The sequence below is a fragment of the Pseudophryne corroboree genome, chromosome 2, assembly GCF_028390025.1.
Source record: "Pseudophryne corroboree isolate aPseCor3 chromosome 2, aPseCor3.hap2, whole genome shotgun sequence".
NCBI classification, from domain to species: Eukaryota; Metazoa; Chordata; class Amphibia; order Anura; family Myobatrachidae; genus Pseudophryne; species Pseudophryne corroboree.
The window spans coordinates 1,005,184,038-1,005,256,126 of record NC_086445.1 but is presented as its reverse complement, the minus strand read 5'-3'; positions in this window follow the sequence as shown (position 1 = coordinate 1,005,256,126).

Genomic DNA, 72,089 nt, shown 5'->3' with positions numbered 1-72,089 from the left:
GATTTGGGTGGGTTATATTGTTTCTGTGCAGGGTAAATACTGGCTGCTTTATTTTTACACTGCAATTTAGATTTCAGTTTGAACACACCCCACCCAAATATCTCTGCACATGTTATATCTGCTCCCCACTGTGCACATGGTTTTGCCCATTTGCTAACAAATTTTCTGCTACGATCATGTCTGAATTAGGTCCTAGGCCCTTAGTCAATTATTCCAGGACAAAGCAGGCTTGTGGAAAGGTGGTAGAATCTAATTCCTATTGTGTAGTTGTAAAAAATATCCGTGTGAGAGGCCTTTGAAGTAGATTTCTTGTGGGGGTAGTGATAACATGTATCCTGGGGAATGGCTGGGGTTCTGTGATTTGAAATGAACAATGACCCTTCAGCAATTCAGAGCCTGAATATACTGTATATTATTTGATTAATACAAGAAGTCAAAGTTATTTGTTGCTCAGAGAACAGAGGTGAATGATGTCTAAGTGAGGGGCTGGATGGAGCCAAAGATAGGTTGTCCAATGCAGAGTACAGTAGATTCCAAACTGAAGGACTTCTCAGTGGAGAGGGATCTGGGACTCAAGGTCGACAGCAATTAGGTCGACACCACTTAGGTCGACACGGACAAAAAGTCGACATGGAAAAAGGTCAACATGAGGTTTTTTTATGTTTTTTGGGTGTCGTTTTCTTCGTAATGTGACCGCCAACCCCAATTAGTGCACTGTGTCCTCTCGCATGGCTCGCCATGCTTCGGGCAAGGTGCTTCACTCCGCTACCGTTGCACTCGGCACAGGTTACTATTCCCATTCGTAGTCCACGTGGATCGTAAAATATGAAAAAGTTTAAAAAAATTATGTGAAAAACTCATGTCGACCTTTTTCCATGTCGACCTTGTTAATGTCAACCTTTTCTCCATGTAGACCTATTTCAGGTGCCAACCTAAGGTGTGTCGACAAATTGGTGTCGACCTTATTGGTATCGTCCTTCTGTCCGGATACCGTGAAGAGATGCAGAGGTTTCAATCCAGTGTGTATCTCAGCGCAGGAATGCAATCCGTTGCTTTTGATGAGATGTCCGCGTAGCGTAGCGCAAGTTAAAGATAAGTCCTTGGATACTTATGATGATTCATAGGTCAGTTGTGGTGAATTTAAGCTGTTTTATGTAGATTATCAGCAGCATGCAGAAGGTGAGCCTTCCAGTCTCCACCTTAAAATTCCCAGGGATCATATCTCTTTGGGGTGGTATTCATGTGACCGCCGGTCAGCTGACCGACAGTCACATGACCTCCTCCACCAGCCCGACGGATCACTGTCCCGATGGTCGGCATGCCGACCAACAGGGACTATTTCCACTCGTGGGTGTCCACGACACCCATAGAGTGGGAATAGAACCCGTGGCGACCGCAGGTCGCCACCGAGCCCGCAGCGTGGCGAGCGCAGCGAGCCCGCAAGGGGCTTGCTGCACTCACCCCTCCCGCTGGGATCCCGGCGTCGATATGCTGCCGGGATCCCGGCGTCGGTAAGCTGACCGGCGGTCGGTCAGCCGTACTACACCCTCTCCTTGCACATGCAAAGTAGCAAAAACTCACCCAACTGTGGAACCCTGATGTTACACCCCATGGTTGGCGGGTACGTCTAAGTGGTTGAGAGAGGTACTGTATCACAGGTGTTGGCTATGTGACGGATCTTTCCCCTGAAATGTTTCTCCCCGTACCTTGTACTGAAGTACTGTGTTCAGGGAGGATGGATAGATTGATACAAAACAGGAGTGTTACAAACTCCTCTGGATTAAAGCAGGAAATACTCACAGAATTAGTAAGAAATACAAGATGGTATTTATTCAAAGTTATTGCAGATAACAGGAGAGTGAAAGTAATATGCAGACAAAGGCAGGAATTCAGGATATCCAATTAACTTGGTAATGCAGACCCAGGGTAATATGCAAACAGGCAGACAACAGCAGGGATTCAGGATATCCAGTTAGCTTGGTAATGCAGACACAGGGTAATGGTGGTCATTCCGAGTTTATCGCTAGCTGCATTTGTTTGCAGCGCAGCGATCAGGCTAAAAAACGGCAGTTCTGCACATGCGTATGTGGCGCGATGCGCAGGCGCGACGTACGGGCACAATGAACTATGCAGTTTTGCACAGGGTCTAGCGATGCATTTCAGTCGCACTGGTTGCCGCAGAGTGATTGACATGAAGTGGGCGTTTCTGGGTGGCAACTGACTGTTTTCAGGGAGTGTTCAGAAAAACGCAGGCTTGCCAGGGAAAATGCAGGCGAACACTGGGCGGGTGTGTGACGTCAAATCCAGAACTGAACAGTCTGAAGTGATCGCAAGCGCTGAGTAGGTTTTGAGCTACTCTGAAACTACACAAAAAATTTTTGCAGGCGCTCTGCGATAAAAATGTTCGCACTTCTGCTAAGCTAAAATACACTCCCAGTGGGCGGCGGCATAGCGTTTGCACGGCTGCTAAAAACTGCTAGCGAGCGATCAACTCGGAATGACCACCCATATGCAGACTGGTAGACATGAGTCTTGAAGTGAATAATAAGCAAATAAATATCCAGAAATAATAATAGAAGGAGAACCTGAACAGGTGCAGAAGTTCCTTAAGTGTTGCAGACTTGTAGCTGAAACTGGAGTCCAACATAGATAAAGAAATTCAGGACTTAAACTGGAGGTATGAGAATAACATACACAGGACCAGTGGCAGAACTACCACCAGCGCAAGCGGTGCCTTGCACTGGAGCCCGCCACTGTGAAGGGGCCCAAAGCAAGCGCGGCATGTTATGAGTCAAACTGACTCATTACATGCCGCCTGCCGCTGCGGGCCGCCGAGGAGTAGAGCACAGGAACACAGCCATGGGGAGAAGGAGGAAGAGGGAGGGGGACTGGAGCCGCAGCAGTGCAATGTGATTGGTGGAGGCGCTGCTGCAGCTGCCCCTCTCCTTCCATATAGGCTGTCCTCCGCCGCTGTGAATGCTGGGATGCGCTTCCCTCATCACAGCAGCGATGGCCAGCCTATGTGGAAGGAGAGAACAGCTGCAGCAGCGCCTCCACCAATTACACTGTGCTGCTGCGGCTACCGAGTCTCCCTCCCACCTCCTTCTTCCCTGCCTGCGCGGGATCATCATCTGCCTGACTGCCTGCACCGAGGAGCCAGTAAGTATAATTTATTCTTTCTTTCTGTCTGTCTATCTATCTATCTATCTATCTATCTATCATAATGTGTAAAAAGGGGGATGCTGTCTGCCGTAATATCTAAAAAGGGGACGCTGTCTGCCGTAATGTGTAAAAAGGGGGACGCTGTCTGCCGTAATGTGTAAAAAAGGGGGACTGTCTGCCGTAATGTGTAAAAAGGGACGCTGTCTGCCGTAATGTGTAAAAAAGGGGGACTGTCTGCCGTAATGTGTGAAAAGGGGACGCTGTCTGCTGTAATGTGTAAAAAGGGTACGCTGTCTGCCGTAATGTTTAAAAAAGGGGACGCTCTCTGCCGTAATGTGTAAAAAGGGGACGCTGTCTGCCGTAATGTGTAAAAAGGGGACTCTGTCTGCCGTAATGTGTAAAAAAGGGGGACTGTCTGCCGTAATGTGTAAAAAAGGGGGACTGTCTGCCGTATTGTGTTAAAAGGGGACGCTGTCTGCCGTAATGTGTAAAAAGGGAACGCTGTCTGCCGTAATGTGCAAAAAGAGGACACTGTCTGCCGTAATGTGTAAAAAGGGTAATCTGTCCGCCGTAATGTGTAAAAGGGGCTCTACATGGTGTAGTGGCGCTACTGTGCAGCGTAATTTGAATAATGGAGACTACTGTGCACCGTAATATGAATTGGTATTATTTTGTGGCCACACCCCATCCCCATGAAGCCACGCACCTATATAAAATGTTTGGGGTTCTTTGGCATTGTTTAGGCTTGTCATGTGTTAGCAGTTCAGTTATAAAAGCTAGATTTACTGAAAATGCTTCCTCCTGAAAATCAATGTTTTAAGGCTATTGTGTCCCATATGGAGGAGGCCATTATGGGTGAGACAAAACGACCAAAACATATTAATTCGCCTATAGTCACTGGAGTGAGCACCTGCCACTGAAGAACACACCCCTTAGTGGCAATAGATACGCCCACAGGTGGAGCTAGACACGCCCTTTGCAGGAGGTGGGGGAGGTGGCACGCTGCATTCTGCTTACAGATGCAATCTCCCTGAAACTAGTTTTCAAAAGTAGTGTGAGTGTGTGTCTACAGTATGTGTATGTGTATCTATGTGTATGTCAGAGGCGGAACTTCTGCCGGTGCACCCGCTGCATAGCACAGAGGCCCACAGCACTTAAGAGATCTGAAGCCGGCACCATTACAATGAGTCATCATTATATGCTGCCGTTGCCGCATCGTGCTTCCTGTCTGTCCCAGTCCTAGTATAGATTCAGCCTGCTGTTGTGGAAAGATGAGGTCCGCAGTCCGGCCAGAGGAGGAGGGGCGCCTATCCCCTCTCTTCCCCACTCCTCTCCTTTCCTCCCGTACAGTCCGGCTCTTCCTATCTGAGGCTTGCTGCCACAGGGGAGGAAGGAGCCCTAAGAGTGGTGCGGGCGCTGAGGTCTTTGGAGGTAAAGAGCATTAGACCTGGGAAGAGGCGGAGCAGCTACCTGCTGCAGAGACCCCAACGCCTGTCAGGCTTCTGGAGCAGCGGCTTCCCTGTGAGTAGAGGTAGCCGAAAGAGCATTTGAAGCTGCCTCCGCCGCCCCCCCTTACCCACCACCGAGAGCGTCCAGCCACATATAGAGCCAATACAGAGAACGAGGTCAGGCTGTGACAGTAACGTTTTCACTGTTCATCAATTACATCACCGGAGGGTGGAGCCATAGAGGACAACTGTCAGGAGCTGGCTGCTGAAGCTATCACAGGTGTGTAGTTTACCTGTCACCCTCTCCAACTACCATGTACTGTATCTGTCACCATCTCCCTGTCACCCATTGCCTATACCTGTCACCCTCTCCCTGTCTCCCACTGCCTATACCTGTCACCCTGTCCCTATCTCCCTTTGCCTATAACTGTCACCAACTACCATGTACTGTACCTGTCACCCTCTCCAACTACCATGTACTGTATCTGTCACCCTCTCCCTGTCACCCATTGCCTATACCTGTCACCCTCTCCCTGTCTCCCACTGCCTATACCTGTCACCCTCTCCCTGTCTCCCTTTGCCTATAACTGTCACCAACTACCATGTACTGTACCTGTCACCCTCTCCAACTACCATGTACTGTATCTGTCACCCTCTCCCTGTCACCCATTGCCTATACCTGTCACCCTCTCCCTGTCTCCCACTGCCTATACCTGTCACCCTCTCCCTGTCTCCCTTTGCCTATAACTGTCACCAACTACCATGTACTGTACCTGTCACCCTCTTCCTGAAAACCACTGCCTATACCTGTCACCCTCTCCCTGTCACCCTCTCCGTTTCCTACTGCCTTTGTCACTCTCTGCATCATCCATTGCCTCTCCCTGTCACCTTCTTTCTCGCACTGGATACGGCTGACCGACTGCTGGGATCCCAGCGGTCAGCATACCGATACCGGGATCCCGGCCACCTGAATTCCGGCATGGGGGCGAGCGCAACGAAGCCCCTTGCAGGCTCGGTGGATCGCTGCGCTTGCCACAGGTTCTATTCTCACTCTATGGGTGTCGTGGACACCCATGAGTAGGAATAGCCCTCGGCCCCCTGTCGGCATTCTGGTGGCTGGGATTCTGGCGTCGGTATGCTGACTGCCGGGATCCCGACCGCCACGATGGTAACTACATCCCTCTTCCTCTCACCCTCTACCTGTCACCCACTGCCTATACCTGTCACCCTCTCCCCATTATCCTCTGCATATGTCACTCTTTCCATCATCCACTGCCATTCCATGTCACCCCCTCCACATCATTTTCTGCCGGTCCCTGTGCCCATCACCTTATTCTCCTTTCCATCACCCACTGCCTCTCCTGTCACAGATTGCCATGTGGCATATTGGGAACTTGGGATAGGATGGAAGAGGGGGGTCCAAAGCAAATTTTTGCACCTGGGCCCACCATTCACAAGTTCCGCCACTAGTGTGTGTGTGTGTGTGTGTGTGTGTGCGTATGGGTGTGTATGTATGTATGTATGTGTGTGTGTGGGGGCATAATGTGTATAAGTGGCACTTCTGTGGACATTATATGTAACGAGCAATACTACTGGGGACATTATGTGTATAAGTGGCGCTAGTACAGGGGGTATTATGTGTATAAGTGGCACCACTAATAAACAGCACTACTATGCGCGGGGTGAAGTAAATAAGATTGTGCTACTGTGTGGCGTAATTTGAAATGGGTGTACTATGGTGTGGCCATGCCCCTTCCTTGTGAGACCACACCCCTTTCTTGACACGCACTGTCCCTTTGTAAAATATGGGAGGGTGCAAATTTATAGTTTGCAAGGGGGCGCCGAACACCCTAGCTCCGGCCTTGTGTGCATGGAAGCTAAATGTGGAACTCTCAGTCCTGGCACATTTGACAGAATTCTGCTGCGTGCACTCTGGGGCCCTCATTCCGAGCTGATCGCACGTAGCAACTTTTTGCTGCTCGTGCGATCAAGTTGACGCCGCCTATAGGGGAGTGTATTTTAGCATAGCAGGGCTGCGATCGCTTGTGCATCCCTGCTATGCTAAAAATGTTTCCTGTAAAACAAGACCAGGGTAAGACTTACTTGCCCTGTGCGACGGATCCAGCGACGAAGGTCCCCTGACTGACGTCAGACACCCGCCCTCCAAACGCCTGCGTTCACCTCACCACACCTGGAAAACGTTCAGTTGACGCCCTGGAACGCCTCCCGCCTGTCAGTCCTCTTGCGATCGCCGCTGCGATCACTTTTTCCGCTGGCGGCATCGCTGCCCAGGGACAGCTGTTGCCTTGCAACGATGCGCGTGCGCAATGCGTCCGCAGCGCATGCGCAGTTCCGACCTGTTCGCACTGCTGCGACAAACTGCAGCATGAGAATGGGTCGGAATGACCGCCATGGTGCGATCCAACCCGCATTGTCCCGATGGTCAGGAAACTGCACATGTGCAGCGCCCGTGCAGGAAGCTGGTTACATCAGCTTCCTGTGAGCACACAGGGCCTGTTTATTGCACTGGATTCTATAGATCGGTATTTTTATGACTGATTCTTGTGTGTGACCTTTGGCTTGCATAACCTTTCTGGCTGTACGGGTCTGTATGTATCCCTGGACTAGACCAGTACCTACTGATGAAACTTTATTCCTTGTAGACAGCATACCTCCCAACTTTCTTCCTAGGTATAGAGGGACACACGTGCAGCGAAAATGGGGCGTGGCCTATGAAAAGGGGGCGCGGCTTCGCGGGAGGAGCCATGCCCCTGTTTTCGTCACTGAGGGGGCATGTCCAGCGCTCTGTGAGCTGCTGGCATGTCCCCTCTCCACCTATCTGCACAGCGTCTATACACCGCTGCTCTGCTTAGCAGAGCAGAGAGTGCAGGACCCTCCCAACTGCCCCCCCCCACCGCGGGACACTGTGGCCCGCGGGTGGGACAGCGGGACTGTACCGCGAAAATCGGGACAGTTGGGAGGTATGAGACAGGCACTCTGAAGATGCAAGAAAACCCGCACCAGGATCCCGGAATGGGTAAAATGCTACTTACAGCTAGAAATGTGCATCATCCAGTTTAGGCCAAAAGGCTGCACCGAGCGAGCGAGCTGAGTAAGCTATGTGACAGGGAGGCCTTGTGGCAAAAAGACAATTAAAGAAGAATTTAAAAAAGATTGATTAACTGATTATGGTAGGCAACTGTATGGTTCATGTTATCCATATCTATGAACTCAACATACACAAGTTGTACAATTAAAAAAAGGAATTCTTTTTTACTTTTTTCGCAAATGACAACTCACAGCAACGAATCTCCCCACTTACCGTATATACTCGAATATAAGTCGACCCGAATATAGGGGGTCATTCCGAGTTGTTTGCTCGCAAGCGGATTTTAGCAGATTTGCTCATGCTAAGCCGCCGCCTACTGGGAGTGAATCTTAGCATCTTAAAATAGCGAACGATGTAATCGCAATATTGCGATTACACACCTCGTAGCAGTTTCTGAGTAGCTCCAGACTTACTCGGCATCTGCGATCAGTTCAGTGCTTGTCGTTCCTGGTTTGACGTCACAAACACACCCAGCATTCGCCCAGACACTCCCCCGTTTCTCCAGCCACTCCCGCGTTTTTTCCGGAAACGGTAGAGTTTTTTCCCACACGCCCATAAAACGGCCTGTTTCCGCCCAGTAACACCCATTTCCTGTCAATCACATTACGATCGCCAGAACGATGAAAAAGCCGTGAGTAAAATTCCTAACTGCATAGCAAATTTACTTGGCGCAGTCGCAGTGCGGACATTGCGCATGCGCATTAAGCGGAAAATCGCTGCGATGCGAAGATTTTTAACGAGCGAACAACTTGGAATGACCCCCATAAGCCGAGGCACCTAATTCTACCACAAAAACCTGGGAAAACTTATTGACTCGAGTATAAGCCTAGGGTGGGAAATGCAGCTCTAGCCGTACACAGCCCTCAGTGCCAGATATGCCCTCATACTGCCAGATATGCCCCCACAGTGCCAGATATGCCCTCATACTGCCAGATATGCCCCACAGTGCCTGATGTGCCAGATATGCCCTCATGCTGCCAAATATGCCCCACAGTGCCAGATATGCCCTCATGCTGCCAAATATGCCCCACAGTGCCAGATGTGCCAGATATGCCCTCATGCTGCCAGATATGCCCCTCATGCTTCCAGATATGCCCCACAGTGCCAGATATGCCCTCATGCTGCCACATATGCCCCTCATGCTGCCACATATGCCCCTCATGCTGCCAGATATGCCCCTCATGCTGCCACATATGCCCCTCATGCTGCCACATATGCCCCTCATGCTGCCACATATGCACCCTCCCCCAGTGCCTGTTACTTACCCCTCCGTCGATCCCGCGCTGTCTTCTGAAGGAGGGACACGGAGCGCACAGCGCGCGCCTCTCCTGTGTCCCTCCTGCATCTCCGGCGGCCGTGGCGGGTCTATTAAAGGAAGTGCCGGTTCGTGATCAGAGGTCACGAACGGGTACTTCCTTTAATAGACCCGCCACTGCCGCCGGAGATGCAGGAGGGACACAGGAGAGGCGCGCGCTGTGCGCTCCGTGTCCCTCCTTCACACTGCTCTGCCTGTCACACTGCACTGCCGAGGTGGCTTTTTCAGCACAAAAAAAAGTGCTGAAAAAGTCGGCTTATACTCGAGTACATACGGTATATTTATTATGTCAACAATAAAAGAAGAGACAAAAAAGATTGATTGATTGATTGATTGATTGATTGTGGGAGGCATTGGAAACTGTATGGTCTACTAGGGAAATCATTGATGTAAACAAACTTTTCTCAGTAAAGGCCAAGCAGCAAAAAGACAATAAAAGGAGATTAAAAAATGATTGGTTGGTTGGTTGATTGATTGTGGTAGGCAACTGTATGATCCATAGTCTCTGTGAGGTGAGGCCTAACAGCAAAAAGACAATAAAGTACAGTCACCAATGCCCCCAAAAATGCAGCCCATAATGAAAATAGAGCTATAGCCAATAAAAAATATCCATGCAAAACAGATCATCCCTAATGCCAGCCCATTTTGAAAAGAAAAGTGATGCAAGATGTGTCCTTGGGTTCTTCCACCCACTTTTATGTTTGCTATGGAAAAGGATATGCACAGTTTAACAAACCAAGCACTTCAGCAACAGGGACTGCACTTTTGTGGCTGAAGTACTTGGTTTGTTTGGGCCTCCACAAAAGAGTTTTGTGGAATAACTACCCCCGTTCACTAAAGATGACATTGATGATGAGGGTGTTAATTACATTATAATCTTTTAAAATACATTTCATGAAAAAACTCACTGCAAATGATGCAACATGGAGGAGGGGGCTAGATGGCTAATGTCCCCTTTCTACTAACTTTGGCCTCACAAATGCAGCAGATGCCTTCCCAAACGTTTTCAGGATTTTGGTAAAAAATAATTCCACACCCAAGAGGTGGTTTCTTTTGTCTATGCATCACAATGGCTTTTTTTATTATCATTATTATTATTATTATTATTATTATTATCATATCATCCTTTATTTATATGGCGCCACAAGGGATCCGCAGCGCCCATTACACAGTACATAATAAAATGAGCAAACAAGAAAACTGCACTTACAGTACATGACAAAATGGGCAAGAACTGCTGCCACTGGTGGCTGACTTACACAAACAGCACCATCCACATCTTCAGTGTCAGATAGTAGTAGTGTGCACATGTCCCCCTTATCCTGTTACATTTCCACACATGAATTTTTGGTTTCTATTATGCCTTCATCACCATCTTTACTTGTACTGCTCACCACATGTGCAGATGGTGCAGAAATGGTGGAAGGAGGTGAAAGAGGCTTCTCTATGAGGACAGTGTGAGAAATGTCAGACTCATACATAGCTAACAAGGACACCCATAAACATTCCTCAGCAATGCGTGACAGTTTTGAATGCACAGTTTGGTCTACTGATTTAGTAGTTTTAATTTTTTTACACATTTTCTAGACTCTGAGTGAAAAGGTCTTGCATCATCATGAGAGGCAGAAGAAGATGCCCCACTGACAGATTCAGAACCACCATTCAGCAGTGGTGGAACTAGCGAGCGGTGGGCCCAGGTGCAACAAAATGATTTGGGCCCCCCTCTCATCCCGTCCAAGTCCACCCCCTTCCACCAACTCCAAATTAGAGATTCTTTGCGTGCTCCCATATTTTATATATATACATATATATATATATATGGGTTCACTACGATATGCCGGCGGTCGGGCTCCCGGCGACCAGCATACCGGTGCTGGGAGCCCGACCGCCGGCTTACCGACAGTGTGGGGAGCGCAAATGAGCCCCTTGCGGGAGAATAAGTGTCGGTATGCCGGCTGTCGGGTTCCTGGCGCCGGTATGCTGGTCGCCGGGAGCCCGACCGCCGGCATACTGAAGACCACCCATATATATATATATATATATATATATATATATATGTATGCACACATATACACAGTGGTGCAAGTAGCAAAAAAATTGTTAGTTGTGCTGGGTGTGGCCACATGCCAGATGGGGTGTGGCTATTGAAAATCGGGGCGTAATACACATATGACCCAAATAGTGCAGTGCCAGATACACATATGCCCCCCACAGTGCCAGATATGCCCGCACAGTGCCAGATACACAAATGCCCCCACAGTGCAAGATACACATATGCCCCCACAGTGCCAGATATGCCCCAACTGTGCCAGATACACATCTGCCCCCACAGTGCCAGATATGCCCCCACATTGCCAAATACACATGCCCCCACTGTGCTAGATATGCCCCCACTGTGCTAGATAAGCCCCCACTGTGCCAGATACATATAATCCGCCACGTTGCCAGATATGCCCCCACATTGCCAAATACACAGGCCCCACAGTGCTAGAAATGCCCCCACTGTGTAAGATACACATATTCTGCCACGTTGCAGATATGCCCACATTGCCAAATACACATGCCCCCACAGTGCTAGATTTGCCCCCACAGTGCCAGATACACATATTCCCCCATGTTACCGGAAACACATGCCCCCACGGTGCCAGATATGCCCTCATAGTGCTAGATATGCCCTCACAGTGCCAGTTTAAATATTTTTACCTGCGTGTTGCCAGGGGTTTCATGCGCATTGCCAGGGGTCTCCAGCACGTTGCTATGGGTTTCATGCGCATTGCCTGGGGTTTCCTGCGCATTGCCAGGGGTCTCCAGCATGTTGCTATGGGTTTCCTGCGCGTTGCCAGGGGTTTCCTGTGCATTGCCAGGGGTCTCCTCTGTGTTGCCAGGGGTCTCCTCCGCATTGCCAGGGGTCTCCTCTGCATTGCCAGGGGTTTCCACCGCGTTGCCAGGGGTATCCTCTACATTGCCAGGGGTTTCCTCCGCATTGCCAGGTGGCTCCCCTGCAAGTTGCCAGGGGTCTCCTGGCTGCTGTTCCAGTATGAGAGGGTGTGTGTGAGCAGGCTGAATAAATTAGGCTCCACAGCCCCCGCAGTGGATTGAGACGCGCTGGGGCCTACGGCAGAGCTTCCGTACATTACAGTATGAAAAAAAAAACTTAAAATGCCCGCCGCCGGGGAGACAGGCGCTAGAGGTCAAATGGGACTTCTAGCACCTGTCTCCGCCTTGGCGGTGGCCATACTTGGTGGGGTTTATTAGACTGCAAAGTACGAAAGCGTTGCCACAGCCCCCAGCGCGTCTCAATTCACTCACTGCGGGGGCTGCGGCGGCTGGAATCAGCGGTGCCTATGCTTTGGGCCCCTTGACAGCGGTGGGCCCCAGTGCAAGGCACTACTTGCACTGGCGGTAGTTCCGCCACTGCCACTCAGCCTGTCCTTGCCACTGCGTGTGGTGAATGTCATGTTGCCAATTTAATGTTTTTTTTTTACTGCACTAAACTTTTTCTTTAATAGATATACAGGTTGAGTATCCCCTATCCAAAATTCAACATCCCACATTTTTCAGTCCCCTACTGAGATAATGACATATATATTATATATTATGTGTAAAACACTCACTTCTCCAGCGATGCAGAAAAAGTAGACAAGCCAGCACTCACGTGTAGATGAAAGAAAAGCAGGATTTATTCCTTAACCAAACGGCATGGTGAAGTACAGCAAATACAGCAAACACAGCCCGACAGCTGTTTCAACCGACGGGTCTTCCTATATTATGTGTATATATAGATAAATTATATAGATATATAATATAATATAATATAATATCTATAGATATGTGTATTATCTCAGTAGGGGCAAGTAAAGAAAATGGAAGATTCCCTTACACTGGGGCTATAATCAGCTGCCCTAGGTAATTTATCTCCCAAAGATGTCACCAAACACCTAGAGAATATACAACATACAATACAGTATTGTATCTCAGTAGGGGACCCAAAAATGTGGGATTTTAAATTTTGGATAAGGGATACTCAACCTGTATTTTAGTTTTCGTCTTTACCTCTGTAAATGATTGATTTTAGTATTTCAGGTGTCCTAAAACTCTCTACGCCCTTAAGCATCGGTTTTAGATGACGTTGAATGACTAGTTTCGTCAACTTGACTGGTTGTGGCTGCTGCAGCAATAGTATTTGAGTGCTGCTCCTGCTCTAAAAATTTAACTGCCTTTTATGCACACGCGCACTGGGGTAAAGAGCGTACTGGGGTGCAGCGTACTGGGGTACATGCATACTGGTGCAGTGCACTGAACAGTACAAATTATACAACAATAGATATTTTATTTATTTATTTTTACTGGCAGCTCGGCTCACACTGCATGGAGTCAGACCACTTTTACACATGTGCACTGGGGTACTACAGCGCACTGCAGTGCACAGCATAACAAAATACAACTATTTTCATTTAAACATTTTTTAACTTGTTTTAACTTTTTTTGCTGACAAATATGGAGTCACACTGTGAACGTAGTGAGAGGGGCCTGCGGAGTCAGCGCAGCGCCACTGTGATGGAATTAGACTAAGGGGACTGGACACAGCTTGTGGATGGAGAGCACAGCACAGTCACTTAGATGGACACAGTGACAGCACAGCCCCTTAGATGGACACAGTGACAGCACAGCCCCTTAGATGGCCACAGTGACAGCACAGCCCCTTAGATGGACACAGTGACAGCACAGCCCCTTAGATGGCCACAGTGGCAGCACAGCCCTTTAGATGGACACAGTGACAGCACAGCCCCTTAGATTGCGACAGTGACAGCAACACAGCCCCTTAGATGGCCACAGTGACAGCAGCACAGCCCCTTAGATGGCCACAGTGACAGCACAACCCCTTAGATGGACACAGCGACAGCAGCACAGCCCCTTAGATGGACACAGCGACAGCAGCACAGCCCCATACTGACAGCAGCTCAGCCCCTAAGATGGACACAGTGACAGCAGCACAGCCCCTTAGATGGACACAGTGACAGCAGCACAGCCCCTTAGATGGACACAGTGACAGCAGCACAGCCCCTTAGATGGACACAGTGACAGCAGCACAGCCCCTTAGATGGACACAGTGACAGCACTTGTATTCTGCTCAGCCCATTAGATGGACACAGTGATAGCAGCACAGCCCCTTAGATGGACATAGTGACAGCAGCACAGCCCCTTAGATGGACACAGTGACAGCAGCACAGCCCCTTAGATGGACACAGTGACAGCAGCACAGCCCCTAAGATCGACACAGTGACAGCACACAGCCCCTTAGATGGACACAGTTACAGCAGCTCAGCCCCATACTGACAGCAGCTCAGCCCCTAAGATGGACACAGTGATAGCAGCACAGCCCCTTAGATGGACACAGTGACAGCAGCACAGCCCCTTAGATTGACATAGTGACAGCAGCACAGCCCCTTAGATGGACACAGTGACAGCACTTGTATTCTGCACAGCCCCTTAGATGGACACAGTGATAGCAGCACAGCCCCTTAGATGGACACAGTGATAGCAGCACAGCCCCTTAGATGGACATAGTGACAGCAGCACAGCCTCTTAGATGGACATAGTAACAGCAGCAAAGCCCCTTAGATGGACACAGTTGCAGCACTTATATTCTGCACAGCCACTTGGATGGACACCGTAGAGCAGAGTGCAGCATAAAGCAGCGTGACTGGAATACAAAACCTGCGAGAATCCTCGCCGGGAGGATGACGTTAGCCTTCGATCTGAATTCCGAGCCTGGAGGGAGAATTTGAGCCAGGACTCGGATTTCACTCGGAACCGCAGCGGATTTCACTCTGAACCGCTCATCTCTACTTACAGCATTTTAATCATAAGTTTGTTCTAACATGAACATGATCCTATGTAAAGTAATAATGCCTGTGCACTTACAATGCTGTTAGCATTTTAACCATGTCAGGATAGCAGCGCCAGCATTCTCCTTTGTACAGAGTCATTGTTGACAAGGTGACTGTAGATATCCATACCTCTGGAGTGCAGCAGTTTAATAATACGGCCTTAAGATTTGTGCACTATCTGAGGCTGCCATATAATTTACTTACTAACAATGGGGGTCGTTCCGAGTTGATCGCTCGCTAGCTAGTTTTAGCAGCCGTGCAAACGCTATGCCGCTGCCCACTGGGGAGTGTATTGTAGCTTAGCAGAAGTGCGAACGCTTGTGCAGCCGAGCTCTGCAAAAAAGTTTGTGCAGTTTCAGAGTAGCTCTGAACCTACTCAGCACTTGTGATCACTTCAGCCTGTTCGTGTCCGGATTTGACGTCATACACCCGCCCAGCAAACGCCCAGCCACGCCTGCGTTTTTTCAGACACGCCTGCGTTTTTTCAGACACGCCTGCGTTTTTGCAAACACTCCCTGAAAACGGTCAGTTGACAGCCAGAAACGCCCCCTTCCTGTCAATCTTTTTGCGGCCGTCAGTGTGACTGAAAACTTTGCTACAACCTGTGCACAACCACAATGGGCTTTGTACCCGTACGACGCGCGCGCGCATTGCGGCCCATACGCATGCGCAGAAATGCCTATTTTTAGCCTGATCACTGCACTGCAAACAACGGCAGCTAGCGATCAACTCGGAATGACCCCCAATGATCCTAGAGGCCTCAAGTGCCACTAACAGAATTATCTGCACAACTTTAATATTCAGTAAACCTTACCAAAGTCTACCACTAGGTGTCCTCTCAGCACACTATATAGTAGTGCTATGATAATCTGAATAAAATGATATAACCTTGTATAACATTTCAAAGTAGTTGGGTTTTTTTTACATTTACTTTCTTTGAAACATGGTGGGTAAACTAAAATCACACAGCTTGGGGCTTGCTTATCAAGCTTTTCTGTATAATGTTGATATGACAGGTGAGTGGGCAGTAAATAGATAAGTCATTTACTGTAGATGGAAAGACAGCTACTGTAAGCTGCAAGAATATAAAAGTCAAACACATGGCAGAGTGCTTATAATAGCAGGGTATACTAATTACACACATGGATCATATAGGAAATTCCAGAATGCTCAGTTGCTGCATGGCCACAAACTTCACATTAACTCATACATACCTAAGGGCAAATGCAACAGATATGCACAGGGGGTAACTCCAGGTGCTCTTCCCCCCCCCCCCCCCCCCCCCTACCTTGCTGGGATTAATGACTTTTTTATTGACACTGAGTTTTGAAAGTTACAGGTTTCCGAAATAGTTATTTTCCTGCCACTCCTATGTCCTGACACAGCTCTGGTTTGTGTTATGCTAGATCCCTAGTGGACCAAGGACCTACAGCCACAATGGCTGTTACTAATTTTTATAACTTGTAGAACATACAGTATATGCAACAACTCAGTATGTGGTAGAACATACAGTATATGCAACAACTCAGTATGTGGTAGAACATAAAGTATATGCAACAACTCAGTATGTGGTAGAACATACAGTATATGCAACAACTCAGTATGTGGTAGAACATAAAGTATATGCAACAACTCAGTATGTGGTAGAACATACAGTATATGCAACAACTCAGTATGTGGACAACCAGAATGGGATGTGGTATGACTGTCAGCATTCAGAATGTGGACACCAGAATGTCATCATGTTCTTAATGTTGACATTGGGGTTAAGTTGACAATAAATATGTTGCCTCATACTTATGCCGACATGGCAAAAATATTTTTTTTTTCTTATTTTAACCTAACCCTAAATACTAACCCTGATGTTGACACTCCAAAGTGTCAGCATTTTATCCATGTTGACCTTAGTATATGTCGACATATTGTTGACATAATGTCCATGGCGACAGTTGGCTGTCGACATTCAGAACCTGTCGACATTTTGTTATCAACGTTGTGAGTGTCGACTGACTGGATACCACAACCCTTCTAAACTGCTCTCTAACATTTTCTAAGTATTTGAAACATCATTTAAGATCAGTTTATGACACAAAGTTACAGACCCTCCTACAGGACCCCTTCCGTCAGGTACACGATGCTCTTCTCCTGAACTTCTCTCTGAATTTACGATTGCCTTCACCTGTTTTGAAAGATCCATCTCACAAATCCACCAGTTGAACACAGGTGAGGTGACGGCATTCATAAACTGAAGTCCAGGAGCAGAACATCATTTTGGAGGGCCTGAAATTAAAACATCTCCCTCTACAAATAGTCATTTTTTACTTCACACTTTCTCCAGGGCCACCTGTGTAGAACATTTGCTTTCCTTTGTAATCAGTACCTCATATTTATCCCAGCGCTTACATTTCACAACACGTTTTCTCATGCATTCAATAATTAATTAAGTATTGTTTAAAACTTGAACAGAATCCTGGTTCCCATATGTTCTCTGTCATTTCTTCCTCTAACAATGGCTGGCTGCTCCGTCTTAACACACGCTCCCTGCCTTGTTGTCTGTTTTATAATAATAATAATAATAATAATAATAATAATAGTACACTTGTTGTTCTTTGCATCTGGTAATAATTAAATTGGCGTGTATTCTTCTGAAATTAGCATGCTGCATGTATACCACACATGGGTTATGCATCATCACCATCTAGGAATGAGTAAGCAGATTCTGAAACATTCCCAAGCCAGTGCAACTGGTAGTGCAAAAACTGTCTCAAATGTTAACACCGTTTACTGCGTGAGTGGGATGTGGCCCATGATAGAGACATGGCTACAGCCCACTCTGCATGCCCTGTGTGTTGATAGTGCACAGACTTCGTGTTGCTACTCCTACAAACAGGGCGGCAACAGAAATCTTAGGGCCCGGTACATTCATGTTTCTGGGCTCCCCATACATTACTGGTAGTTAAAGGCCAGGCGACCATTGCCTCATCCACCCTGTCCCTCTCCAGCCTCACTACTCACCTGTCTCTCCAGCACCATCCCTGTGTCTCTAGCTTAGGGTTACCACCTCATCCCTTTAATTCTGGACACATTAATTACACAGGTTCTGTGGCTGGCTGACTTCAAGACTCCTATTCACCTGATTTTAATCAGCCACAGAACCTGTGTAATTAATATGTGTCCAGAATTAAAGGGATGAGGTGGTAACCCTACTCTAGCTTCATCCCCCGTGTGTCTATTCATCTATAGCCATCCACTCATCTCAATTGTGTATCTCGCCCCCCTTTGTCTTTTAGCCTCACCCTGTATCTATCAGTCTCAGCCTCCCCCTGTCTCTCAGCCTCCCCACATCCCTGTGTATCTTAGCCTCTCCACGCCCCTTTGTCTATCAGCCTTCCCCTCCCCCTTTGTCTTTCAGCCCCATCATCCACTGTATCTAGCACACATCCCCCTATGCTTCCCCATCTCCCCATGTCACTTAATCTCAAAGCTCCCAGAACCCTACCTCTCCTGTTTCTTCCAAGCCCACACTTACCCAGGGCAATAACTAGGTGTGTGCCAGTGGTGCCTGGCACACAACACAGATGCACTGTGGGTGCAGGACCACCGGTAACACCCACTCGGCCGCGCCGTCACCGCCGCCGCACTGTGGGTTCCATCCGCCCGCCCACACGCCTCCCTGCTGACGTTGAACTAGGCTACATTGGCTTTTCTCTCGAGCTCCAGGTCTGCCCCCGCCTCCCTCTTCGCCCCCGCAACCAGCGTCTTCTGGGAGAGCAGCCCATCCACAGTGCTCTGCACTGCCGCAGGATTAGGAGGACAGAGACAGCCATCTGGAGGATGGAGCCAAACAGAGGGGGACTCTGCTGCTGTGATGTGTAAAAATGGAGAAACTGCCTGTCTAATGTGTAAAGAGGGGGACTCTACCTGCCGTAGGGTGTAAAAAGGGGGACTCTTCCTGCCTAATGTGTAAAAAGGGGGATTAAGGGGGACTCTGCTGTCGTAATGTGTGAAAAGGTGGACTCTTCCTGCCTAATGTGTAAAAAGGGGATCTGCCTGCCTACTGTGTGAAAGAGGACTCTGCCTGCCATAATGTGTGAAATGAGGCTCTGCCTGCCGTAATGTGTGAAAGGGGACTCTGCCTGCCATAATGTGTGAAAGGGGACTCTGCCTGCCGTAATGTGTGAAAGGGGACTCTGCCTGCTGTAATGTGTGAAAGGGGACTCTGCCTGCCGTAATGCGTGAAAGGGGACTCTGCCTGCCGTGATATGTGATATGGGCTCTACCTGGCGAAATGTGTGATAGGAACTCTACCTGGAGTAATGTGTAAAAAGGGCTCTAGAATGTGAAATCCAGGCGCAGCATTTAAATTAGAAATTAGAGAAAGAAAAAAAAAGAAAAAAGACAAAATATAGGGAAATACCAGACTGAATAATAATAGCGCATTTATTTACCACAAAAATTGAATTAAAATTCTTTATGAACACAATAAATCATATATGGAATCTATTTCCCATGTTAGTCCATCTGAGTATAAATAGATCCACACAGTCACAGCCTAATCGGCTTAAAATGTCCTGGGACCTGAATTCCTTGGCCACAAGGGCTTACAATATATAAAACAGTGTTCTTTATGGATAAAAAAGTGGTGTGCTTTAAAACGTCACACTAAGGTCCCATCATTTGTATCTATGGCAATAAAAATAGGACCATATACACCCGATATGTTGACAGAGTTATTCCGGATCGTAGTAGGTACTATTTAATTTCCTGTTAGCAAGACGTATTACAGGTGTACCTTCTATCGTTTACTCCGTCTGCCGACTCCCCGCCTCCGTCTCCGTTCAGACTCCCTCCTCGATCATCTGGCCAGCCGCCGCCTCCCAGAGCCTCAGTGCTCCTTCGTCCTGCACTGCCGGTGGGCTGTGGAACGCACCACTCTGGCTTCCGGTTTCGCGGTCCGTGGCTTCCGGGGGTGTGAGCGGGGTGTGAGCGATCAGCGTTCACTCGGGTGATTAACTCTGGATGCAGCTCCAACGCGTTTCCCCCCCTCAGGGGCTTCGTCAGGGATAGCTGCAATCCCAATCTATGTACTTTATATATGCTAATTCCAAGCCTTAATTGGACTTAGTCATTCTGTCCTTACTTGAGAAGGTCATGTTGGGAGACTGAATTTGTTTTAATTAATGGAACAACCATTTAATTGATTGAATGACTAAGTCCAATTAAGGCTTGGACTTAGCATATATAAAGTACATAGATTGGGATTGCAGCTATCCCTGACGAAGCCCCTGAGGGAGGGAAACGCGTTGGAGCTGCATCCAGAGTTAATCACCCGAGTGAACGCTGATCGCTCACACCCCGCTCACACCCCCGGAAGCCACGGACCGCGAAACCGGAAGCCAGAGTGGTGCGTTCCACAGCCCACCGGCAGTGCAGGACGAAGGAGCACTGAGGCTCTGGGAGGCGGCGGCTGGCCAGATGATCGAGGAGGGAGTCTGAACGGAGACGGAGGCGGGGAGTCGGCAGACGGAGTAAACGATAGAAGGTACACCTGTAATACGTCTTGCTAACAGGAAATTAAATAGTACCTACTACGATCCGGAATAACTCTGTCAACATATCGGGTGTATATGGTCCTATTTTTATTGCCATAGATACAAATGATGGGACCTTAGTGTGACGTTTTAAAGCACACCACTTTTTTATCCATAAAGAACACTGTTTTATATATTGTAAGCCCTTGTGGCCAAGGAATTCAGGTCCCAGGACATTTTAAGCCGATTAGGCTGTGACTGTGTGGATCTATTTATACTCAGATGGACTAACATGGGAAATAGATTCCATATATGATTTATTGTGTTCATAAAGAATTTTAATTCAATTTTTGTGGTAAATAAATGCGCTATTATTATTCAGTCTGGTATTTCCCTATATTTTGTCTTTTTTCTTTTTCTTTCTCTAATTTCTAATTTAAATGCTGCGCCTGGATTTCACATTCTAAAGCTACAACCATTAAGGGTAACGGTTTGTCCTACGGCTGCAAATTTAAAAATCTAAACCCTATTCCCGTAAGGAGTTTGCGCAGATAATATTTCCTTTATTTAAAAAGGGCTCTACCTGGAGTAATGTGTAAAATGGGTAGCTACTTGGCGTAATGTGTAAAAATAGGATTTCTCTTACGTCCTAGAGGATGCTGGGGTCCACATTAGTACCATGGGGCATAGACGGGTCCACCAGGAGCCATTGGCACTTTAAGAGTTTGAGAGTGTGGGCTCGCTCCTCCCTCTATGCCCCTCCCACCAGACTCAGTTTAGAAAATGTGCCCGGAGGAGCCGGTCACAGCTAGGGGAGCTCAACAGAGCTTTTCTGATTAAAGTTATTTTTAGAGTTTATATTTTTACCGGAGGCTGTTGGCAACAGCCTGCCTGCAACGAGGGACTAAGGGGGGAGCAGTGTCCGCCCTGAGGGGTCTGACCCACTGTCTCCGCTGACTGAACACTGAGCTCCAGAGGGGTCGGATCGTTCTCCGCCACAGGGGACCGCTCGCCCCAGCAGCATGCCGCCAACCCCTTACAGTGCTGAAGAATGGTGAGTGAGACACCAACCCCCCTAGCAAGTGGGGGGCCGGTGTGAAGATGACAGCAATGGGGAGGGAGAGCAGTATTAACTGCGCGTGTGAAGGTTCAGAGGCACATGGTGCGGCGCTGTGAGGGCGCCCTGAGCCAGTGCTTACCCCCTCACTGGTCCACAAGTCTGTCGGGGTCCGCGGATCTCAGCCAGCAAGTTTTACCTCAGGACAGTATAATCAATGAAGAGCGGGAAGACAGCACCATTAAAGGGGAGGAGCTTCTCCTCAGAGCGGACCCAGCAGCGTTCCAGCTCCATTTTCCTGCCTGCACAGCGCAGGCAGGCAAAACAGGTCCCTCCACAGCAGCTCCAACTGTCAGATCCAACTGTCAGTACGCGGTACCAGGGGGCTGTAGAAGGGGGAGGGGAGGCTGTAAACCGACTGTGTCTCCTATTAAGGGACAAAGTCGGTGCTGACAAGGGGTCTCCCTTTGCTGAAAGCGCTGTGTGTGTGTGGAGTGTTTGATGGTCTCCTTTAGCAATGTACAGGGACACTGTGTCATATGCTGCAGAGGATTTATCCTCCCAGGATAATCCCATTCCATGTAATCAGGATAGCACTGGTTTAGCACAGATACCAGCAAGGGAACCAGAGTGGTTTTCCTCTATCAAATCTTGGATTTCTCAGATTTCTGACAGGGTTGCAAGTAATGAATCTGCAACCCAGGTATTACAGAGCTCTATGGCAGTATGGCCTGGTTCTGGTACCTCAGGACGCCCCGTTATATACCCCCACAAACGTGCGCTTGTGCATGTCACACAAGACGACACGGATACCGATTCTGACACTACAGATGGTGATGGGGATGTGTTGTGGGGGTCCGCATCTCTTGCAAAGGGGGAGCAATTGTTGATAGAGGCTATCAGGGATGAGTTAAATGTTAATGATACCACACCTGAGCAGGTTAAGGAGGCTTTTTTCACTGAAAATAAAAAAGCCTCTCTAACCTGGGTGTGGTATTGAAAGTCGACAGTAACTAGGTCGACAATGTCTAGGTCGACCACTATTGGTCGACAGTAACTAGGTCAACAGGGTCTTTAGGTCGACATGTTCTAGGTCGACAGGTCAAAAGGTCGACATGAGTTTTTTATGTTTTTTTGGTGTCGTTTTCTTCGTAGAGTGACCGGGAACCCCAATTAGTGCACCGCGTCCCCTCGCATGGCTCGCTTCGGGCATGGTGCCTTCGCTCCGCTACCGCTTCGCTCGGCACAGATTACCGTTCCAATCGTAGTCCACGTGGATCGTTAAGTATGAAAAGGTTCAAAAAAAGAAAAAAATTGTGAAAAACTCATGTCGACCTTTTGACCTGTCGACCTAAAGACCCTGTCGACATAGACACCTTGTCGACCTAGTTACTATCGACCAATAGTGGTCGACCTAGACATTGTCGACCTAGTTACTGTCGACTTTCAGTCAGGATCCCCTCTAACCTTCCCTGCGTCAAAGGAATTGAATGCTATATTTGAAAAAGCATGGGTAAACCCTGAGAAAAAATTCCAGATCCCTAAAAGGGTCCAGGTGGCATTTCATTTCCCTGAGGAGGATAGGAAAAAATGGGAAAACCCGCCAATTGTTGACGCCTCTGTATCCAGACTCTCAAACATGGTGGTTTTACCTGTTCCAGGATCTACCGCCTTAAAGGAGCCGGCTGATAGAAAAATTGATAACACGCTTAAATCAATGTACACTGCTTCAGGGGCCATATTACGTCTGACTATTGCTACTGCATGGATTGCAAAGGCAATAGTAAAGTGGTCGGCTACCTTACTTGAGGATTTGGATATGATGGATAGGGATGACGTTGCACTGTATTTACGCAACATACATGATTCTGCAGGTTTTATGGTAGAATCCATGAAAGGCCTGGGTTCCATGGCTGCGGGAATATCTTCCATGTCTGTTTCAGCTCGTCGGGAACTGTGGCTGTGCCAGTGGTCAGCCGACGCGGAATCCAGAAGAAGTGTGGAGTCCCTACCCTATAAAGGTCAGGATCTCTTTGCGGAAGCTCTAGATGCGTGGCAGTCCTTTCGGCCTAACAAGCCTAGAAAGGCCAGAACTTCCAATACCTTCTTTAAGGGAGGTTGGGTTAAGTCCAAGAAACCTGCCGCTGCAGGCTCCCAGGAACAAAAGCCTGCTTCGGGTACGCCAAAGTCCTCCGCATGACTGTGGACTGCACGCCTCGGTGGTGGGGCCAATGGGAGCGAGACGCAGACACTGCAGTCATGTCTGGGTATCGTCCGGCCTGGATCCCTGGGTGGTAGAAGTTGTGTCTCAGGGATACAGGCTGGAATTTCAAAGTCTCCCTCATCACTTTTTCAAGTCAGGCTTGCCAACTCTGTTGGAGGATAGCACTGTACTACAAGACGCTGTCCAAAAGCTGGTAGAGGCACCGGTCATTGTGCCAGTACCACCTCACATGCTGAACAATGGTTACTATTCGAACCTTTTCGTGGTACCAAAACCGGATGGTTCGGTCAGGCCCATTCTGAACCTAAAATCATTGAACCCCTTTCAAAGGAGTTCAAGTTCAAGATGGAGTCTCTCAGGGTGGTGATATCAGGTCTGGAAGAGGGGGAATTCCTGGTATCCCTGGATATCAAGGATGCGTACCTCCACATTCCGAACTGGCTGCTGCATCAGGCTTATCTTCGCTTCGCATTGCTGGACTGTCATTTCCAGTTCAAGGCACTGCCATTCGGCCTCTCCACAGCACCGGGGGTGTTTACCAAGTTGATGGTGGAAATGATGATTCTCCTCTGCAAGCAGGGTGTGAACATCATTCCATATCTGGACGACCTGCTGATAAAGGCATCGTCCAAGGAGAGGCTGCCGGCAGTCCATTGTTCTCACAACGCGACTGCTCCAGAGTCACGGTTGGATTCTGAACGTTCCAAAGTCACATTTGGAACCAACGGAATTATGAAAATGAATATACGCCCTTTTCTGCGCAGTTCGGAATCTCCTTGCAGCCTTAATGTGTCTTGTAAACGAGCACAATGTTTCCTTGGAAATGGATACTAAACAGTGAAGAATAAACACACTAATGGCACTGAGAATAATTCTTGGATGTCTCACAGATTTTGATTAAAAAACAAATTTTTATTTTATGATAAAAATATCACCATATAAAATCCACAATAAAATATTCACACTGTGAAACAATAACAATGAATAATGTCCTGAAAAGACTATTCATAAAACTCCATGTACGTCTGATGGTTTAGACCTTGCTGGAACTGATCTTTAGAATGGGAATAACGCTGAGTCTCACCATGCCTTGTTGCTGCAGTGGGCTAGCTGTTTGTAACAGGTCTGGTCCCGGGCTGGAAGGCTCGGCACCACCGCAGAGGACTTTTCCAGGCTATCCAGGCAAACTCATTCCCCTTTGTTTCCAGCAGGTTGAAGCACAATGTCCAAGCAACGCGTTTCGGTGATTAACACCTTTTTATAGTTTGGAACCAACCCAGAAGTTGTCATTTCTGGGAATGATTCTGGATACGGAAGTACAGAGGGTGTTTCTTCCACAGGAAAAGGCATTGGTGATACAAGCCATGGTCCGGGATGTCCTGATGCCACCCCGGGTGTCGGTTCATCAATGCATCCGCCTATTGGGAAAGATGGTGGCCTCTTACGAGGCTCTCCAGTATGGGAGGTTCCACGCTCGGACCTTCCAACTGGATCTCCTGGACAAGTGGTCGGGATCTCACCTCCACATGCACCAGAGAATTTCGTCTGTCGCCAAAGGCCAGGATTTCACTCCTCTGGTGGCTCCAATTGCCTCACCTTCTGGAGGAACGCAGGTTCGAGATTCAGAGCTTTGTCCTTCTAACCACGGATGCGAGCCTTCGGGGCTGGGGAGCAGTCACTCAAGGAGTAACCTTCCAAGGACGGTGGTCAAGCCTGGAAGCCGGCCTGCCCATCAACATCCTGGAACTAAGCCGTCTACAATGGTCTTCTTCAGGCGGCCCCTCTTCTGAGAAATTGGGCCATTCAAGTGCAGTCGGACAATGTAACAACAGTGGCTTACATAAACCGACAAGGCGGAATGAAGAGCAGAGCAATGTCAGAGGTGACAAGAATACTCCTCTGGACAGAAAAGCACGCGTTAGCGCTGTCAGCCATCTTCATTCCGGGAGTAGACAACTGGGAAGCAGACTTCCTCAGCAGACACGACCTCCATCCAAGAGAGTGGGGACTCCACCCGGAGGTGTTCAAGGAAATAACAGATCTTTGGGGTTTACCCCAAATAGACATGATGGCCTCTCTTGTCAACAAGAAGCTTCGACGTTATTGTTCCAGGTCGAGGGACCCATAGGCAGTGGCAGTGGACGCCCTGGTGTCTCCGTGGGTGTTCCAGTTAGTGTACATGTTTCCACTACTCCCACTCATCCCAAGAATCATAATGCTTATAAGGAGAACAAGGGTTCAAACGATCCTCATTGCCCCAGACTGGCTATGAAGGGCTTGGTACGCGGACCTTCTGAATCTACTGCAAGAGCCGAGGCCTCTTCCTCTTCAGGAGGACCTGCTTCAGCAGCAAGACTTACCGCGGCTACGTTTGATGGCATGGAAGTTGAGCGCCTGATTCTTGCTCGGAAGGGCATTCCGAAGAAGGTCATTCCTACCCTCATACAGGCTAGGAAAGGGGTAACTTCTAAACATTACCATCATATTTGGAAGAAATATGTCTCTTGGTGTGAGTCCAAGAAGTTTCCTACGGTGGAGTTTCAACTGGGATGTTTCCTCCTCTTCCTGCAATCAGGAGTGGATATGGGCCTGAGTTTGGGTTCTGTGAAGGTCCCGATTTCAGCCCTATTAATTTTCTTTCAGAAACAATTGGCAGCCCTACCTGAGGTTCAGACCTTTTTGAAGGGAGTTCTGCATATCCAACCTCCCTTTGTACCGCCTACGGCGCCTTGGGACCTTAACGTGGTGTTGTAGTTCCTTCAGTCGGATTGGCTTGAACCTCTACAGGAGGTAGAGGTCAAATTTCTTACATGGAAGGCGGTCACTTTGTTGGCCTTGGCTTCTGCTAGACGTGTGTCCGAGCTGTGGGCTTTATCCTGTAAAAGCCCTTACTTGATCTTCCATGAAGATAGAGCTGAGCTCCGTACTCGTCAGCAGTTTCTTCCGAAGGTTGTGTCGGCATTTCATATCAACCAACCTATTGTGGTGCCAGTGGCTACTGACTCCTCAATTACATCAAAGTCCTTGGATGTCATAAGGGCTCTGAAGATATATGTGAAGACAACTTTTCGTCACACAGAAAGTCGGACTCTCTGTTTGTCCTCTATGATCCCAAGAAAATTGGGTGTCCTGCTTCTAAGCAGACTATTTCTCGCTGGATTAGGTTCACTATCCAGCACGCTTATTCTACGGCAGGGCTGCCGTGTCCAAAATCTGTTAAGGCCCACTCTACTCGTAAAGTGGGGTCTTCCTGGGCGGCTGCCCGGGGTGTCTCGGCAGTGCAACTTTGCCGAGCTGCAACTTGGTCTGGGTCGAACACGTTTGCAAAGTTTTACAAGTTCGATACTTTGGCCTCTGATGATCTGAAGTTCAGTCAATCAGTTCTGCAGGAGCCTCCGCGCTCTCCCTCCCGTTCTGGGAGCTTTGGTACATCCCCATGGTACTAATGTGGACCCCAGCATCCTCTAGGACGTAAGAGAAAATAGGATTTTGTTACCTACCGGTAAATCCTTTTCTCATAGTCCGCAGAGGATGCTGGGCGCCTGCCCAGCGCTTCGTTCTCCTGCAAATGTTATTTAGTTCAGTACAACTTCATTTTAGTTGAGTACTGCATTGTTACTTGGTAAGTAATGTTTCAGCTATTGCTGAGTACTTCAAGCTAGTTGACTTGACGTGCCTTGTATGTGTGAGCTGGTATGAATCTCACCACTATCTGTGTATAATCCTTCTCTCGAAGTATGTCGTTTCCTAGGGCACAGTTTCTAGACTGAGTCTGGTGGGAGGGGCATAGAGGAAGGAGCCAGCCCACACTCTCAAACTCTTAAAGTGCCAATGGCTCCTGGTGGACCCGTTTATGCCCCATGGTACTAATGTGGACCCCAGCATCCTCTACGGACTATGAGAAAAGGATTTACTGGTAGGTAACCAAAATCCTATTTTTAATTACCTACCGGTAAATCCTTTTCTCGTGGTCCGTATCGGATGCTGGGGTCCACATGAGTACCATGGGGTATAGACGGGTCCACTAGAAGCCATTGGCACTTTAAGAGTTTGAGATTGTGGGCTGGCTCCTCCCTCTATGCCCCTCCTACCAGACTCAGTATAGAAACTGTGCCCGAGGAGACGGACAACTTCTAGATAAGGATTTTACACAGATAGTGGGGAGATTCATACCAGCTCACACATACAAGGCAAACCAAGCTAACCAGCTTGAAAAATCAGCAACGGCTGAACAATATTACTTAACCAAGTAACCAAACAGTACTTATCCAGGAACAAAGCAGTACTAAACCAAGTAACCACTGCAGGAGAATGAAGCGCTGGGCGGGCACCCAGCATCCTCTATGGACTATGAGAAAAGGATTTACCGGTAGGTAATTAAAATCCTATTTTCTCTTACATCCTAGAGGATGCTGGGGTCCACATTAGTACCATGGGGATGTACCAAAGCTTCCAGAACGGGAGGGAGAGCGCTGAGGCTCCTGCAGAACTGATTGACCAAACTTCAGGTCCTCAGCAGCCAAAGTATCGAACCTGTAAAACTTAGCAAATGTGTTCGACCCTGACCAAGTAGCCGCTCGGCAAAGCTGTAAAGCCGAGACACCCCGGGCAGCCGCCCAGGAAGAACCCACCTTACGAGTAGAGTGGGCCTTAACAGATTTAGGAAACGACAAACCTGCCTTAGAATACACATGCTGGGTAGGGAAACTGATCCAGTGAGAGATCGTTTGCTTAAAGGCAGGACACCCAGGTTTCTTGGGATCATACAAGACAAACAGAGAGTCCGATTTTCTGTGATGAGCACTCCTCTTCACATAGATTTTCAGAGCCGTTACAACATCCAAGGACTTTGATGAAATTGAGGCGTCAGTAGCAACTGACACCACAATAGGTTGGTTGATATGAAATGCCGACACAACCTTCGGAAGGAACTGCCGATGTGTCCGGAGCTCAGCCTTATCTTCATAGAAGATCAAGTAGGGGCTTTTACAAGACAAAGCCCCCAACTCCGACACCCGTCTAGCAGAAGCTAATGGCAACAAAGCGATAGCCTTCCACGTTTGAAACTTGACCTCAACCTCCTGTAGAGGCTTTAACCAATCCGATTGTAGGAACTGTAACACCACATTAAGATCCCAGGGTGCCGTAGGCGGCACAAAGGGAGGCTGGATGTGAAGAAACCCTTTCAAAAAAGTCTGAACCTCAGGGAGGGAAGCCAGCTGTTTCTGGAAGAAAATGGATTAGGCCGAAATCCGGACCTTTACGGATCCCAACCTCAGGCCCATATCCACACCTGTTTGCAGGAAGAGGAGAAATCGTCCCAGCTGAAACTCCTCCATAAGAAACCTCTTGGATTCACACCAAGATACATACATTTTCCAAATGCGATGGTAATGTTTTAGACGTTACTCCTTTCCTAGCCTGTATCAGGGTAGGAATAACCTTGTTCGGAATGCCCTTCCAAGCTAATATCTGGTGTTCAACCTCCATGCCATCAAACGTAGCCACCGTAAGTCTTGATAAGCAAACGGCCCCTGTTGTAACAGGTCCTCCCGAAGAGGAAGAGGCCTCAGATCTTCCAGCAGTAGACCCAGAATATCTGCCTACCAAGCCCTTCTTGGCCAGTCTGGAGCAATGATTATTGCCTGAACTCTTGTTCTCCTTATGAGCTTTAGAATCCTTGGAATTAGTGGAAGTGGAGGAAACACGTACACCAACTGAAACACCCACGGAGTTACCAGGGCATCCACCGCCACTGCCTGAGGGTCTCTTGACCTGGAGCAATACCGCCGAAGTTTTTTGTTGAGGCTGGAGGTCATCATGTCTATTTGAGGAACCCCCCCAAAGATTTGTCACCTCCGTGAACACCTCTGGATGGAGGCCCCACTCTCCTGGATGGAGATCGTGTCTGCTGAGGAAATCCACTTCCCGGTTGTCCACTTTCGGAATGAAAATTGCTGACAGAGCCAACGCGTGCTTTTCCGCCCAGAGGATGATTCTTGACACCTCTGACATTGCAGCTCTGCTCTTTGTTCCACCTTGTCGGTTTATGTAGGCCACCGTCATTACATTGTCCGACTGCACTTGAATGGGTCTATCTCACAGAAGATGAGCCGCATTGAGAAGACCATTGTATACGGCTCTTAGTTCCAGAATGTTTATTGGAAGACTGTATTCCAGGCTTGACCACCTTCCTTGGAAGGTTTCCTCTTGAGTGAAAGTGCCCCAGCCCTGGAGACTTGCATTCATGGTTAGAAGGATCCAGTCCTGAATCCCGAACCTGCTGCCCTCCAAAACGTGAGGCATTTTTAGCCACCAGAGGAGTGAAATCCTTGCTTTCGGTGACAGACGTATCCTCGGATGCATATGTAGATGAGAACTTGACCACTTGACTAGGAGATCCAATTGGAGGGATCGAGCATGAAACTTTCCGAACTGCAGAGCCTCGTAAGAGGCAACCATCTTCCCCAGAAGACGAAAGTACTGATGAATCGATAACCGGGCTGGCTTCAAGACATCCCGGACCATTGATTGTACCACCAACGCCTTTTCCACCGGTAGAAACACCCTCTGCACTTTCGTGTTGAGGATCATCCCTAGGAAAGACAATCTCCTTGTCGGGTCCAAATGTGACTTTGGAATGTTCAGGATCCAACCATGACCCCTGAGCAGCTGAGTCATGAGAGCAATGGACTGCAACAGCTTCTCCCTGGACAATGCCTTTATCAGCAGATCGTCCAGGTATGTAATTATGTTCACTCCCTGTCTGCAGAGGAGAACCATCATCTCTGCCATCACTTTGGTGAAGACCCTCTGTGCCGTGGAGAGACCATATGGCAGCGCCTGAAACTGATAGTGACTGTCTAACAGTGCAAATCTGAGATAAGCCTGGTGCAGAGGCCAAATCGGAATATGGAGATATGCATCATTGATATCTAGGGATACCAGAAACTCCCCCTCTTCTAGACCTGAGATCACCGCTCTCAGAGACTCCATTTTGAATTTATACTCCCTTGGATAAGGGTTTAACGATTTGAAGTTCAAAATTGGTCTGACCGAACCATCCGGTTTCGGTACCACAAAAAGGTTTGAATACGGTAGTAACACATGTTGTGCATATGAGGTGGAACTGGAACAATGACCTGTGACTTTTCCCATTTTTGATTAGCTTCCTGTAGGACAGTTCTGTCTGTCAGTAAAGCTGGCAAGCCTGATTTGGTGAGGTGGGGTTTTTTGAAAATCCAGTCTGTACCCCTGGGACACAATGGGGGTAATTCCAAGTTGATCGCAGCAGGAAATTTTTTTAGCAGTTGGGCAAAACCATGTGCACTGCAGGGGGGGCAGATATAACATTTTCAGAGAGAGTTAGATTTGGGTGGGTTATTTTGTTTCTGTGCACGGTAAATACTGGCTGCTTTATTTTTACACTGCAATTTAGATTGCAGATTGAACTCACCACACCCAAATCTATCTCTCTCTGCACATGTTATATCTGCCCCCCCTGCAGTGCACATGGTTTTGGCCAATTGCTAACAAACTTGCTGCTGCGATCAACTCAGAATTAGGCCCAATATCCTGTACCCAGGGATCCAGGCCGGACAACACCCAGACGTGGCTGAAACGTCTGAGTCTCGCCCCCACCAGCCCATCCTCCAGGCTGTGTGGTCCCCCGTCATGCTGAGGATTTTGAGGTACTAGAAGCAGGTTTCTGGTCGAGGGAGCCTGCTGGGTGCAGGCTTTTTGGATTTTGCCCACCCACCTCTAAAGAAGGTGGTAGGAGGCTTGGACTTTTTTGTCTTAGCGGTCCGAAAGGACTGCGATGCAGATGAAGAAAAGGGTTTCTTCGTAGAAGGCGTAGCTGAGAGAAGAAAATGTGACTTACCCGTGGTTGCCGTGGAAATCCACGCATCCGATGCTTCCCCAAATAGAACCTGACCTGTGTAGGATAGGTTCTCCACAATTCTCCTGGATTCCGCGTCTGCAGACCACTGGCTTAGCCAGAGTCCCCTGCAAGCTGAGACAGACATGGAAGATATCTGGAATGGAACATATCCTTGCAGTCAGTGTACCTAGGTCCTTCATGGATTCTACCATGAACCCCGCAGAATCCTGTATGTTACGTAAAAATAATTCAATGTCACTTCTAACCATTGAATCCAAATTCTCTTGTAACGTGCCTGACCACTTTTTACTATAGCTTTAGAGATCCATGCGCAGGCAATAGTAGGCCTAAGCGCCACCACTGAAGCAGTGTATATGGATTTGAGCGTAGTGTCAATCTTACGATCAGCCGGTTCTTTAAACATGGTAGATCCAGGGACAGGTAAAACCACCTTTTTCGACAGTCTGGAAACAGATGCGTCAACTATGGGTGGGTTTTCCCATTTTTTTCTATCTTCCTCAACGAAGGGAAAAGCAACCAGAATCCTTTTTGGAATCTGGAATTTTTTTCTCCGGGTTTTTCCAGGATTTTTCAAATAAAGCGTTTCATTCCTTAGACGCAGGGAAGGTTAGCAAGGCTTTCTTATCATCTGTAAAGTAAACCTCCTCAACCTGCTCAGGTGTTGTGTCAGTAATATTTAACACATCTCTAATGGCCTCAATCATTAGCTGCCCCCCTTTTGCAAGGGAAGCTACCCCCCTCAGCACATCCCCATCACTGTCTGCCGTGTCAGAGTCGGTATCCGTGTCATCTTGCATAATCTGGGCAAGTGCACGTTTCTGTGGGTATATGCTAGGGAGTTTTGAAGGAATAAGAACAGAACCTGACCAAACTGCCATTGACTTCTTTAAAACCTGATTTTCTGTTTCAGTATGAGTTACCCTAGTTGAGAACTGAGAGATCATACCCTTAATAGAGGTTAACCACTCAGGCTCATTAATAGGGATCTGAGACAAGACATTACATGCCTGTGTGCATGGAATGGATTCCTCCTGAGAGGAAATGTCCTCTGCAGCATAAGACACAAAGTCCCTAGACATGGCTATGTGAGACAACAACACCCACACACATACAGGGAAATGTCAGACACAGTTTCCCCCCAAGAATGCCACAGAGAAACACAGAGATTGGATCCAACCCACACACAGCGCTTCCCTAGGTAGATATAATACAACTACCTGGCACTTATTGTGTTCCTTACTAGACTACACAGAATTTACACAGCCTCCCCCCTTCTACAACCCCCTGGTACCGCACAGGATAGCTGGAGTTGCTTGGAGGGACAGCTCTCCCCTTCAGTGTCTCTGTATAGGATCTGCAGGCAGGAAAATTTCGCTTAACGCTGCTGGGTCTGCTCTGAGGAGAAGCTCCGCCCCTGAACATGGTGCTGCTTCCCGCTCTCCACTTCTTTATACTGGCCTGAGGAATTGTGCTGGCAGCATTACCGAGGTCCCTCACAGCCTTGGTGCCAGTGTAGGGTATAGGCGCTGGCTCAGGCTGCCCCTCACAGCGCTGCTCTATGTACCTCTGAACCTCCGGAGCGCAGTTAATACTGCGCTCCCATCCTGTTGCCGCCATCTTCACACCGGCTCCCCGCTTGCTATGGGGGGCCGGTGCGTCACTCGCCACCGGAATCTTCTGGCTCTGTTAGGGGGTGCTGAGGGAGTGAGCCGTCGCCTGGGGGCGGCTAACGATCATCACCCTCAGGTGCTCAGTGTTCTGTCAGCGGAGATAGTGGCTCGAACCCCAGACACTACTCCCCCCCTTAGTCCCACAAAGCAGGGAGGCTGTTGCCAGCAGCTTCCCTGTGCCTAACTAACTCTTAGAAAAAAATAAAACTAAAGAAGCTCTAGGAGCTCCCCTAGCTGTGACCGGCTCCTCCGGGCACACTTTCTAAACTGAGTCTGGTAGGAGGGGCATAGAGGGAGGAGCCAGCCTACACTCTCAAACTCTTAAAGTGCCAATGGCTCCTAGTGGACCCGTCTATACCCCATGGTACTCATGTGGACCCCAGCATCCTCTAGCACGTAAGAGAAAGGGGCACCTGGTGTAGTGTATGTAAGTGGGTCTACTGTGTGGTGTAATTTGAATAATGGAGACTACTGTACAGCGTACTATGAATTGGTATTATTTTGTGGCCATGCCCTTTCCCCATGAAGCCATGCCCCTATATTTGACTGGCCCTCTTTTGACTAGGGGGGGGAGAGGGGCCCATGCTGTTTCTCTCAAACAGCACTAAAATGTCCAGTGCACTTACCTCCTGCTGCATACTGAGGCTGGTTCTGTTCTCCGTCTTCACGAGTGGCTCGCGAGTCAGTCAGTGAGTGATTTATCTAAGAAAGTCTAGTGCTCCGGCGCATGCCAGACGGCCGAAGGCCGTAGCAGGTATGCGATCGCCTCTGCCTGATTAACAGGCAGAGGCGATCGCTGGGCGGGAGGGGGCAGAACGGCGGCGTTTGGCAGCCGTTTCGTGGGTGCGGTCCAGCCAATGCAGGCATGGCCTGACCGAACGGGGGGTGGGCCGCAGCGGCTGCGTGATGTCACACGCAGCCGCTGCGGGCCGGGGAGCGATGAGTAGCTCCCAGCCAGCACGCTAAAGCTGCGCTGGCCGGGAGCTACTCTTGAAGTGCAAAGGCATCGCCGCTGTGCGATGCCTTTGCACTTCTGCGGGGGGAGGCCGGACTGACATGCGGGGCGGACTAGCCCTGTGCTGGGCGTCCCCCCGCATGTCAGGGAAGATGATCGTAGTTGTGCTAAATTTAGCACAGCTACGATCAACTTGGAATGACTCCCTGGGTGCAATCAATGAGTTATGTTCACTTCTCTGCTTAATTAGCATGCAGCCCACTTTGAGCAAGATGCAGGCTGATCTTTAAAGAAAATGACAGTATATGCAAATAAGGTGAATGAAAATGAAAACATTTTGATATTTCTTTGTAAAGTCTACAAATACCTCTGAGAAAAGTCGGATTGCAGAAATTGTTGTGGGTTATTAGTAACAATTGGGAGGCATTGCTGATCCTCCAGGAATTGTCACAGGAAAACGAACTGAAGTTGTAGACGGTCATTAGAATTGATCCGTTTTTAATTTTAATAAGTTTTAAATATAGTTAATGTGATCTGATGTTTAATAGGTTACTGCAGAAAATGATGCATCTTCTAATCTGGACTCTTGTTGGCTAGCGCTACCTGTACGCAAATCCCAGAGAAAATGGGCACCATGCCATTTTCCCAGTGATTTGAGTCTGAAGAAATCAGTGGTCATGCTGCGCAGACAGGCGCCCACCGCCAGGACCTCAGCGCCTGCACGCCAACTCTGCAGTAGGCGGGCTTACCCTCCCTCTCGGTGAGTTGGGGGATGTTTTTTTATGTGGTCTGGGCAAGGCGGGACAACTGCGGATAATGCTAGGGAACCAATCCTGGATATCCCGGGAATCCCACGAATGATCATTTTTCAATCCCGATTCCCGGGATTGAAAAAATGGCCCGGGATTGGCCTCCCTAGTCACAACACAAGGAGTGCAATGGAGAGAAAAGTCAGGAAGGGGAGTGGATCAGCCTATACCCCTTAATGGCTGTGCATCATATCTCTCAGCCTAAACACCCTACTTAATAACATTTTATCTACCTTTATAAATAACTATGGGGGATATTTAATAACAAGTGATATACTTGTTATCACTCATTCTTAATCTTAAATGGTGCCCCAACCAATCAGTTTGCACTGTAACTCCCATTTTTAAAACATATGACAATTAGGAGCTGACTGGCTGGGGCACCATTTAGGATGAGTAACGAGTGATAACAAGAAAACACTCGTTAAATCTGCCCCTGTGTTATTTTTAGTTGTGGCAGAGTTTCTGTAAACACCAGCGGAGGCCTTATAACTACGGACAGCCCAGTTACCTAACCAGTGCAGTGGTTTATTGAAGAGTGCTGTAGATGATGCACAGCTGTACTCAGTGTTATACACATTGGTATTGATGGAGTAGAGCTTGCACAGAGCTCACCAGCTGGTGAGTGCATGCAGGATGCGGGTATCAGTGCAGGATAAAGCAGTTGCCACAGGTATGTAACCGGTCTCATTGGAGCTAAGTATTACACAGTTGCGTACTAGTGTGTCGCCCTTGCACAGTGACAAGATGACACTGTTGGTGGCCATCTTGGTAAAGTTAATGAAGCCTCCCTGGAGTAACAGCAACATGGGGTCTGCGCAGTAGCACACTCCTGTTTCAAAAATGTGTAAAATAAATAACATTATTTAAATAAATTAATTGAATACATTTTATTTTAAATTACTAAAATTCTTTTGGTACTTTATTTAGTTGTCTTGTTTTAATGCAAAGCAACCTTATATTTCTATGAAATCATTAATGTCACTCGTTGGGGGAGATGAGCAGTGAATTGCACAGTTTGAAGCATTGTACTTAGAGATGAGTGATGTTGCATTAAACTTCTGTGCAAATATATTTTTAGATGGAACCAGACATATGCTGAGGTATGAAGTTTCGGACGATACAATATTTGAGTTCCGGATTTGCATCTTCATTCTTCATATTTTGTATAACAGTATGAAAATATTGCTCTAATTGGGTTGATATACAGTATCAGAAGAAGTCTTGAAGCTTCTACAAGAAAACCCCTTAGGGGTCAAGGGTATTTGGGCTTCCCTCCGGCACAAGGCTCGGGTCGCCCCTTTCTCCTCAGGGTTGGCCGAAGCTAACCCCTGGGGACCGGATTCTTCAGTTTTCCTAAAAAAGTGAGAGCCTCAAGAGACTAGGAGAGAGGGCAGCCCATAAGGGTCTCACCCAAACCCACCACAAACATTCACAAAAAAATACAAAAAGGTGAGGTAAAAGGTACAAAAAATGTAGAAACAAACATGAAAAAGTGAAATAAATAAATAAATTGGCCAAAGCCAAACAGCCAGGGTAAAGGAAAAACAGTGCATCAGAAAATAAAGTTATCAGTGCAAAGCGCCTTACTAATGCAGAGGTGTGATCTTTCACCAGTGCATTTTCAGGCACCTGAGCTCAGACGGCACTAGGGGAATATAGCATCTCAGGCTTCAGGCAGCTGGCAAGTTGGCCAGAGGACTAGGTGATGGCCCATTGCCTACTGAGGTCACCTTTAAGCTCACAAGCATACATAGGCATCTACACCTGGGCTTCGCCAAAATACACCTACTGATGGCATTACAGATCCAAGCGGTGCATCTGAAAATTTAGCATCGGATAAACCATTCATGATTTTTTGCAGCATTGGCCATCTTAGTAAGCCTTAGGCTGGGTACACACCTGACTGACACGTCAGCTGGTCCGCCGCCATGACAACCGAGCATCCAATCAATGTAAGTGTACACACTTATCGATCGGATGCTCCATGTGTCAGTCAGGATCTCCAGCTGGGTGGCATTTGAATTTGTGACATCAGCCTACCGCAGCAAGTGTAGGTCACCTGTAGACACAGCCAGATGGTCCAATATATTTGCAGACATCATCTGTGCTGCAGAGGCCAGTAAGGGGTCTATTCATGAAGCAGTGAAAAGTGTGGAGAAGTGAGCCAGTGGAGAAGTTGCCCATGGCAACCAATCAGCATTGAGGTAACATTTATAATTTGCATACTATACAATTGTACGGAGCAGCTGATTGGTTGCCATGGGCAACTTCACAGGCCCCCTTCCTGTGACACAACGCAGGGCCTGTTCTGTGCATGTGTTGAAGGTGTCCTGCGCCGTCCACCCACCATCCTAGTTGTATGCAAACCATCGGGTTTGTCTACACATATGAGGCGGGCTCTCTACCCCTCCATTTTGAGACGTCCATTATCTTTATAAAGTGGTATGATTATTTTATTACAATCCTAATATTTTAAAACTGTTTTTAACATCTTTTATTAGTAAGTTAAGTAAATGAGAAACACTTTATATGTTGGAAAAATCCCCGACAAATTGAAAGCGACCTCTTTAATCGCTGAAGAAGAAAACCTTCCTTCTCGGCGGAATTAGATGCACACTAATGCAATTATTTGTGATTAGATTACTCTATTTTATTATGCTTTTGTAAAACTTCATTTGTTTGGCTCTTGTTGATTCTGGAATTTGCATTAATTTATCTTATTAGAAAGCGAATGTAGCCCCTTGCTGACAGTATAGTAGAGCAAATGGAACTTTAAAAGCTTTTCCATAGGGAATGGATATCTCTATTACAGTGTCATAGCAAACTTAATAATATAAGATTGGTTTTCAGTCTTACAGTGACTGGCAGGTTTATGTCAAAATTACCGTAATTATAGGGCTGTGAGTGAGAGCACCGAACAAAACGATACTTTATGTGATTTCTGATGTTTTAGGTTAGTAATTTACGCCTCTGTAGGTTGAGGTCTCTTTATTATAATTACATGTCTGCTTGTTGTACGTGTGCGTGTTCTACAGGTGTTTTGTGGATCTGCAGAACTCGTGCACGAGGGTACATGGATATTGGCCCTCATTCAGAGTTAAACTCTCGCTAGCTGCTTTTAGCAGCAGTGCAAACGCTAAGCCGCCTCCCTCTGGGAGTGTATCTTAGCTTAGCAGAAGTGCGAACGAAAGGTTAGCAGAACTGCTGGAAAATCTTTTCATGCAGTTTCTGAGCAGCTCCAAACCTACTCCTACCTTGCAATCACTGCAGTTTAGTTCCTGCTTTGACGTCACATACACGCCCTGCATTCGTCCAGCCACTCCCCCGTTTCCCCAGGCACGCCTGCGTTTTTACCTTACACGCCTGCGTTTTTACCTGACACGCCTGTGTTTTTACTTGACAAGCCTGCGTTTTTTAGTACACTCTCGGAAAACGCTCAGTTACCACCCAGAAACACCCACTTCCTGTCAATCACTCAACGATCAGCAGAGCAACTGAAAAGTGTTGCTAGACCTTGTGTAAAATAGCATAGTTTTGTGTGAAAGTACTTTGCGCGTGCGTACTGCGGCCCATACGCATGCGCAGAAATGCAGATTTTTAGCCTGATCGCTACGCTGCGAACAACGGCAGCTAGCGATCAACTCGGAATGACCCCCATACTGTAGACATTAGAGATGAGCAGGCTCAGTTTTCAGAAAACCGAGCCCATCTGAGCTTCCGGGATCTGAGTGAATCCGAGGGGTGGTTCAGGTTTTCCCACCTTGCTCAGATTCCAAAAGGAATCAAAACATCATAAACTTCCTGTGTCCAGTGGCTGCTGCTGTGTCCATCCACTGAAGTGGCTGTGTTAAAGCCAGTGACTGCTAAGCTGTGTTGTCCCAGTGCTGCGGACGTGTCTGTCCAGTATTCCAACACAGAAGCAATTTAAAAAAATGTTTTGCAAAAAAAGTTTTAAAAAAGTTAATAAAACGTATTTTAATTTTTTCACAACTTGTGTGTGCTGTACCACCCACTGTGTTCACATAACATATAAGTACTATAACTACGAAAGTCTTACCCCGCTGTGTTCACATAACCTACAGTATAAGTACTGTGACTCTGCAGTGAGTGGTGATTTTCTAAAAAATTTCAAGTAAATAAATAATACTATTAAACTGTAGTTGATTTTGTACAACTTGTGTATGTGTTTATCGATATGGATCATGACAATAGGTCAAGAAAAGAGCAGGAGCAGCAACCACAAACTAATGCTGCAGCTGCTGCCACCAGTCATGATGATACCAGTCCTTCAACATCATCTACTAAATCTGTAATTAAAAAACAAACAAAAACAATTTACATTGGTTTAAAAAAAAAAACACCTCTGCTAAAGGAAAAGTTTTGTGCTGAAAAATATAAAATTGCCAGTATGCCATTCACCACATGCAGTGGCAGGGAAAGGTTCAGGCCTTGGCCTTTATTTATGAGTGGTGGCTCTGCAATTCTCAATAAGGCATCTTCTTTGGCCTCTCATGTTGATGATGCAAGCCCTTCTCACTCAGAGTGTAGAAGAGGTGTCAAAAAAATTAAAACCTGAAAATCAATGCTGAAAAAAAGTAAAACCACTCAGGCAGTAGAAAAAAACTGTGTCCAGAAACAGAAATGTCACAAATTCCTGAGGAGAGTCTAAGGGGGGAATTCAAATGTTATCGCACCCAACGGGAGATTGAGGGGCGATATTCAAATGCCCCCCAGTTATCACGAGCGTGAAAAAGGCCCAAATGGCAGTCGTGATTCTGAGTGGGAGTGGGGGGCAACATTTAAACCGGCCCTATGTGTGTCCACGAGTGCTATGTGTGAGCCCAACCTTTCTGATGCTGTACTCGTAGAGAAGCCTCCTTCCACCATTTCTGCTCCATCTCCAAATTTTGGGTTGAGCAGCAGAAGTACAGCTGGTAACATAGAATTTGAGGATGCCACTGTGGAAGGGCAAGCGGATGAGGTCACCAGCGCTGATGAGGAGGAAGAGGATGTTGTTTGTTTAAGTCAGGCACCAGTGGAAGCATTTCTTACCCATTATTAAAAAAAGGCCATTATCATAATCCTGACATTTGTCTAGCCATCTGTAGTGTTTGCAAACTCACAATTAGTACCAGTAGGGGCATTAACCATCTAGGAACCTTCTCCCTGTTATGTTATCTGCAGCGAGTTCATGGAAAGTTTTTGAGAAATTCAGAAACTTGTGCTAAAAAATACCAACAAGCAGTCCAACATCAGCTAGCCCCCTTCTCTCAGCAAAATGACAGCACCTGCAATCGCCACCATCAACACCTTCATCATCAATATCCTCACTAATCATTGGAAGTAGTCCTGCATCTAATTTGATAAGGCTAGGTGACTCCTCTCCTATCCAGGATTCCTCAGAAGAATCCTTCATCGCTAGGCCTGCTGCTGCTGCTGGGGATGGATCTTCATCCCAGAAGGGGACCAAGAAGACTAGTATTAAAAAAATAAAAAAATAAAAAACAATTGACTGTTAAATAATTTTTTGTAAGAGAAAGAAAGTAAACAGCTGTCACCCATTCGCATAACAGATCACTGACGCCATGATGGCTATGCTAGTATTAGATCTGTGTCTAATTTCCACCATTAATGCAGTGGGTTTTTGACAGTTAATTGAGGCCTTGTGTCCCTGCTACCAAATTCCATCTCAGTTCCATAATATTAGACCAACAATGCCTCGCCTGTACCAGGATGTTAAAAAAACACCAAATTATTGGCCCACAAATGCCATTGTACCCACTGTCCAGTTAACCACAGATATGTGGACTAGCTGTAGTGGGCAAACTAAAGATTACATGAGACAGCCCACTGGGTGGGTGACTCGCCAGCTGCAGTATCTAACAAAAAATGCCAGCTCATTCATAGGCAGGCTACTCTCTGTATCACTGGCTTCACTAAGAGGCATAGCGCTCTTAAACTCTTAGAAAACCTAAGGTATGTCATAGAAAAATTGCTTACCTCACTTGGACTTTCCTCTGGATTTGTGATTTCTGATAATGCTACAAATATTGTGTAGGCATTACAGCTGTTTTGCTCACACAATTAACTTAGTAGTATAGAGTCTTTAAAAAAAATTACAGGGGTGTGCAGGAGATGCTGTCTGTGACCTGAAAAATTTAGAGACATTTTATGCATTCAGCAGATACATGCAGAAGACTACATCAGCTGCAAGAACTGTTCAATCTGCCCTGCCACCAACTGAAGTAAGAGATAGTAACAAGGTGGAATTCTACCCTTTACATGCTTCAGTGGATGGAGGAACAGCAGAAAGGCATCCAAAGCTACACAACAAGCCATGACAGTGAGAGAGGAGGGGTAATATACCTTACTGCAATGCAGTGGAGAATACTTTCCGTGTTTTGCAAGGTGCTGAAACTATTCTAAGTAGTCACCTGTGAAGTGAGTTCATACACTGCCAGCTTGAGTCAGGAGAATTCTCTAATTAGACCTTTGGAAAAGCAGCTCAAGAAATTAAAGGAGGTGATAAAACTAAGCAATTCCACTAAGTATGTCAGACTTATAGATCAAGTCCTTTATTGACTTTGCCGGGATCCATGGGTCATCAATATCTTGAAATCAGATCAGTACATTTTGGCGAACGTGCTTGATCCTAGGTTTAAATCATACTTTGTGTCTTTCTTTCCAATGGACCCAGATCTTAAGAGATACAAAGAGCTCCTGGTGAGCAAGTTGGCAGCTCAAGTAGTACACAATACAACAACATCTCCTACTTCAGTGTCTCTGGCACCAACTGCTGGCAGGAAAAAACTCAGCTTTCCCAAGAGACCCAGTGGTGATGCAAAGGAATCAACACAACATTCTGACATTTGGTTGGGTCTAAAAGAATTGCCAAAAATTAGTGACACCTCTACCATAACTCCATCTGATACAATCAATATCCAAAGAATGGTGGAGGATTATTTAAATGACAGTGTGCAAATAGGCATATCACAGAGTCCCTTTGAGTATTGGAAGGAAAAAAGGCAATTTGTAAGCCTTTGTACAAACTTTGCATTACATAAGCTGCCCACCCTTAAGTGTGTACTCTGAGTTTTCAGCACAGCCGGGAACCTAGTCAACAATCAGCATAGGAGGCTACTTCCTTCAAATGTGGAAAAGATGATGTCCATCAAAATGAACGGGAAATTCCTCAAGGAAGACCTTTACCGGCAATTATATAAAAGTACAGTACAGAGAATTCTGTAATGGTGGATGAATTAATATTGTGTGAGGTACACACTGATGAGGGTGAGAATGATGATGACATCATGCTACTGTAGAGCTGTTAGCTGAGCTGCCTAAACCCATTTGTAACTTGTTTTGTGGGGGCCCAAATAAACCAAGCACTTCAGTCACAAAAGGGGTAAATCCCTGTCTCTGAATTGCTTGGTTTCTTAAACTGTGCATGTCCTTTTTAATATCCAACATGAGTGGGTGGGAAGGCCCAAGGACAATTCCATCTTGCACCACTTATCTTTTCATTATCGGCTGCATTTTGTGGGGTCATTGGTAACAGTCTTAATCTTTTATTGTCCTTTTGCCGCTAGGCCTCACCTCACAGAGAATATGGACCATACAGTTGCCAATGCCTACCACAATCAATCAAACTTTTTATTCTTCTTTTATTGTCTTTTTGCGAGTCGCTCACAGAGAATACTTAGTCATTCAAATCAGTTTCTGCCCCAGTGGACTATACAGTTTCCTTTGACAATTTTTTAATTCTACTTTTATTACCTCCATTTCCCTGTACTGTACCTCTCTCGGTCCTCTGATCTATTTCTTGATTAATGAAAGCATTCTTAGTTACTTTCTATGGGGTCATACAGTTAATTAAACTGCTATCCTGTCTGCCACTGCACTGCCACTCTGTTTCCTAGATGTACCATATTTTAAGTTGAACAGTCACATGTGGGGCCCTCATTCCGAGTTGTTCGCAGCAGTTCATCGCATCGCAAATGGCAAAAAAACGCTAACTGCGCATGCGCGAATGCTGAAGTGCGCGTGCGCAAAGGGAGCGATACGACGCTTGTGCAAACGTACTAACTGAAATTCTGCACGTACTGCACCACCGAAAATAGGGAGTGACAGAGGCGTGACAGAGGCTCGGCTTCGCTATCTAACGAAATGGGCGTGAAAGTGGGCGGCTAGTGTGGGAGTATGCAACCAGCAGTAGGCGTGTTTTTAGCAGAAATGCGTATCTGATGGTAAAATGTACACAACAAATGTTCGCTATCTTGTCGCAGCCGAGGAGTAAGTCTGCAGTTACTCTGCACTTGCGAAGTACTGTTACAAGTGTGTCTGCCCTAATTAGCAATTATTTAGCAAATGAATTCACCTGTTGCCCAATTACTTGTCAAACACTGGTCTGCCAAAATACTACAAACAGCAATTGTCTGGACACATAACATTTTCATTGTTAGCACCTATAAATCTGACACGCTACCAAATAATGCCTTATTTATTTTAAGTGCAAAATAAACATTGATGTTAAATGCATGTTGTAATTATTTCTTTAATACTAGCAAATGCAATCAAGTGACAATAAACCAACTTCTAAACTACATCAGCTAAATCTTAACAACATAGACATATTCCTTTGTACATAACAAATAACATGAACAACATAATGCAGCCTACACTTAATGTTACTTATTATTTTTAATTTAAATTTTGTTTGGAATATGTGTCCCTATCTAATATTATGTCATGTTGCCCCTAGTAACCCAAGGTCCTATTTTTATTTATTTATTTATATGCCCAGTTAAGTGTTGTGCAAGGCATACCTGTTTTAAATTAGAATATGCAATGTTTGTATGAATATTCTGATTGTTCCCTTGTTCCACAAATGTCTATATGCCATGCTAAAGTTTACAGGGCACAGTTTTCCATAGTGCATAACCTTTAATAAAACACACAAACAATTTTGTAATCAATATTTTTTACTTCAAAAAATATATTAAAACAGAAACACAACATGGCTCCAGATGAGCATCACATACAAAGATGGACATAGCAACAAGCAGATGCCACTGACAAAATTCACATAGCATAACCCAGTACTATGGTAACACCATCTTCTGACAAAATATGATGTTTAAGATTTAATAAGTAATTAAGTATATGTTGTGAACCTCCAGCCAGACGAAACTTTTAGGGGAACTGAGCTCGATTCTGTAACCAACACACAAACACAACCATACACAGCACGCTAGTTAGAGGAAGATGGCTCAGGTGTACACGAAAATAACTCACAGGCTACAATTTAAAAAAACACAAATATACCCTTTCACTTTGAGGTAGTTGTACATTCTGGCCACACAAGCCAAAAATAAACAAAAACATCGAGGCAACATGTAAAACATGGGTGCTGCCCATCTGGAGAGACATCACTTTCTCTTCTTTTTACCCGCCTGATGTAGTTCTTCATGGCTCAGTCTGCGAAGCGACCTTCGAGGGCCCTGCCCAGTGGGATGTTCTTCCTGGGCAGAGGGAGGGGAGGGAACAGATGTGGCTGGCTCTCTGCCACAGTGGGCAAGGGAGACAGCGATGTCCTGGAGCCCTTGAAGAATGGAATTTGCAATTTGTTTGAAGGAGGCAAGTTGCTCTTGGCCCTGCCTGATCTCTGCCAGACCTTGGCAGAGTTGAGCTACACCTTGCTCCACACTGGTTCTGTGCTCAGTGAGCCGGACAGGTATCTGGCTTACCTTCCGGATCATCCTGTCTTGAAAAGCATTTAGGCTCTCACCATGCCTTGCAATTTGAGACAGGATGTCCGGGATAGCAGAGGGTTGGGTGGGGGGGCCAGTTGGAATCTGGATGGATGGAATTTGTGGTCCCACAGTGCCAGAGACACTAGGTCCCCCCACCTCAGCCACATAACCCTCCTCTGACTCTACCTGCTCACCCACCTGTGCTGGGTTATGTTCCAAGCAAAAATAAGAATGAGTGGAAAAAGAGAAGAAAAAAACATGAGACTTTTTGAACCACAAAATTATTTGTTTAGGAATCTGTGTGTAAACTTACCTGGCAAGTCATGTGCATTCAGTATTTCAGGCAGGTCCGTGTCCATATGAGACACCCCAACCCCCTCCTCGTAACTCACACAGTCCATTGCCATCTCCTCAAGATCTGTGCACTCCACAGTGGCAGCTGGACCTCCCCCTGTTGCCCTCGAGGCATTCCACTCCGCAGACCTCTTGCCCTTCAGGCGGGATTTGAAGTCAGCCCAACTACATATGTGATGAAAAATAGGGCCAAAGTACAGAAAAGTTATGAATACCAGCTTTAATTGATAGTACACATGTTATGTATTTGGTTGCTATAGGCAACATCACATCTAGGTAAGTTTTTCATAATACTTGGCTCAGAAAATGGTGTGTCAATATACACTTACCGTCTTCTAACTTCCTGTGATGTGCGGACTATTGAGCCGACTTCATTAACAGAATTAGTGAAGTCCCTCCAGATTCGCTCTTTGGATGCAGCACCCATGTTTTTTGGTCCTCGATTAATTTTTTCCATGGCCTGTGTGACCAAAACACATAACTCCCTCTTAGTGTCTTTTTTTTTTTTTTTTGGATGTAGCCTGTGAGCTATCGTCCTGTCCCTCCTCACCATCTTCCTCTTCACTAGCTGCTTGTGTACTTTGTGTTTGAGATGTTATTCTGGAATCTCCCTCAGTTACCCCAGTATCTATGTCTGGCAGGGGATTCACTCCTAACTCCTGGGTATCAGAAGATGGACTTTGTACAGTACTGGGTCCTGCTATCTGAAAATCCGAACTTGCAGCTTCCAGCATCTGCCTCCGCAACGCTAGGCGCCTATGTGTCAAAGCGGACATCTGCTGCTGCACGCGGTCAATCTCTGCTGCCATCTGTTCACGAGTAGCCATGTTGCTGGTGGCATGTCTGTTTGCACAGGTGTCTAGCGATTTATAGCTGCGTGTGGGTTCCAGTGCGGTAATTCGCACAGGTGTCAATTATGCTAATACTTCCAGTAATTGTACAGCCTATTTAAAAGCCAGCTTTGCAGCCTGTGTGAGTGGGTGTATGATGCCAGATGCAGTTTTGTCCAGTTTCATACAAGGTGGTCGTGTTTGCTCAAACATTTCAGAGTGAGTTTCTGTTTCAGTATATTGCAGACAAATGTGCGTTTGTTTGCTTGCAAATGTTTTAATGTTGTGTTGCGTAGTGCTTATTTTATGCGAGTGTAATTTTGTTAGTATTACTAAATTAGGATATTAACAGACCCAGTATGTATGGGTGTGCAATGGTCGTTTGTATTGTTTTAAACAGGGTATTAGTATTTTGGTGGATAATGTTTTTGCATATAAATTTAATCTCATGTACTTTGTAATATTTGTGTGACCTGTAATTTACATTGTATCCGTTCTATTGTTGCGAGTGGAGACTTTATATCTTATAGGCCATTTCTCTCTCTTGTAGGTGTCTCATTAGTGGATTTAGAATCCACAGTTATTTTCTGGCCAAGTAGGCCTTTTTTTGGTTGTTTCTTCTGCCCAATTTGGAGCCTATATTTATTGAGCAGGTAAGTTGCCTATCCCTGTCTGTCCTGGTGTGTGTTTGTTGCAAGTGTGTATCTGATTTCTTATAGGCCATTTCTCTCTCTTGTAGGTGTCTCATTAGTGGATTTAGAATCCACAGTTATTTTCTGGCCAAGTAGGCCTTTTTTTGGTTGTTTCTTCTGCCCAATTTGGAGCCTTAATTTATTGAGCAGGTAAGTTGCCTATCCCTGTATGTCCTGGTGTGTGTTTGTTGCAAGTGTGTATCTGATATCTTATAGGCCATTTCTCTCTCTTGTAGGTGTCTCATTAGTGGATTTAGAATCCACAGTTATTTTCTGGCCAAGTAGGCCTTTTTTTGGTTGTTTCTTCTGCCCAATTTGGAGCCTTAATTTATTGAGCAGGTAAGTTGCCTATCCCTGTGTGTCCTGGTGTGTGTTTGTTGCAAGTGTGTATCTGATTTCTTATAGGCCATTTCTCTCTCTTGTAGGTGTCTCCTTAGTGGATTTAGAATCCACAGTTATTTTCTGGCCAAGTAGGCCTTTTTTTGGTTGTTTCTTCTGCCCAATTTGGAGCCTAAATTTATTGAGCAGGTAAGTTGCCTATCCCTGTGTGTCCTGGTGTGTGTTTGTTGCAAGTGTGTATCTGATTTCTTATAGGCCATTTCTTTCTCTTGTAGGTGTCTCATTAGTGGATTTAGAATCCACATTTCTTTTCGGCCCAAATAGGCCTTTTTTTGGTTGTTTCTTCTGCCCAATTTGGAGCCTAAATTTATTGAGCAGGTAAGTTGCCTATCCCTGTGTGTCCTGGTGTGTGTTTGTTGCAAGCGTGTATCTGATTTCTTATAGGCCATTTCTCTCTCTTGTAGGTGTCTCATTAGTGGATTTAGAATCCACAGTTATTTTCTGGCCAAGTAGGCCTTTTTTGGGTTGTTTCTTCTGCCCAATTTGGAGCCTTAATTTATTGAGCAGGTAAGTTGCCTATCCCTGTATGTCCTGGTGTGTGTTTGTTGCAAGTGTGTATCTGATTTCTTATAGGCCATTTCTCTCTCTTGTAGGTGTCTCATTTCTTTTTTCACAAAGCATTTTCTTTTGCCAAAGTAGGGCTGATTTTTTATGTATTTGATACTAAAGGACCCCCTTTTTTTTGGGATCTGTGTTTTCTGTTTTTTTATTATTTTGTTTTATTAATTTAAATTAGGCATACTTATTTTGTATACAATATATTGTTGCATTAATTATATGGGTAGGTTTGATATCAAAATCTATATGATTTGTGATGTTAACCTATATGTTGTAGATAATTAGCTATTTTTTTTTTTAATCCAATTATGTGTCTTTGGTCCGTATTTTAATTTTGAAGAAATGGAGTACGCACAAGCAGTAAGTTAACACCCATACACTTTGACTTTGATTATGGATGTCAATGTTTTTTTATTTTTTTAATGTATTTTTAATGATTCTTACCTTCATTTTAAGTTGGTGATGTCCATTCATGTGGCAGCTGAAGCCCTCCCACCACAATCCACGGAACCACTCCCACCCCAACCGCCGCAAGCCCTCCAACCCCAACCGGCTCCTCATCCTCCAAGGCAACGGAGGCGTGCTAGGCCACCAATTTCCCGTACCCGTGTCCTCCTTTTTGGGATGCCTGATGATGTGGTATTGCGCAGATACAGGCTGCCACCTCATCTAATCCTAGACACTCTCTCCATAATAGAGAGTGATCTAGAACAATCCATTAGGTATCCTACAGCAATACCAGCATTGACACAATTCCTTGCCGTGTTACATTTTGTTGCCACTGGGTCCTATCAGCATGTGGTGGGAGATCTGGTTGGCATGTCGGAGGGCAAGTTCAGTAAGGTCCTGCGGCGTGTCAGCCAAGCTTTCATAAAAAGAGTTAAGCAATTTATAGCTATGCCTTTGGATGATGGTGCCCTGGATGTGGTGAAGCGGCAATTTCAGGAAGGTGGTAGTCGCTTCCCACACGTTATTAGGGTTGTGGATGGAACACATGTAGCTATTGTTGCACCAAGACATAATGAAGAAATTTATAGAAACAGGAAACTGTTTCATTCTCTGAATGTAATGGTTGTTTGTGGGCCATCCCTCCAGATCCTGTCCCTGAATGCAAAGTTCCCGGGGAACTCACATGATGCACATGTCAATAGACAATCAGGGATATGGCAGAGATTAAGATCGAGGGAAGGCCAAGACATGTGGTTATTGGGTGAGTTTACTATTGTTATGTTTAGAACAGTCATATTTTTTATTACATTCTGTTTTGACCGATTATACTTTTTCTATTTTCATCAAATCAAACAGGAGACCGTGGATATCCTTGCACCCCCTTGCTCATGACTCCTTACAGTAAGCCCAGGCCAGGACCACAGACGGCATTTAACTCCGCGCTTACTGCCACTAGACAGCTGGTGGAGTGCACGATTGGTGTCCTTAAAGGGCGTTTTCGTGTGCTCCACCGCACTGGTGGCGTCATCATGTATTCGCCGGAGATGGTAAGTAAAATTGTGGTCCTGTGCGCGATCCTACATAACATCGCTGTAAGGAGTCGCGTAGAGCTTCCCCAAATGGAGGAATTGCCGGATGAGGAGCCAGGGGTTGGCCGGTCATTCGGTGGGGGGAGTGTGTCCTGGCGGGGGAATGAAGTAAGGGCACGAATTGTCCGTGATTATTTCAGGTAATGTTATCATTCTTTCTTTATTGTGGTTTATCAAAGGTCACTGTATTTTTTTCTATATTTTGCCCTGATGTCATTTAGGTAGCTTGGTAAAGTTCATAGTGTGTTGGTGTTGTTTTGTGAGTCTATTTTTTTGTTTAGGATAACAATTAATGTGTAATGTTCTCCTTATCATGTTATTTATTTAATCTATTTTTTATTCAAATTTTTCTAAATTTTTTTTATTTTATAAATTGTGTAAATGACCTTTGTTTCTATTTTTTCTTTTGAATTTATGTTTGGCTTGTGCATCTGTTTACATTACAAATGACACAACATATGATCCTAAATGACGTAAGCTTTCTGACTTTGTGTAGCTGATTGATTCAGCAAAATGTGGTGAGTAAACAGATTTGTATTTTTTTTATTTTTTTTTGTTTATTTGTTGTGTATGTTGTTTCTCTCTCTCTCTCTCTCTCTCTCTCTCTCTCTCTCTCTCACTTTCTCTCTCTCTGTCTCTCTCTCTATATATATATATATATATATATAGTATTTTGACAACACATCTAATATATATATATATATATACATATATATATATATAGATATATATATATATAAATATATATATATATATATATATATATATATATATAGACACAGAGAGAGAGAGACGTATATGTTTATGATTCCCAAACACAAATAAACAGGTATATGTTTGTGTATGTATATATATATATAACTCTATAGAGACATATTTCTAAAGCTACTTTGTTATTTTAATTACATTTGAACATACAAATCTACAATGCTCGAATCTACAATGCTAGTTAATTTTAATCCTGTGTGTGGACCCCAAATTTGCTAAAATAAGTGTGTGTATGTGAGTGTGTGAGTGTGATTGTGAGTGAGTTTGTGTGTGAAAGTTGTATTTAGTATAATTTTTATCAACATTTACACTAACTTTTCGCAGGTGCGAATTAACGCTGATGCAAAATGTACACACTGTCATGAACATTTATGTACACATATCAATAAAGTTTAATACAGATGACACCATGCAATTTTAACCAATTAAAAAGAACCACACACACTATAAATACATACCCATGTATGGGAAACGCCATTGGCACCATGCGCGCAGCTGCCTTCACACGCTGGGAGCTGCGCGTGCTTGTCGCTGTGATGGAATGCCGCGCAGGGCCCGTAATCCCTAACAGGGTTAAGCGCGAGGCCTACGCGGAGGTCCGCCACATATTGCGGAGGAACATCCGCAGTCGGCGTAGTATAATACAACTAGAGAGGCGGTGGAGCGACCTCCGCCGTCGCACGCCGGAGCTGTTGGTGGAGCTACGCCAGCAAATACGCATACGACGTAGACGCAGTAAGTTGAACACTACATGCAATTTGTTGACACTGAGATTATTTGCTGCAATTTTAATTTCTACATACATCACTTTTTGACTAAGAGGATCTATACTTATACATTTAGCAGACTGGGTAATGACACTATTGTATCAAAATACTTACACAAGCTTCAACATTGTGTGTGCTTATGGTTTGCAGTACTGAGTGTGTAGCAAAGTGCTTGTGAAACTGTTAATGTCGTTGTACTGAGTTGGTACACATGCTAGCGGCTGTACCAAATAACTTTTTATGTGTATTTAACATGGTCAATATCAATGTTTTGGAAACATGATGTTTTTTAAACAATAAAAAAAAAATTATTACATATGTCATTCTAGGGCAAGCACAACGGCGAGCAGTGGCTGGCAGAAGAGGCCAAATTTCAGCCCAACAACCATCTCCGCCAACCTCCCCTTCTGTGGCCCACTCCCCCTCTCTGGCCCACTCCCCCTCTCCGGCCACCACCCCCTCTCCGGCCCACACCCCCTCTCCGGCCCACACCCCCTCTCAGGCTCACACCCCCTCTCTGGCAAACTCCCCCTCTCCAGCCACCTCCCCCTCTCCGGCCCACTCCCACTCTCCGGCAACCTCCCCCTCTCCGGCCACCTCCCCCTCTCCGGCCCACTCCCACTCTCCGGCCCACTCCCACTCTCCTTCACAATCCACCTCTCTTTCCAAAACCCCCTCTCCGGCCAAACTCACTCTCTTTCCCAATCCCCCTCTCCCGCCCAATCCCCCTCTCTGGCCCAATCACACTCTCCGGCCCAATCACACTCTCCGGCCCAATCACACTCTCCGGCCCAATCCCCCTCTCCGGCCCAATCCCCCTCCTTTTCACAATTCCCCTCTCTGCCCCCCTCCCCCTTTATGTCCCAAACCACCTCTCCACCACCCTCACCCTATCTTGCTCAACCACCCTCTGTAAGGTCCTCCCCCTTCCATCCTCTTTCCCAAATGGACCCTCCTTCCCCCATCCTGCCTCCTTCCCCCATCCAGTCTCCATCCCCCAGCCAAACACCTTCGCCACCATCAGAATGGGCAGCAGAGGCCCCGGAGCCACTTGAGGGAGGTGGGCAAGCGGCAGAGGAAAGTAATTTCACACACATTGTTTTAATTTGTAAAATAGTATTTAGCGACACATTAAAATAAATGCATTGTTGTACTGTGGCCAATCTTTTGTGAAGGTTCAATGCTTATGTGGAGAGGTTTGCCTGCACAACACGGTTTGTATATGAAACATTATATGCCAAACATTTAGACCTGAGTGGAACTTTTTGTGTGGTTTAAATTTTACAATAGTGCCTGGTTAATGCAATATTTGCACATTAAAGTTGCAGGAGTCAATTTATTAGGCAGGCTAAGGACACAGTTATTTTTGTTGGGAAAGTTACACTCCTACTATTTATGCGTTTTACTTTTTTAAAGCTCTTAGACCTTCTGTTGTAAGGCAGGCTTTCATGGAGGGTGGGCATGCTAGGATATGTGGTCCTGCTGAAGATGTGGATATGCAGTGTGATGATGCTGGACCAAAAAAAAAAAAAAAGACTGCTTCACTCCAGATGTGAATGAATCCCTGCATGACACGACATTTACTAAGATGGTATTACTATTTAAGTTGTGATGTTGCCCATAGCAACCAAGCAGAGCATACTTTTAATTAATTTGGCACCTTCTACAAGATAATATGTTTAATTTGATTGGTTGCTATGGGTAACGTCCCATCTAAAATCAAACTCCAATATTACTGCATGTACCCCATGGTGTCGTACACTTTGTATTTTTAATTTTAAAAACTTTGCTGAGCAGGCTTGTGTGTTGTTGTGCTAATGTTTTCACATTTATACATCCATTATGTAGTTACTTGGACATTAAAGCAGGCCTGCACAAACTGCGCCCCTCCAGCTGTTGAGAAAATAGACATCCCAGCATGGCCAGACACAGCTTCTGCATTCTCTGACAGCACAACTGCGTTAAGGCATGCTGGTATATGTATTTTCAAGACAGGTGGAGGGCCGCAGTTTGGACATGCCTGCGTTAAAGTGTGCTTTGTGGCTTGTTTGTATAATCTGTAATGTGAGTAAGTTAGTAATGTTTATTTGGTATCTTAATTTCAGATGCTACCGTTGGAGATCCCATAAGTATGGGCCAAATTCTGGCGAATATGCGCCAGCAACTGCTTGGTTTAGTTCAAAATGTTGAATTACTACAAAAATATGTTTGAGAAAAAAAAATGAGTGAAAAAAAATAAATAAATAAAAGTTATGTTTAAAACATTAATAAAAATATTTTTGGATTCAAGTTACCGTATATACTCGAGTATAAGCCGACTTTTTCAGCACTTTTTTTTGTGCTGAAAAAGCCACCTCGGCTTATACTCGAGTCAGCTTTAGTGCCAGATATGCCCCACAGTGCTAGATACTTACCCTCCATCGCTCCCGCGCTGTCTGAAGGAGGGACACGGAGAGCGCAGCTCTCCTGTGTCCCTCCTGCATCTCCAGCGGCAGCGGCGTCTGAGTGGTAAAGGAAGTGCACGAACCGGCACTTCCTTTAACACACGCCGCTGCCGCCGGAGATGCAGGAGGGACACAGGAGAGCCGCGCGCTGCGCTCTCCGTGTCCCTCCTTCAGAAGACAGCGCGGGAGCGACGGAGGGTAAGTATCTAGCACTGTGGGGCATATCTGGCACACCTGGCACTGTGGGGCATATCTAGCACACCTGGCACTGTGGGGCATATCTGGCACTGTGGGGCATATCTGGCACACCTGGCACTGTGGGGCATATCTGGCACATCTGGCACTGTGGGGCACGTCTGGCACTGTGGGGCACGTCTGGCACTGTGGGGCATATCTGGCACATCTGGCACTGTGGGGCATATCTGGCACATCTCGCACTGTGGGGCATATCTGGCACTGTGGGGCATATCTGGCACTGTGGGGCATATCTGGCACTATGAGGTCTGTGTACGGGTAGAGCTGCATTTCCCACCCTAGGCTTATACTCGAGTCAATAAGTTTTCCCAGGTTTTTGTGGTAAAATTAGGTGCCTCGGCTTATATTCGGGTCGACTTATACTCAAGTATATACGGTAATCGGGTGTTGTGTTTATTTATGCAATAAAGGAACTGCAGATTGGCTAGCATAACATTTTTAGCTTATACATTTCAGACATGTCACTTAAGAATGTGTTTGAAAAAATAAAACTGGGAAAATAAAAAAACATAGTTAGGAGCTTATTGATTAAAAACACATGTTAACACATTTAGTCACACACTACACCTGTACACTAAAACAAACTAAAAAAAACAATTACCACATCTATATTTTAAAAAAATTAAATTTAATGTGGATGGCCAATTATGCATACAAAGTGTTCTTTTGGTATTATTTGAAGACTTAATTGGTCATGACCATTAACAATCATTACACTAATTGGATTCCTAATTGAAGAACACTAATTGGATTCCTAATTGAAGAAGGCTTGTGGAGCCTTATTTCACTTTAAATTTGAAAAAAAAAACCATTGACGTGCGTTTTTTTCGCAAAAGCTTGGGCACATTTAAGGGGAATGTGTAAATCTACGATGAGTTAGGATTTTAACGATGAGGTTTATACTTATGCAATGGGTATGCATAAATGCGTTGTCATTTGGCATACGCCTACTTTGTGTACTGCTGCGTACGAAATAGCAAAAACCCGTTGGGGGCGGATATTCGCTATTGTACAAAGTAATCACAATTTTGCGATTCTGTTGTGCGAACGAAAAAAATAGCGAACAACTCGGAATGAGGGCCTGTGTGTCTCCCACTGCTGTTTCTTAGCTTACTCAGCCAGATTGCTCGGTGCAACCTTTTTGCCTGAACTAGATGAAAACAATATTGAGGGCTGTGAGGTGGTCAAAACTGTCTGGAAACGAATGTTATTGAGGCTAATAATAATGTTGGAACAAAAAAATGCCCAAATTGTGTGAATTTAACCTTCTTTTTAATCAATTCTTGAAAAAGATATAGCTCCAAAACCAAAACACGTGAGGGCGCTTTTGGTAAAACCAAAACACAAAGTTAATACAGATCCAAAACCAAAAACAGCAAATCTCTAATCGACATGAGTATAGAAAAGTACTGGAATAAAATGAAAGAAAAAGTGCAGGTTCACACTCTAAATACTAAAAACTGCCAATCAAAATAATGATAGTAAACTCTGCAATATAACTGGGTAAATTTGAGGTGCTTAGCATAATTTTGGTCAAAAATATGTGCACATAATGCTAGTATGTAGGAGGACAAAACAAACTTCACACATTTATACAGCCCATACTGTATGCTTATAGATACATTCCCACACCTGCAGTACACACAGAAGTGTACATCTGCATGCATAGGTTCAAGCCTCCTCTAATATACTGTACATACAGTATGTACAGACCTGTACTCAAATACATAAATATATACACCTGTATCTACATCATACTTGCATACTTGTTAGGACTCCTCTCTGGGAGAAGTTCGAGGAGGAGACGCTGCAGTCAACTTTGGGGGGTGGGGCCGGGGTAATATGTCATTAGGCTCCGCCCCCATAGCGGCAAAATGCTGCAAGTCTTGGGTCAGGGAGGAAGGGTTGGAGCAGAATGACATGTTTTCATATCATTTAGAGCCACCTCTGAAAACGGAGCTGCATGTGTTAGTATTTTCTCCGCATCCTGCCCACTTCACTATAGAAGTGGGTGGGATGAGGGAGATCTGGCCACACTTCCAGGGGTGTGGGGGACTACTCAAAAAAAGACAGGAGTTTCCCTTAACTTCCAGGAGAGTATGTAAGTATGGTCCACAAGCATGGGTCCACAATAGGGGTCTGATTGAGAGATGCATGCTAATGCAAATCTACATGCGCTGTATGTGTAAATGAGCACCAACAATATATCATGGTGTATTTACAGTGTAAGTTGCACAATTTCACACCATCTCTGCCATAAAAGCTGATACTGTCGTACTTGTATTGGGATCCGCAGTGCTTTTCTCTCCCACATTGCAGCGCGGTGTCCTTTGGTATTATGGGCCTAATTCAGACCCGATCGCTGCTGAGCGTTTTTGCACAGCAGGCGATCGGGTCTGAACTGCGCACCACAATGCACAGGTGCGTCGGTCAGCGACGACAGGGAGCGCGGGCAGCGACGGGATGGTGTGAACAAAGCAATCTCAAGGGCGATCGCAAGATGACTGAGAGGAAGAGGCATTTTGTGGGTAGCAACTGACCGTTTTAAAGGAGTGTCTGGAAAAATGCAGGAGGATCCAGCCATTTGGAGGGAGGGTTTCTGACGTCAGTTCTGGCCTTGATCATCGCAGCAGCTGAGTAAGTCCTGAGCTGTGCAGAGACTGCACAAACTTCTGTTTGTGCAGCTCTCTACACATGCGATCGCCCCCTGCACAGCAATTTTACCCTCCCCCTGTAAGAAGCGACTACCTGATCACAGGGATGCAAAAAACGTACCCTAGCGATCAGGTCTGAATTAGGCCCTATATACAGAGCACCTGCAGCAAGGTGAAATCACTTGTTACTTTCTTTGCAGAAAACCAAAACCATGGCTTCCTTGTGGATTTAATATTCCTTATCCTGCAAGAATCTTATATCTGAATAATGCATGCACAGCACACAGCAATAAAAACATTACTTTGTCTTGCAGATGACAAATATATTCTGTAAATTTCTCCAACACTAATAAATGGTTGAAGCACTTGTTGAATTTAATAACAGGAGATTGTGGTCTGAAATGTTATCTTTCTACTTGCAGGGGTGACATTCAGGGGGGATAAGTTCTGTCCAGTGACAGAGCCGCCAGTTTCCATGCCCAAAAGTCAACTAAACTCATGTTTTATAGACACTGTCTCTCTCTCCCTGACACTCTCTCTCTTGCTCCTTTCTCTCTCTCTCCATGACACTGTCTCCCCCCTGACACTCTCTCTTTCTGACACTGTCTCTCTTGCTCCTCTCTCTCTCCATGACAGTCTCCCCCCCCCGACACTCTCTCTTTCTCACGCTGTCTCTCCCCATGACACTCTCTCTCTTTCTGACACTGTCTCTCTCCATCACTCTCTTCCTGACTCTCTCTATCTCTCTCTCCCTGACACTCTCTCTGACACTATCTCTCTCTCCCTGACACTGTCTCTCCCCCCTGACACTCTCTCTTTCTGACACTGTCTCTCCCCCATGACACTCTCTCTCTTTCTGACACTGTCTCTCTCCATCACTCTCTTCCAGACTCTCTCTCTCTCTCTCTCTCTCTGACACTATCTCTCTCTCCCTGACACTCTCTCTTGCTCCTCTCTCTCTCTCCATGACACTGTCTCTCCCCCCTGACACTCTCTCTTTCTGACACAGTCTCTCTGCATCACTCACTTCCTGACTCTCTCTCTCTCTCTCTCTCTCTCTCTCTCTCTCTCTGACACTATCTCTCTCTCCCTGACACTCTCTCTCTTGCTCCTCTCTCTCTCTCCATGACACTGTCTCTCCCCCCTGACACTCTCTCTTTCTGACACAGTCTCTCTGCATCACTCACTTCCTGACTCTCTCTCTCTCTCTCTCTCTCTCTCTGACACTATCTCTCTCCCTGACACTGTCTCGCTCTCCATGACACTCTCCCTGTGTGTGTGTGTGTGTGTGTGTCTCTCTCTCTCTCTCTCTCCCTGACAATCTCCCTGTCTGTCTCTCTCTTTCTCTCTCTCCCTGACAATCCCCCTGTCTGTCTCTCTCTCTCCCTGTGCTAACTTGACTAATTAGAACAAAAATGTTTGTCTGTCATAAAATGTATTATAGTTAATATTACCTATCCATTATGTATGTACACTGGATGCAGTGAAATACCAGCTATTGGGATCCCGGCATTCAGGAGACCAACGCCAGAATTTTGTCAGACGGTGAAATACCGGTGCCCATATTCCTGACCACCACCGAGCATTCCTACTTGGTTGGCGGGTTTACACCACCAACCGAGTGGAAATATAACCTGTTGCGAGCAAAGCGAGCCACCAAGCCTGAAGCGTGGGGAGCACAGTGAGCCCGCAAGGGGACTTGCTGCCTTGCTGCTGGAATTCCCATAGACGGGATGTCACTGTCGGTATAATGACAGCCGGCATCCCGTCTGCCAGTAAATCTTATGTATTCCATGTATACATGTCTGAATGTCATTTCCATTTTAAATGTTTATTATTTTTGGGTAAGAGGGGAGAAAGATGTAGAAATGTAGTTTGTGGAGGTAGTGTATTATTATAGTGCAAAAGTGTAGTGGGGAGGTTGTGCAGTGATGTAGTACCTTGAGGTAGCGCAGGGATGTAGTTTGGGGAGTAAGTACAGTAATGTTATGCTGGGAGGTAGTGCTGGGAGGTAGTGCAGGGATGTAGTTTGGGCAGTTAGCACAGTAATGTAGTGCTGGGAGGTAGCATGGCAATGTAGTGCTGGGAGGTAGCACACTCATGTAGTGCTGGGTGGTAGCACAGTGATGTAGTACAGGGAGGTAGCACAGCGATGTAGTACATGGAGTTAGCACAGTGATGTAGTACTGGGATGTAGCACACTCATGTAGTGCTGGGTGGTAGCACAGTGATGTAGTGCTAAGAGGTAGCACAGCGATGTAGTACAGGGAGGTAGCACAGCGATGTAGTACAGGGAGGTAGCACAGCGATGTAGTACAGGGAGGTAGCACAGCGATGTAGTACAGGGAGGTTGCACAGCGATGTAGTACAGGGAGGTAGTGCAGGGATGTAGTACAGGGAGGTAGCACAGTGATGTAGTACAGGGAGGTAGCGCAGGGATGTAGTGCTGGGAGCTAGTTTGGGCAGTTAGCACAGTAATGTAGTGCTGGGAGGTAACATAGCAATGTAGTGCTGGGAGGTTGCACACTCATGTAGTGCTGGGTGGTAGCACAGTGATGTAGTGCTGAGAGGTAGCACAGCGATGTAGTACAGGGAGGTAGAGCAGGGATGTAGTTTGGGGAGTTAGTACAGTAATGTAGTGCTGGGAGGTAGCCTAGCAATGTAGTGCTAGGTGGTAATACAGCAATGTAGTGAAGTGATGTTGAACTGGTTGATAGCACAGTGATGTAGTGCTGGGAGGCAGTGTAATAATGTACTGCGGAAAGGTTGCACAGGATGTAGTGCTGGGAGGTAGCGCAGCGATGTAGTGTTGGGAGGTAGCGAAATTATGTAGTGCTGAGCGGTAGTGCAGTTATGTTGTGTGGGGAGGAACAGTAGAGCATTGATGTATTGCTGAGAGGTAGTGCAGTGGTATACTGCTGGAAGGAAGCACAGTGATTTAGTGCTGGGAGGTAGTGCAGTGTGTAAGATGATACATGCTGACGACAGAACATGTCTTACTGCCGCAAACAGTGGCGATAAGAAATGTTAAATATCAGGTCAAAAACATGTATAGACCACTGCAAGAATGTGGAACTTGACACTAATCCTCTTTATACCACATTCATGCAATTAACTTGAGAGCTCGTTGTTATTCAGTTACAATACCATTAATTAAATAACACATTTCAATATACTGCCATACTCGGGATTCAAACCTATAACCTGTTGAATTCTAATCAAACACCCTACTCATTGAGCTGTTTGATCCTGCATAAAAACTATGAACGCTATATGAAGCTACTGGCACTTTGTAAAAAATACTCAGCATTGCAATTGAGCAGATCTATGTAGTGTGCAGCCACACATCCAATCTGCTGCAGCTACACACTACATAGATCTGCTCAGCCACAATGCTGATAATGTTTTCAGAGTACAAGGTAAGCTTCAAATAGTTAGAATTCTCTAGCTTAGAATTCTCTATCTACCGTTCTATGCAAGGGCAGATAGCTCAATAGAGTGTCTGACTGCAATGCCACAGGTTATGGGTTCGAAGCCCTGGGTATGTCAGCATCTTGAAATGTAATAAAGGACAGTGTGACTGAATAACAAAGAAATATCTGGTTGAGTTCATGAATGTTGTACAGGTGTTAGGGACAGAAGGGGTGAGGATAGGAGACAGGGGCGGTCAGGAGATGCTGGGCTTCAAAAAGGGGAAGCTGCAAGTGAAAGTAATTAAAACAGATAATTGACAAGTGCCACCAACAGCGCCCCCTACCCTGCAGCACTATGTGCGGTGCCCCCTCCACACACACCCATTTACGTCCCTGCTCTATGGCCTCTTAGAGCAATATTTTGTCGCCCACACAGAATGATGGCATTGATTATTGGTCTAAGCTTTGCTCTATTTTCTTCAAAATTCCTGCACCTTTCTGCACTTAGATAGTGGTCCACTGGCTTTAGGAGTCCCTTGTAGCTGTTTATAAACTCTGTGCCTAATGATACAGCATTCATATGGGTTAAACTGACTTGGTGCTTATTTAATGCGCTAACCATTTTTGTCCAGTTAGAATATGGAACAGAAACAAAGTTTTCTGCTGCACCACTTGGCGGAAAGAAAAGGGTACAAAAAACACAGAGTCCGGCATCAAGTGATTTGGAATATGCCAGCCATTTGAATTGTGACAGATAGTCATGTTGGAACTTGTGCTGCTTTCCATACAATGGCTTCTTTGGAAATTGAAAATCTTTTGGGGGTTTTTAAAAATTCTCTAGAACATTGAACTTCTCTGCATCACTCAGGGAATGAGGTAGAGCAATGCTAATGTCTGGTTGAGATGTGTAATAGTGCCCCTGTGTGTGAGTGGAATCGTACCTGCTTTCTTCAGACGACGCTTGCGGCCTTGAGACCTCTCATGACTTCTTCTTCAGGAGCCTGTGGCAGAAGAATAATCACCCCAAGGAGGACCCCACGGATAAAGGAAAAGCAAATGGATGGTGACAGCACTTTTATTAAGTCAAGGGAAAGAAAGTCACCGTTTAATATTTTCAAATACCGGCTAATAAATCAACTATATCTCAGAAGGCACATTGTGGGACCTCACATATCATTTGCATAATAGGCATGAGTGTTATCACATATCATTTGTACAATAGACGTAACACGTAAGTGTTATCACATATCATTTGTATAATAGGCATAAGGGTCATCACCACCTCAACATAAGTACTCTGCAGAACAGTAATACCAAAAACGGTCGTTTAGAAATTAACTCAGGGATAATCAAACAGTATAGTAAAACACCACTGGATGGCGCTGCGGGCGCAGTAAAGGCAGTCTCTGGCCTGATACACAATCCGGAGAAGTTCAAATGTGAACCTAGTGAGCTTTCACTAGTATTAACTTAAGAGTGCTGAGCAACGGTCAGATTTAGGGCACAAGAAATGGCCTATGCAGCTTAGTGAATGTCTCAGTTCCTTGTATGGCTGCGTGAGACTGCAGAGATGTGATCAGCCTATGGAGGCTGGGGGTTTGGTATATCCTACAGTACCATCCCAGTCTGAGGCTCCAAAGGCAAGTTAATGTATTAAATGGGCCGGGAGACTTGAGACACTGCGGGAGTCCGTGTGGCTGTCCCTGTTTAAGATACTATGTTAAATCGGCTCCGTGATAGCCCAAAGTGAGAGGGGCTGTCTGTAATGGCACTGTGGGTACTACAGGTGAACAACATGGGGAAGCAGGTACCTGGTTACGGCTGTGCTGTCAGCGCGGCTCTCCTCCTTCTCGTGCCGCTGCAGTTCTCTCCAGCCGCGTCTGCCCTACTCTCGGCTCTCTTTCAGCGGGATCCCCTCCCGGCTGCCGCCTGGCGTCACCCCCTCACTGCCCGGCGGCGGGGTCGGCTCCCTCCTGTTACGTGGCCGCTTGACCGCTCCGGCACCCAGTGGCTCTCTTTCAGCAGCGTAGATACTGGCGGCTTCTGTCGGGTCCCGGCTCGCGGGTAGTGGCTGTGGCTGGCGGCTCCCCTTTGCAGCGGCGGGCGGCTCAGCGCACACAGCCTGCGGTCTCGTCTCTCTAGGGCTGGTGACGTCTGCCTCTCACTTGCTTCCCGGGCGCAGCGGCAGTGACACCTCCTTGCTCTTCAGCTAGGCACACACGCGCTCTCCCACGCAGCAGTTCTTCTCCTCTTTTTAAAGGACTCCTCTTCTTCTTGCTGCGTCTCCCCCTCCAATCAGGCGGCTGTCAGGTTTCCCGCTCTGTATGGAGAGGGGTCAGTTGTCTCTGGGTCCCAGAGCCACCCTAGCTCTCTTCCCGGCGCTGCGGTTGCCTAGCAACTGGGGTGGGAAGGTTAAACCCCCCGCAGCCTCCCTTCCAAGGGCTAACCCAGTTAAATGAGGGGTACCCCAGAGGCAGGCTACCACAGATGGATTAAGCTGTTCCACATGAAGAATGCTTGGTGCATTCTCTATGTCTGCAGAGGACATTCTTGCCTCATCCTCTGAGCATCCTTCTGAGACACTTGGACATTCGTCTGAGTTTTGTTCTGCAGAGGATGCTCCTGCCTCACTCTCAGCTTTTCCTTTCAAAAGAACTGTGCCAGGGTGCTCTACCAAACAGCTTTCAGAAGCAATGGAAGCTGTCAATGATGGCAACGCTGTAGCTTTTGAACCTGCTTTAAAATATTTCTGGATAGCACCCTTTGGTTTACAATTTAGAGATGTGCACTTGAAATTTTTCGGGTTTTGTGTTTTGGTTTTGGGTTCGGTTCCGCGGCCGTGTTTTGGGTTCGACCGCGTTTTGGCAAAACCTCACCGAATTTTTTTTGTCGGATTCGGGTGTGTTTTGGATTCGGGTGTTTTTTTAAAAAAACACTAAAAAACAGCTTAAATCATAGAATTTGGGGGTCATTTTGATCCCAAAGTATTATTAACCTCAAAAACCATAATTTACACTCATTTTCAGTCTATTCTGAATACCTCACACCTCACAATATTATTTTTAGTCCTAAAATTTGCACCTAGGTCGCTGGATGACTAAGCTAAGCGACCCTAGTGGCCGACACAAACACCGGGCCCATCTAGGAGTGGCACTGCAGTGTCACGCAGGATGTCCCTTCCAAAAAACCCTCCCCAAACAGAACATGACGCAAAGAAAAAAAGAGGCGCAATGAGGTAGCTGTGTGAGTAAGATAAGCGACCCTAGTGGCCGACACAAACACCGGGCCCATCTAGGAGTGGCACTGCAGTGTCACGCAGGATGTCCCTTCCAAAAAACCCTCCCCAAACAGCACATGACGCAAAGAAAAAAAGAGGCGCAATGAGGTAGCTGTGTGAGTAAGATAAGCGACCCTAGTGGCCGACACAAACACTGGGCCCATCTAGGAGTGGCACTGCAGTGTCACGCAGGATGTCCCTTCCAAAAAACCCTCCCCAAACAGCACATGACGCAAAGAAAAAAAGAGGCGCAATGAGGTAGCTGTGTGAGTAAGATAAGCGACCCTAGTGGCCGACACAAACACCGGGCCCATCTAGGAGTGGCACTGCAGTGTCACGCAGGATGTCCCTTCCAAAAAACCCTCCCCAAACAGCACATGACGCAAAGAAAAAAAGAGGCGCAATGAGGTAGCTGTGTGAGTAAGATAAGCGACCCTAGTGGCCGACACAAACACCGGGCCCATCTAGGAGTGGCACTGCAGTGTCACGCAGGATGTCCCTTCCAAAAAACCCTCCCCAAACAGCACATGACGCAAAGAAAAAAAGAGGCGCAATGAGGTAGCTGTGTGAGTTAGATAAGCGACCCTAGTGGCCGACACAAACACCGGGCCCATCTAGGAGTGGCACTGCAGTGTCACGCAGGATGTCCCTTCCAAAAAACCCTCCCCAAACAGCACATGACGCAAAGAAAAAAAGAGGCGCAATGAGGTAGCTGTGTGAGTAAGATAAGCCACCCTAGTGGCCGACACAAACACCGGGCCCATCTAGGAGTGGCACTGCAGTGTCACGCAGGATGGTCCTTCCAAAAAACCCTCCCCAAACAGCACATGACGCAAAGAAAAAAAGAGGCGCAATGAGGTAGCTGTGTGAGTAAGATAAGCGACCCTAGTGGCCGACACAAACACCGGGCCCATCTAGGAGTGGCACTGCAGTGTCACGCAGGATGGCCCTTCCAAAAAACCCTCCCCAAACAGCACATGACGCAAAGAAAAAAAGAGGCGCAATGAGGTAGCTGTGTGAGTAAGATAAGCGACCCTAGTGGCCGACACAAACACCGGGCCCATCTAGGAGTGGCACTGCAGTGTCACGCAGGATGGCCCTTCCAAAAAACCCTCCCCAAACAGCACATGACGCAAAGAAAAAAAGAGGCGCAATGAGGTAGCTGTGTGAGTAAGATAAGCGACCCTAGTGGCCGACACAAATACCGGGCCCATCTAGGAGTGGCACTGCAGTGTCACGCAGGATGGCCCTTCCAAAAAACATTCCACAAACAGCACATGACGCAAAGAAAAATGAAAGAAAAAAGAGGTGCAAGATGGAATTGTCCTTGGGCCCTCCCACCCACCCTTATGTTGTATAAACAGGACATGCACACTTTAACCAACCCATCATTTCAGTGACAGGGTCTGCCACACGACTGTGACTGAAATGACGGGTTGGTTTGGACCCCCACCAAAAAAGAAGCAATTAATCTCTCCTTGCACAAACTGGCTCTACAGAGGCAAGATGTCCACCTCATCATCATCCTCCGATATATCACCGTGTACATCCCCCTCCTCACAGATTATCAATTCGTCCCCACTGGAATCCACCATCTCAGCTCCCTGTGTACTTTGTGGAGGCAATTGCTGCTGGTCAATGTCTCCACGGAGGAATTGATTATAATTCATTTTAATGAACATCATCTTCTCCACATTTTCTGGATGTAACCTCATACGCCGATTGCTGACAAGGTGAGCGGCTGCACTAAACACTCTTTCGGAGTACACACTGGAGGGAGGGCAACTTAGGTAGAATAAAGCCAGTTTGTGCAAGGGCCTCCAAATTGCCTCTTTTTCCTGCCAGTATAAGTACGGACTGTGTGACGTGCCTACTTGGATGCGGTCACTCATATAATCCTCCACCATTCTTTCAATGTTGAGAGAATCATATGCAGTGACAGTAGACGACATGTCCGTAATCGTTGTCAGGTCCTTCAGTCCGGACCAGATGTCAGCATCAGCAGTCGCTCCAGACTGCCCTGCATCACCGCCAGCGGGTGGGCTCGGAATTCTGAGCCTTTTCCTCGCACCCCCAGTTGCGGGAGAATGTGAAGGAGGAGATGTTGACAGGTCGCGTTCCGCTTGACTTGACAATTTTCTCACCAGCAGGTCTCTCAACCCCAGCAGACTTGTGTCTGCCGGAAAGAGAGATCCAAGGTAGGCTTTAAATCTAGGATCGAGCACGGTGGCCAAAATGTAGTGCTCAGATTTCAACAGATTGACCACCCGTGAATCCTTGTTAAGCGAATTAAGGGCTCCATCCACAAGTCCCACATGCCTAGCGGAATCGCTCCGTGTTAGCTCCTCCTTCAATGTCTCCAGCTTCTTCTGCAAAAGCCTGATGAGGGGAATGACCTGACTCAGGCTGGCAGTGTCTGAACTGACTTCACGTGTGGCAAGTTCAAAGGGCATCAGAACCTTGCACAACGTTGAAATCATTCTCCACTGCGCTTGAGACAGGTGCATTCCACCTCCTATATCATGCTCAATTGTATAGGCTTGAATGGCCTTTTGCTGCTCCTCCAACCTCTGAAGCATATAGAGGGTTGAATTCCACCTCGTTACCACTTCTTGCTTCAGATGATGGCAGGGCAGGTTCAGTAGTTTTTGGTGGTGCTCCAGTCTTCTGTACGTGGTGCCTGTACGCCGAAAGTGTCCCGCAATTCTTCTGGCCACCGACAGCATCTCTTGCACGCCCCTGTCGTTTTTTAAATAATTCTGCACCACCAAATTCAAGGTATGTGCAAAACATGGGACGTGCTGGAATTTGCCCATATTTAATGCACACACAATATTGCTGGCGTTGTCCGATGCCACAAATCCACAGGAGAGTCCAATTGGGGTAAGCCATTCCGCGATGATCTTCCTCAGTTGCCGTAAGAGGTTTTTAGCTGTGTGCGTATTCTGGAAAGTGGTGATACAAAGCGTAGCCTGCCTAGGAAAGAGTTGGCGTTTGCGAGATGCTGCTACTGGTGCCGCCGCTGCTGTTCTTGCGGCGGGAGTCCATACATCTACCCAGTGGGCTGTCACAGTCATATAGTCCTGACCCTGCCCTGCTCCACTTGTCCACATGTCCGTGGTTAAGTGGACATTGGGTACAGCTGCATTTTTTAGGACACTGGTGACTCTTTTTCTGAGGTCTGTGTACATTTTCGGTATCGCCTGCCTAGAGAAATGGAACCTAGATGGTATTTGGTACCGGGGACACAGTACCTCCAACAAGTCTCTAGTTGGCTCTGCAGTAATGATGGATACCGGAACCACGTTTCTCACCACCCAGGATGCCAAGGCCTCAGTTATCCGCTTTGCAGTAGGATGACTGCTGTGATATTTCATCTTCCTCGCAAAGGACTGTTGGACAGTCAATTGCTTGGTGGAAGTAGTAAAAGTGGTCTTACGACTTCCCCTCTGGGATGACCATCGACTCCCAGCAGCAACAACAGCAGCGCCAGCAGCAGTAGGCGTTACACGCAAGGATGCATCGGAGGAATCCCAGGCAGGAGAGGAATCGTCAGAATTGCCAGTGACATGGCCTGCAGGACTATTGGCATTCCTGGGGAAGGAGGAAATTGACACTGAGGGAGTTGGTGGGGTGGTTTGCGTGAGCTTGGTTACAAGAGGAAGGTATTTACTGGTCAGTGGACTGCTTCCGCTGTCACCCAAAGTTTTTGAACTTGTCACTGACTTATTATGAATGCGCTGCAGGTGACGTATAAGGGAGGATGTTCCGAGGTGGTTAACGTCCTTACCCCTACTTATTACAGCTTGACAAAGGCAACACACGGCTTGACACCTGTTGTCCGCATTTCTGTTGAAATACTTCCACACCGAAGAGCTGATTTTTTTGGTATTTTCACCAGGCATGTCAGTGGCTATATTCCTCCCACGGACAACAGGTGTCTCCCCGGGTGCCTGACTTAAACAAACCACCTCACCATCAGAATCCTCCTGGTCAATTTCCTCCCCAGCGCCAGCAACACCCATATCCTCCTCATCCTGGTGTACTTCAACACTGACATCTTCAATCTGACTATCAGGAACTGGACTGCGGGTGCTCCTTCCAGCACTTGCAGGGGGCGTGCAAATGGTGGAAGGCGCATGCTCTTCACGTCCAGTGTTGGGAAGGTCAGGCATCGCAACCGACACAATTGGAGTCGGACTCTCCTTGTGGATTTGGGATTTCGAAGAACGCACAGTTCTTTGCGGTGCTACTGCTTTTGCCAGCTTGAGTCTTTTCATTTTTCTAGCGAGAGGCTGAGTGCTTCCATCCTCATGTGAAGCTGAACCACTAGCCATGAACATAGGCCAGGGCCTCAGCCGTTCCTTGCCACTCCGTGTGGTAAATGGCATATTGGCAAGTTTACGCTTCTCCTCCGACAATTTTATTTTAGGTTTTGGAGTCCTTTTTTTACTGATATTTGGTGTTTTGGATTTGACATGCTCTGTACTATGACATTGGGCATCGGCCTTGGCAGACGACGTTGATGGCATTTCATCGTCTCGGCCATGACTAGTGGCAGCAGCTTCAGCACGAGGTGGAAGTGGATCTTGATCTTTCCCTAATTTTGGAACCTCAACATTTTTGTTCTCCATATTTTAATAGGCACAACTAAAAGGCACCTCAGGTAAACAATGGAGATGGATGGATACTAGTATACTTATGGATGGACTGCCGAGTGCCGACACAGAGGTAGCTACAGCCGTGGACTACCGTACTGTGTCTGCTGCTAATATAGACTGGATGATAATGATATAAAATCAATATATATATGTATGTATATATAATATCACTAGTACTGCAGCCGGACAGGTAGATAATATATTTATTAGGTAATGATGACTGATGACGGACCTGCTGGACACTGTCAGCTCAGCAGCACCGCAGACTGCTACAGTAAGCTACTATACTATAGTAGTATGTAGAGATGAGCGGGTTCGGTTCCTCGGAATCCGAACCCGCCCGAACTTCATGTTTTTTTACACGGGTCCGAGCGACTCGGATCTTCCCGCCTTGCTCGGTTAACTCGAGCGCGCCCGAACGTCATCATGACGCTGTCGGATTTTCGCGAGGCTCGGATTCTATCGCGAGACTCGGATTCTATATAAGGAGCCGCGCGTCGCCGCCATTTTCACACGTGCATTGAGATTGATAGGGAGAGGACGTGGCTGGCGTCCTCTCCATTTAGATTAGAAGAGAGAGAGTGAGATTGAGACAGAGACACTTGATTTACTGGAGCTTAGGAGTACTAGAGAGTGCAGAGTTTACTAGTGACTGACCACTGACCAGTGACCACCAGTGCAGTTTTATTTAATATAATCCGTTCTCTGCCTGAAAAAAACGATACACAGTGACTCAGTCACATACCATATCTGTGCTCAGCCCAGTGTGCTGCATCATCTATGTATAATATCTGACTGTGCTCACACAGCTTAATTGTGGGGGAGACTGGGGAGCAGTTATAGGTTATAGCAGGAGCCAGGAGTACATACATATTATTAAAATTAAACAGTGCACACTTTTGCTGCAGGCAGGAGTGCCACTGCCAGTGTGACTGACCAGTGACCTGACCACACTGACCACCAGTATAGTATACTATATTGTGATTGCCTGAAAAAGTTAAACACTCGTCGTGTGACTTCACTTGTGTGGTGTTTTTTTTTTTATTCTATAAAAAACTAATTCTGCTGACAGACAGTGTCCAGCAGGTCCGTCATTATATAATATATACCTGTCCGGCTGCAGTAGTGATATATATATATTTTTTATATCATTATTTATCATCCAGTCGCAGCAGACACAGTACGGTAGTTCACGGCTGTAGCTACCTCTGTGTCGGCACTCGGCAGTCCATCCATAATTGTATACCACCTACCCGTGGTTTTTTTTTTTTTCTTCTTTATACATACTACATCTCATTATCATCCAGTCTATATTAGCAGCAGACACAGTACAGTACGGTAGTCCACGGCTGTAGCTACCTCTGTGTCGGCACTCGGCAGTCCATCCATAATTGTATACCACCTACCTGTGGTTTTTTTTTTCTTTCTTCTTTATACATACTACATCTCATTATCATCCAGTCTATATTAGCAGCAGACACAGTACAGTACGGTAGTCCACGGCTGTAGCTACCTCTGTGTCGGCACTCGGCAGTCCGTCCATAATTGTATACCACCTACCCGTGGTTTTTTTTTCTTTCTTCTTTATACATACATACTACATCTCATTATCAACCAGTCTATATTAGCAGCAGACACAGTACAGTACGGTAGTCCACGGCGTAACTACCTCTGTGTCGGCACTCGGCAGTCCATCCATAATTGTATACCACCTACCCGTGTTTTTTTTTTCTTTCTTCTTTATACATACTACATCTCATTATCATCCAGTCTATATTAGCAGCAGACACAGTACAGTACGGTAGTCCACGGCTGTAGCTACCTCTGTGTCGGCACTCGGCAGTCCATCCATAATTGTATACCACCTACCCGTGTTTTTTTTTTCTTTCTTCTTTATACATACATACTACATCTCATTATCAACCAGTCTATATTAGCAGCAGACACAGTACAGTACGGTAGTCCACGGCTGTAGCTACCTCTGTGTCGGCACTCGGCAGTCCATCCATAATTGTATACCACCTACCCGTGGTTTTTTTTCTTTCTTCTTTATACATACATACTACATCTCATTATCATCCAGTCTATATTAGCAGCAGACACAGTACAGTACGGTAGTCCACGGCTGTAGCTACCTCTGTGTCGGCACTCGGCAGTCCATCCATAATTGTATACCACCTACCCGTGGTTTTTTTTTTCTTTCTTCTTTATACATACTACATCTCATTATCATCCAGTCTATATTAGCAGCAGACACAGTACAGTACGGTAGTCCACGGCTGTAGCTACCTCTGTGTCGGCACTCGGCAGTCCATCCATAATTGTATACCACCTACCCGTGGTTTTTTTTTCTTTCTTCTTTATACATACATACTACATCTCATTATCAACCAGTCTATATTAGCAGCAGACACAGTACAGTACGGTAGTCCACGGCTGTAGCTACCTCTGTGTCGGCACTCGGCAGTCCATCCATAATTGTATACCACCTACCCGTGGTTTTTTCTTCTTTCTTCTTTATACATACATACTACATCTCATTATCAACCAGTCTGTATTAGCAGCAGACACAGTACAGTACGGTAGTCCACGGCTGTAGCTACCTCTGTGTCGGCACTTGGCAGTCCATCCATAATTGTATACCACCTACCCGTGGTTTTTTTTCTTTCTTCTTTATACATACTACATCTCATTATCATCCAGTCTATATTAGCAGCAGACACAGTACAGTACGGTAGTCCACGGCTGTAGCTACCTCTGTGTCGGCACTCGGCAGTCCGTCCATAATTGTATACCACCTACCCGTGGTTTTTTTTCTTTCTTCTTTATACATACATACTACATCTCATTATCATCCAGTCTATATTAGCAGCAGACACAGTACAGTACGGTAGTCCACGGCTGTAGCTACCTCTGTGTCGGCACTCGGCAGTCCATTCATAATTGTATACTAGTATCCATCCATCTCCATTGTTTACCTGAGGTGCCTTTTAGTTGTGCCTATTAAAATATGGAGAACAAAAATGTTGAGGTTCCAAAATTAGGGAAAGATCAAGATCCACTTCCACCTCGTACTGAAGCTGCTGCCACTAGTCATGGCCGAGACGATGAAATGCCAGCAACGTCGTCTGCCAAGGCCGATGCCCAATGTCATAGTACAGAGCATGTCAAATCCAAAACACCAAATATCAGTAAAAAAAGGACTCCAAAACCTAAAATAAAATTGTCGGAGGAGAAGCGTAAACTTGCCAATATGCCATTTACCACACGGAGTGGCAAGGAACGGCTGAGGCCCTGGCCTATGTTCATGGCTAGTGGTTCAGCTTCACATGAGGATGGAGGCACTCAGCCTCTCGCTAGAAAAATGAAAAGACTCAAGCTGGCAAAAGCAGTAGCACCGCAAAGAACTGTGCGTTCTTCGAAATCCCAAATCCACAAGGAGAGTCCAATTGTGTCGGTTGCGATGCCTGACCTTCCCAACACTGGACGTGAAGAGCATGCGCCTTCCACCATTTGCACGCCCCCTGCAAGTGCTGGAAGGAGCACCCGGAGTCCAGTTCCTGATAGTCAGATTGAAGATGTCAGTGTTGAAGTACACCAGGATGAGGAGGATATGGGTGTTGCTGGCGCTGGGGAGGAAATTGACCAGGAGGATTCTGATGGTGAGGTGGTTTGTTTAAGTCAGGCACCCGGGGAGACACCTGTTGTCCGTGGGAGGAATATGGCCGTTGACATGCCTGGTGAAAATACCAAAAAAATCAGCTCTTCGGTGTGGAACTATTTCAACAGAAATGCGGACAACAGGTGTCAAGCCGTGTGTTCCCTTTGTCAAGCTGTAATAAGTAGGGGTAAGGACGTTAACCACCTCGGAACATCCTCCCTTATACGTCACCTGCAGCGCATTTATAATAAGTCAGTGACAAGTTCAAAAACTTTGGGTGACAGCGGAAGCAGTCCACTGACCAGTAAATCCCTTCCTCTTGTAACCAAGCTCACGCAAACCACCCCACCAACTCCCTCAGTGTCAATTTCCTCCTTCCCCAGGAATGCCAATAGTCCTGCAGGCCATGTCACTGGCAATTCTGACGAGTCCTCTCCTGCCTGGGATTCCTCCGATGCATCCTTGCGTGTAACGCCTACTGCTGCTGGCGCTGCTGTTGTTGCTGCTGGGAGTCGATGGTCATCCCAGAGGGGAAGTCGTAAGCCCACTTGTACTACTTCCAGTAAGCAATTGACTGTTCAACAGTCCTTTGCGAGGAAGATGAAATATCACAGCAGTCATCCTGCTGCAAAGCGGATAACTGAGGCCTTGACAACTATGTTGGTGTTAGACGTGCGTCCGGTATCCGCCGTTAGTTCACAGGGAACTAGACAATTTATTGAGGCAGTGTGCCCCCGTTACCAAATACCATCTAGGTTCCACTTCTCTAGGCAGGCGATACCGAAAATGTACACGGACCTCAGAAAAAGACTCACCAGTGTCCTAAAAAATGCAGCTGGACCCAATGTCCACTTAACCACGGACATGTGGACAAGTGGAGCAGGGCAGGGTCAGGACTATATGACTGTGACAGCCCACTGGGTAGATGTATGGACTCCCGCCGCAAGAACAGCAGCGGCGGCACCAGTAGCAGCATCTCGCAAACGCCA